Source organism: Myxocyprinus asiaticus, chromosome 4 (genome assembly GCF_019703515.2).
Source record: "Myxocyprinus asiaticus isolate MX2 ecotype Aquarium Trade chromosome 4, UBuf_Myxa_2, whole genome shotgun sequence".
In the NCBI taxonomy this organism is placed as follows: domain Eukaryota; kingdom Metazoa; phylum Chordata; class Actinopteri; order Cypriniformes; family Catostomidae; genus Myxocyprinus; species Myxocyprinus asiaticus.
In genome coordinates this window covers 8,007,959-8,073,820 of record NC_059347.1, presented here as the reverse complement: position 1 = coordinate 8,073,820, position 65,862 = coordinate 8,007,959, and the positions used below count along the sequence as shown (strand labels likewise).

The 65,862-nt window shown below is 38.3% G+C and overlaps 1 protein-coding gene across 1 annotated transcript; it reads left to right on the top strand.

Annotated features, from left to right (window-relative positions):
* Positions 1–5,639: 5,639 nt before the first annotated feature.
* Positions 5,640–61,143, top strand: LOC127437276 (voltage-gated potassium channel subunit beta-3). Its single transcript, XM_051692111.1, has 14 exons — positions 5,640–6,837; positions 37,721–37,764; positions 37,963–38,000; positions 38,150–38,229; positions 45,515–45,559; positions 46,147–46,191; positions 46,282–46,325; positions 46,399–46,485; positions 46,578–46,663; positions 48,136–48,256; positions 49,894–49,988; positions 50,070–50,190; positions 50,696–50,784; positions 53,864–61,143. The coding sequence occupies exons 1-14, from the start codon at positions 6,581–6,583 to the stop codon at positions 53,951–53,953; spliced, it is 1,242 nt and encodes a 413-aa protein (XP_051548071.1). The 5' UTR covers positions 5,640–6,580; the 3' UTR covers positions 53,954–61,143.
* Positions 61,144–65,862: the final 4,719 nt, after the last annotated feature.

Here is a 65,862-nt window from a genome sequence, read left to right as displayed (position 1 = left end):
AAAGATTCAACAACTAAGACATAAACTGAACAAGTTTCACAGACATGTGACTAAAAGAAATGGAATAATGTGTACCTGAACAAAGGGGGGGTCAAAATCAAAAGTAACAGTCAGTATCTGGTGTGGCCACCAGCTGCATCCTCATGGACTGCACCAGATTTGCCAGTTCTTGCTCCACTCTTCCACCAAGACACTTGCAATTTCCCGGACATTTCTGGGGGGAATGCTCTAGCCCTCACCCTCTGATCCAACAGGTCCCAGACGTGCTCAATGGGATTGAGATCAGGGCTCTTCGCTGGTCATGGCAGAACACTGACATTCCTGTCTTGCAGGAAATCACGCACAGAACGAGCAGTATGGCTGGTGGCATTGTCATGCTGGAGGGTCATGTCAAGATGAGCCTGCAGGAAGGGTACCACATGAGGGAGGAGGATGTCTTCCCTGTAATGCACAGCGTTGAGATTGCCTGCAATGATGCTGTGACACACCACCCCAGACCATGACGGACCCTCCACCTCCAAATTGATCCCGCTCCAGAGTACAGGCCTCGGTGTATCGCTCATTCCTTCAACGATAAACGTGAGTCCGACCATCACCCCTGGTGAGACAAAACTGTGACTCGTCAGTGAAGAGCACTTTTTGCCAATCCTGTCTGGTCCAGCGAAGGTGGGTTTGTGCCCATAGGCGACATTGTTGCAGGTGATGTCTGGTAAGGACCTGCCTTACAACAGGCCTACAAGCCCTCAGTCCAGCCTCTCTCAGCCTATTGTGGACAGTCTGAGCACTGATGGAGGGATTTCAGTCAAGTGTTTCAAAACTTTTGACCAGTAGTGTATGTATATATATATATATATATATATATATATATATATATATATATATATATATATATATATACTGGCGGCCAAAAGTTTGGAATAATGTTCAGATTTTGCTCTTATGGAAAGAAATTGGTACTTTTATTCACCAAAGTGGCATTCAACTAATCACAATGTATAGTCAGGACATTAATCATGTGAAAAATGTTCAGAACTTCTTAAACTACTTCAAAGAGTTCTCATCAAAAAATCCTCCACGTGCAGCAATGACAGCTTTGCAGATCCTTGGCATTCTAGCTGTCAGTTTGTCCAGACACTAAGGTGACATTTCACCCCACACTTCCTGTAGCACTTGCTATAGATGTGGCTGTCTTGTCGAGCACTTCTCACGCACCGTACAGTCTAGCTGATCCCATAAAAGCTCAATGGGGTTAAGATCCATAACACTCTTTTCCAATTATCTGTTGTCCAATGTCTGCGTTTCTGTGCCCACTCGAACCATTTCTTTTTGTTTTTCTGTTTCAAAAGTGGCTTTTTCTTTGCAATTCTTCCCATAAGGCCTGCACCCCTGAGTCTTCTCTTTACTGTTGTACATGAAACTGGTGTTGAGCGGGTAGAATTCAATGAAGCTGTCAGCTGAGGATATGTGAGGCATCTCTTTCTCAAACTAGAGACTCTGATGTACTTATCCTTTTGTTTAGTTGTACATCTGGCCTTCCACATCTCTTTCTGTCCTTGTTAGAGCCAGTTGTCCTTTGTCTTTGAAGACTGTAAAAAAAAATTATTTTCCTATTTAAATCATAAATAGGTTTAGTGTTTGGGAAAGGGGTTAAATTTGATGGTTAGTTTTAGGCTTTGTCTAGGGGTGGAACTTTGGAAAAATCGTAATAACATGAGTTAGTTATATTTTTATTTGTACGATTTTTTCATCTTGGGTTGAGTTGAGCAAATCAGTTAAGAATACTGAGAATACAGAATATAGAAAATACTGACTTGTAGTTGTGGAGCATTTCGGCACCATGGACAGTTGTGTACAGATCATGTGTACAGCCATTCACTATAAGCAAACTTTATGATTCTTGATTGATTAATTTGCCAGAAACTAGATGCATGGACTGCCAGTTACACCCCCATCCATCTCTCTCTCTCTCTCTCTCTCTGGTCTGGACTGTGTGCAGATGTTCTCTGATGAGAGCAGATTTGTTCTTTTCTCCCCGTGTTCACTACACAGGATGACTGCGCTGTCACTGGCTGCCTCCTCTGCACTACCTCATCTCTGATTGGTTGGCAGCAGTCTCTATGCACACTGATGCACTGCGTACAGTTTTGAAAAGCACTCTAATGGCATGACAGTATTCAAATGATGTTCTGCTGTTAGTCAATTAAGCAACAAATCTAATCAAATTGCTGTGAAACAGAATGTAGAACCACTTTATCAAATCCAAGAAGACCTGATGTCTCTGAAAACAACTGAAGTTTTACTCATACTGACAATGAAAAAATAAGATGCAGCATTATTCAGGATGTTATAAAGTGAGTGCTGAGTAATTTTGACGATTCTGTCTTCTCTACCGGTGATGTTTTACAGACTTGCGTCAGAGCATATGTTAAAACAGCAGCATCCATCAGCAACAGAAACAACCATCTGGCTTTGAAAACCACCTTTAGCCTTTTGAAACAGTTTGTGAGGAGAGTTGAGATCAACTGAGAGACTTGGCAGAATTGTTTTGCAGTTTAGTTTAACCTTTCTGTTGGGAGCTTCTTAAAGAAAGAAGTGTAGGCTATGTTTAAACGGATTCACTACTGGTGTGCGCTTGCATGTTTGTGTGGTATATTTTCCTGGTTTTCTGCATCATGTCACCATATTAAAAAATCTAATGTGTACACACTGAAAACCCTAATAAGCTGACTCTTCTCAACTGACTGAGTAAACTCGTTACCTCAACTGAATTGAGTAATGGCATCTCCAAAACTTGTGTAATTAAGTTCACTTATGAACTTGGTGTTCATATAGAATGGACTTAACTATTTAATTTAAGGTAACTAGATGCAAGTAGACTTCACTCAGATTACCTATTTAAATGTTGTTGTTTCAACTTAAAGGGTTAGTTCACCCAAAAATGAAAATTCTCTCATCATTTACTCACCCTTATGCCATCCCAGATGTGTATGGCTTTATTTCTTCAGCAGAATGCAAACAAAGATTTTTAGAAGAATATTTCAGCTTTGTTGGTCCATACAATGCAAGTGAATGGCGGCCAGAATTTGGAAGGTCCAAAAAGGGCATAAATGCAGCCAAAAATTATCTATAAGACTCCAGTGGTTAAATCCATGTATTCAGAAGTGATATGATAGGTGTGGGTGAGAAACAGATCAATATTTGGGTCATTTTTTTACTATCAATCTCCACCTTTGACCAGCCCTAACCAGTATGTGGCTGAATGTGAAAGTGTAGATTTTCAGTAAAAAGATTTAATATTGATCTGTTTCTCACCCACACCTATCATATCGCTTCTGAAGACATGGATTTTACCACTGGAGTCTTATGGATAACTTTTATACTGCCTTTTGGGACTTCAAAGTTCTGGTCACCATGCACTTGCATTGTGAGTACCAACAATGCTATAATATTATTTTAAAAAGCTTTGTTTGTGTTCTGCTGAGGAAAGAAAGTCATACACATCTGGGATGGCATGAGAGTGAGTAAATGATGAGAAATGATTTTCATTTTTGGGTGAAATATCCTTTAATAATTTTTATTGAATGCACTCAAAATTTAGATCAGATTTCACAGCTTAAATAATGAAGATTATAACTGATTCTAGGTCAATCATCAAATAAACTTCATATACATTTTTCAACAGAAATGCATTTAACTGTACTTCAGTTGCACATGCACATGGTGAACTAAGATAGTGTTGGAAGGGTCCAATTAGCTACAGATCACCCTAACAGAGACATCACACAAAACAACTATTTGCAACAAAAGAAGATAAGTAATACTATAAAAGAGCTAAAACATATGTGAATTCTTAATAACAACTATTTAAATGACCAAGGAAACAATTAAATAATTCAAGTGCAAGGCATTGTGGGGATTCCCCATATAGCCTCAATTTTGTACTCAATAGTTATAAACATTTAAAATCTAAAGTCTAGGGATTTTTATGAAAAATAAAGCCAAGGGACTTAGATATTTGAGTTATGAGCCGAAAATTTTACATTTCAAGTAATATTTAATTAAGACAACTAGATTGTTCCAGTAATTACAACATAAGGGTTTACAGTGCAGGGCTTGGAACCAATCTAAAATAATCCTAATGGAATCAAATAAGATAATGGATAAACTAATTTAACCTTCTTAATCCTTTCAGACCCTGCGTTCGTTCCAATGGACATCACCGTACTCTGGTGTTTTTAAAAGATTTTTGGTGCCACCCAAATTACATAGAATTATTAGATTACAGTAGATGGAGTGTCAAAAGTGTTATTTTTTTAACTAACTAAATCTTCCTTTGAAATAAAGCATGGTGGCATGTGACACAAGGCAAAAAAATTTGAAGCAATGTCCATTGTAATGGACACTATATATATATAGAGAGAGAGAGAGAGAGAGAGAGAGAGAGAGAGAGAGAGAGAGATACATACATATACAAACAGCTCAAAATTGAGCTCATGTACAAAATTAACAGTTTCTCAGGATTTACTACATTTTTCCCAAATTCCAAATAAAAATATTGTCATTTAAAGCATTTATTTGCAGAAAATGACAATTGGTCAAAATAATAAAAAAAGATACAGTGCTTTCAGACATCGAATAATGCAAAGAAAACAAGTTCATATTCATTTTTAAACAACACAGTACTAATGTTTTAACTTAGTTTCAGCCGACTCCAGCCTTGCTGAAGCACCCCCAGATCATCACCGATCCTCCACCTGGTCGTCTAATGGTTAGACGGAGACCTGGAGAGGCCTTCAAGCCACAGTGTCTCCCACCCACTGTGAAATTTGGTGGAGGATCGGTGATGATCTGAGGCTGGAACCGGGCAGTTTCATCTTTGTAAATGACGCATGAATCAAGCCACATACAATGTTATCCTGGAAGAAAACATGCTTCCTTCTGCTCTGACAATGTTCCCCAACTCTGAGGATTGGTTATTCCAGCAGGACAATGCTCTATGCCACACAGCAAGGTCAATCAAGGTGTGGATGGATGATCACCAGATCAAGACCCTGTCATGGCCAGCCCAATCTCTTAATTTTTTCCAGAGCTGTATGTATGCATGTATGTATGTATGTATGTATGTATGTATAGATAGATAGATAGCTTGTTTTACTGCTGGTGTGGCATTGCATGCTGCCTGTGTGCTGTTTTTCCTGGGATTTCTGCATCACCGCTTGTCTATAAAATATGTATATTGGAATATTTAAATTAGTCCAATAAAAAATAAAAAAATAAAAAAAAAAACAATCCCCATTAGGGTAGGATAGATTCCAACAGGAATCCTTAAAGAATATTGAATCCTCAATCCTAATATTTTCTAGATCTCATTTTCTATATGCCAATAGGCCTGTATATGTTTATGTGCTTTTAAACCCAGTAATACAAATGTTTCCCAATGCACACAAAACACAAGCAATCGCGAGATTATTCCGCAGTGGTCCAGCTCAATTCACACATTAATCACAATAGAAATCCGAGAGAGCGCGAGCAAACGGGAGAGCGAGCGAAAGAGAGAGAGAGAGAGAGAGAGAGAGAGAGAGAGAGAGAGAGAGAGAGAGAGAGAGATGCTTTCATTGGGTTCTGTCATACAGAGCGGATTCATAATTCCCTCTACACATTCATCGATGGCATTTCTTCGTTAACGCTTTTACTATGCGATGCATCGGCAATACTACAGTAGCACAATAGTACGACCTGACGATGGAATATGGGCACTGCAGAGCTGTTAAACTCTTTTTTGATCGCGCGCGGTGATCACCAATGGCAATAATCACGCGTCAGAGCAACAACGCGACGTTTGCTGCCTTGTGGAGAACGCGTGAGAGCGCGCTGTGTGTCAGATAGTGACCATCCCTAGATAGTGTGTGTGTGTATATATATATATATATGTGTTTGCATGTGTGGTTTTGTGTCAATACGCCTTTATACTTACAGAAATGGCGAGGCGCGGGTGAACACAAGTGTGCGCGTCTGCGCGCGTCTCTGCAGTCGCGTTCGCGGTCTGCTCCGGGCATCAGTGTCATTAGGTGAAGCGGTACCGGCTGTTGCGCATCCTGTCTGTGGAAATCCAGTGTGGATGGGAGGTTCCGCGTAGTGAGGAGGTCCACCCGCCTTGCAAAGAGAGAGACCACCCGGATTCTGCAGAGGAATGCCTCAACACGGAGGAAAGCATCTTCAAGTAGCGTCGATACGGGTATTGGAGAAGTGCAGCGGGCGACTGCATAGGCTGACTTTGCACGCAACAGATTTGGGCCTGGATCGCGGCCAGTCGTGACTTTTGCCTGGCGACACAAACACGCGCCCTACCGCGTCAAACTTGCTTTTGGACGCGTGCCTTACGCGCAACAGCTGCAAGTTGTGCCAGCAGATGCAAGACCTGACTTGAGTGTCTGTCAGTCTGGCTGGCTGTCTATCTAGCTAGCTATCTGACTCCTTCAGCATCTTCATTGTTACTTGAGAAACAACGCAAACATCAAAAGAGGCTCAATCTGATAAACTCCAACACACAGTGGCAGGAGGTGTGTAAGCACTGGTCAGGATGCAGGTCTCATTTGCATGTACGGAGCACAACTTGAAGAGCCGCAGCGAGGACCGCCTGTGTGGTCTACGAACTGCCCCTCCACCAGGGGGCAGCAGCAGTGGAGGAGGTGGGGGAGGAGGAGAAAGAGGGAGCGGACAGGGAGGAAATGGCAACCATGCACCTCAGAGCTCTGTCAAGGTGGGGTCCCGCCCCCTACCTCATGGCCACGCCCACATGAAGGAGGCTATTGGACGTCACAGTAACATGAAATACAGGTAAGGAGAAGGAAGGGCATGGCTAGACAGATGGAGCAGTGTGGGCATATGTGTGTGGGTGAATCTCACAAAAACATGTCTAGAGCTGTGGCCCAAATGACGCGCTATGCGCTATGCACTATGCACTATGCACTTACATTATACACTATGCACTCAGCCATGTAGTATATGCATTTTCAAAGTGTTGTATTGTCCCAAATGGAACACTAACATTTAACAACTGACAGAAGTGACGTTTCAAACGTATGCGATGTGTTGCCGCTAGCTTTAGTGTATTAGCCATCCACAGTTCAACACTTGTATCTCAAACAACAAGCATTTTCACACGGCGTGAGGTGACGGTAAAGCATTCAACTGATTTTTGTTGCAGTTTCTCTAGTTGCTACATTCTCTATTATTTACAATTGTTTTGTCAGACCAGCAAAACAGCCAGGTAACTCCCTCCCATCCGCTACATACGGCAAGCCGCGTGCGCTGATGACATGAAGTTTCCACGCTTCGTTTCGACAGCTGAAGAAGTGCATCATCTGGGTACTCATAGTGCACTTATTTTTGTTGCATTTTCATTGTTGAAGGTGCACTCAGTAATCTTTTCCATATTAAAAAAGTTTTACTCCTGAAGAAATGATTGGTAATTTTGAAACATATATATAAAATCATGAGCACTCACATGAGATGAGGACTGATAGTCATATCAGTAACCTTATAAAAGCTGTTTTATTCTACATGGGGCAGGGGCACTCTCATGGGGGCTGCCATTTTAAAATCGCATGACCAGCTGAAAACTGCTCGCTTAATCTCAGTAACCATCTTGTTATTGGACACTTTCACTCTTGGATTTAATTAATCATGGCTGAATGTGAAAGTGAATTTCTACAACTGCATCTGTAACTGAAAACTATTGATTTTGAATGATGCTGCATCCACACCACTAGGTGTCACTGTAAGTCCAAGATGACACAAACAAAATGTTACTGAGTGCCTCTTTAACATACTACTTGCATGTGTAGAATAGTGCAGAAGTGTGCGATTTGGGTTGCACCTAAGGTTACATTTTCAAAGAAATTCTATTTTGCATACAAAAAAGTGAAGACTTCGAAGCCATTAAATGTGCTGTAAGTGATTTTAGTGTTCCGATGCTTTCACGTGACTGAGCCGTTGAATTAGCCACCCTCTCATTCCAAAACCTGCCCTCCAAAGATAATTTAGTGACCAAAACTGAGCGAAAGAGCAGCATTGTTTGTTCCTGTGGCTGTCAAATTCAGTGGCACAATAGCGCCCTCAACTGACAAACATTATGAATCATAGCCTCAATGATCTGCTTCAAACACAACACTATGAGAACGAGAAAAATGATTGACAGGTGAAAATCTTCAATGTCTGCGGTCCGCGAACACATTTTTGTTTGCCGTTTACAAAGTCTACAGTTGTCACAGAGACCGGTGAGTTATCTCAGGACACTTATTTCTTTAATATATTTAAGGGAGTAGGAAAAATTGTTGCATACTTTTCCATGAAAAAAATCACTTACAGCTAGGGTTGCAGCAGTATACCGGTTTCACGGTATACCACGGTATGAAAATTGATGATTATCATACCATGTACATTTGCTTATCTATGGTATTGAGAAAAAAAATGCAACCTGACAGAGAATCTCACCTGCGCGTGCGCATCTCCTTTCCTCCTGTCTGCCTGTCAGACTCGTCAACTTGCTCCCCCCCACACACATGCAGTGGAGAAAATGTCAGAGAGAAGTGAGGCGAGGGGGTCTGACATAAGTGAGTGTGTGTGTGAGTTAAAGCAGGGGTTCTCAACTGGTGGGTTGCAGGTCTATTCGGACTGGGTCGCGGACAGCAGGGAAAGAGAACCATGCCATGGTTCTCCCATTGAAGATATTTCGTCGGCCGCCCAAGTGATAGCCTGTTTAGGACTGCCAAGGCAGATTTAATGATAATCTCGCAATCAGCTAAATGCTTCTCATCTGCACTTTCGCACGAGTTTAACGGAACCAGCTCGCGATTATGACATACTCCGCTCTCTGGCGCACGCGTGCAACAATATTCCCTCGATATTAAAGCTCACACAGCTGATGTTATTTTTCATTTAGTAGTTAATTTATCATGCTATGCTAACATGTAAACTAACATGCTTTAGTTATATAACATGTTATAGTTACATGCTATTTTTTTTATCATGTTTATAATTCGGTTTATTATTATAATTCTGTTAGATTTCTTATTTATTCTATTTATTTTTTTTATTTTCAAAAGGGAGACTTTTTTTTACACATACTTAAATAAAAAAATGGTTTCAAGTTTCAATTATAATAAAGTGTTTGCTCAACCAAAAAAAAATAAATAAATAAATAAAAAAAAATTCTGTTTTCACTCCTTTAAGGTTCATTGTAACTGATAATAATAATTGTGTAATACTGTATACCGTGATACCGTGAAACTGTGATATTTTCTGAGATGGATATTGTACCATGGAAATCTCATACTGTTGCAAACCTGCTTACAGCATCTTTAAAGGAATAGTTCATCCAAAAAAGAAAATTGTAGGTTTTTTTTTTTTTACTAACCCTCAAGTCATTCCAAGCCCATATGAATTTATTTATCATATATAATAATATAAAATATATTTTAATATATATATATTTAAAAAAAACCCCGAAGCAATCGCTGATTTCCATACAGTGTATAGTTCTCACTTTAAAGCTTAAAAAAGCACTCAAACTTGTCAGAAAAGCAGTTCATGTGACTCATGCATCATAATCCAAATCTTCTGAAGGCATATGATCACTTTGTAAGATGAACAGACTAAATTTTAAGTCGTTATTAATTCTCAAACCAAATCAGATCTCATGCATATAGATCCCAATTCAAATACAATGGCGACATGTCAATAACATTAAACCTAATCGGTTCTTGTGCGTTTCATGACCAAACTTAATGACGTCATGACACAAAAACCAACAAGGTTTTTTATTCCTTTTGATTACGAGGTGAAATATGACTCGGGCTGATCATGTTCTTAACAAATTTCATGAGATTCATCTGTATGTGTAATGCCACCTGTTGGGAAACCTTGTCTGGAACTGGGTTATTCCATGCTGAATGATGTTTTATGAATTTAAAGATTCATGAAGGCCCTCTGACAGCCACTTTAATACTGTGTGTGTGTGTGTGTGTGTGTGTGTGTGCACTCACTCGAATGCTTGTGTTATGTGGTGAGTTGAATGAGTATCAAACGGGATGTCAAAGGGGCAGGATAAAACGAGAACTGAAGAGAGGGAAGATAACGTAGTCACCTCCATTGAGAATACTGCTTTTGCTTGTGTTTTTGGCTTTGATTGCTTCATTGGTGGTTAAATTAGTATGTGTAATAAATTATATACAGTATGATAAACTCTCATTCTGTAACAGTGTTGTTAGCTATCACCCAAGACACACAACCTTTAAAAAGTGATCATACTCGCATTATTATTTGACAGTATTCTCTCCTTTTGCCTAAAGGTATGTTATATTTTTTTAAATGTTAAAATACTAAAATATTGGTCAGTGTTATAAACCATTTGTAGGCTGACTTTCTGAAGTTTAAACAATGTGACTCTGTGGCAGTTTTTGCATTTATTTGTCTGTTTGAGCATTCCGAAATGTCAACTTCTGGCTCAGCCGATGGCGTTGGTTTGGTTGAACAATGGAGGACGGGGGCGGGGTGGTAGGAGTGTTTAGGAAGCCTGTCTGGAAACAATAATTATTTTTGTACTTGCATTAATTCGCTAGTGGTGCAGCAATTACACACTGCACTTTTATATGTGTGTGTTACCTGTATGTCAGGTTTATTCTGCAGACTGAGGTTACGCAACACACACAAGTGCTCACATATTTCACAGTTAGATAATCCCTGTTGTCTATTGGTCTTTAAAGGTCATATTCCCTGTCAGAGAGATGCTATTCTTAGAACATGGAGTTTTCAGATTTATCCTTTAAAACACTGGTGCAAATGCGTGTGGACGTGCGTTTATTTACGTTAGACTAGTCTCAGTCTCAGATGGCAGATCCACTGACTGTAAATGGACCGACTGATGCGTATTGCAAAACTATAAAACCATGCACAATATATCAGTGACTGTATTTGTATTTGTCATAATTAGCATTTTTTATTATCAGTCTAATTAGGATGATATTAGAAGCAGATAATTTCAGGGCTTATTACACGGCGCTCTGGAATACTTGATTCTGATTGGCCAATGACGCCACTGAGCAGTCTGGTATCTATAAGTACCAACCGCATATACAGGGATTCAGACTTATCAGACTGCTCATCCGCATGTCGGATCACTGTGCGATCTCTACAAGTAAGGTAATAAAATAATGTCCATTTATTTACTCATTTGGCAAGAAGTCTTGTAATAAGCTGGAAATAAGTAGTCAGACGGCCATTATTTACAAAATAAGCCTAAACACCAACAGAACTCTGAGGCAAACTGGAGGTGGATTTCAGCTGTTCAGCCATTTATTTCTTCTCTCATAATTACATAATTTCAACACAAATTAATATTTTATATGCATGCGTTTATTTGGTTAGTAGCTGTGTAATAAGTGGTATAATTGACTTAATAACCCCTTCAGGGTGATACAAGACCTGATAACCCTGACACTTTTTATTCTGCGATAACAACCGGCTGACTGTACATTACTATATTTTTGTCCAATTCAAACAGTAGACCCTTTTCCAAAGTCAGGTTTAAAAAGTACTAAACAGTTTTCCATCTATTCTTCTGTACATTATATTGTTCTGATGCAGTGGCATAGCCACGGGTGTGTCAGGGTGTCCAACTGCCACCCAAAATGTAAGCTTGCACACCTAAATGAAATAGCAGGTTTTTTTATGCTTTACTGTTTGCATCATGTCAGACATGGTATTATCCTTTTATTTACTGTATATTGGCTTAATAATTAACATAACAACAGTATCAACCAAACATCCCTGTACTCTATAAACACAAAGAATGTTCAAAAAAGGTTTTAAGTTGTGCATTCTTCTGGGTTGGGGGGTCAGAGTAAAAAAAAAAAAGAAAAAAAAATATTTTTTAAAAAATGTTTGCAGTGTCACAATGCAACATTGTCCATTATCTGTCCCAGTTTTCATAAATAATACAAACCAGATTTGTTTTTTTGTTTTTTTGAGAAAGATCAATATTAAAACATTTTTTTTTTTTTTTTACCAGAAATTCTCCTCCCTGCTCAGTCTCCATCTTTCATATTCTTCTTGTGTTTTTGGTGATTCACATTCTTCATGCATATTGCCCCCTACTGGACAGGGAGAAGAATTTCTGTGTATCTCAGCCCCGGTGACTATTTAAATTCTAAAAAAATTATCTATTATTGAGCCTAACATCTTACTCTTGTCTTACAACTTTTTAAAATATCAAAATTATTCTTTGATTCCCATAGTGATTCATAGGGAGTCGTGTGTGTGTCTGATGTAATCATTCAATTCAAACGGAGCAGACGGTGTAAGGGGACCCCCCAACAGCTTGGACTCAATTCGAACACTGCTTAGCATGTGATTTCACTTGCAAGTTACAGACTATGGACACTTCCCCAGCATCACACTCACAGATACATGTTTAGTGGACATCGACTGTGACCTGTGTTGAAAAATGAGATGGATTGTATTTACAGTGTATTATTATTGGAGTCATCTCTATTGAGCAGCTGTGAAACAACTGCAAAAATAATGCAGGACTGCCGTGTTTTATATACGGCATAAAAAACTTGAACTTTTAAAAACGTGTCTCAAGACACCTGTGTTCTGCTCTATAGTGGCGCTGCACCAAGGTTGTTTTAGCGCAAGGATGCGTTTCATGTGAACAGTCCCTAAGCGGTGCGTTTTAGAATGCTGTCAGGGAAGGAGTTAAATTTCAAAAAGTGCATCTCAGAATCCCCGCATACCATTCCATTCTGTTTTAAAATGCATGCTGTATACTTGGAAGCACATTTAACTTAACCTGTCCTCAAGAGCTCACAATGTTAAACTGCCAAACAAAGTGTTTAAAAATGCAACAAATTCATCAATATAAATATCAAATGAAAGGTAGGGATCTGTAAGATATCAAACAATATATAAAGGGGGGCCCTGGGTAGCTCAGTGGTAAAATACACTGGCTACCACCCCTGGAGATTGCTAGCTCGCTAGCTCGAATCCCAGGGCGTGGTGAGTTGAGCGTGGTTGCCGCGGTGGATGGAGTGAAGCCTCCACACGCGCTGTGTCTCCATGGCAACGCGCTCAATAAGCCACGTGATAAGATGCGTGGGTTGGCAGTAGATGCGGAGGCAACTGGGATTCATCCCCTGCCACCCGGACTGAGGCGAATCACTACACGACCACGAGGACTTAAAAGCACACTGGGAATTGGGCATTCCAAATTTGGAGAAAAAGGTAAAAAAAAAACAAAAAAAAAAACAATATATATAGTACATTTGAAATGATATTTTCCATAAAAAACTGTTTATCATAGTTGTGTCCTCACTTTGCGTCAACTTTGCGTTTTTTATAATCCTGAATAAATCAGACAGTGGTCAGCTATAACAGCTAAATGGTCAAGCAAAATGGCATAGGACAATGTGTGTCTTTATTATTTAGGCTAAAGATCACCATATGTTTCCATGCACTCACCCTAATAGAAAGGGCACACACCCACACACCCAACTGTAATTTTCCTAATGTAAGGCATGTATACACACACATAAAAGCATACTTGCTGTGTAATACCATTAATGGTGTTCAGAATAACAACAGCTATAATGCCAATGATAATTATGCTAATGACTCTTAATTGTTATGATTAAATAGCTACCATTTCATTTGCATGCATAAGGAGATGGAGGCCATTAAGAAAGATATGCATCTGATGGTATATCATCTGTGAATATTGCAGTTGTACTTTTCATAGACAGAGGTTACATAGCTACGTCCTTGTTAATCTGCTTTAATATGCGCTCTGTGGATATTTGCCAAAAATTATTCACACACCATATGTTACATCAGTTTTACATAAGTTTCTGCTGGGTTTTACATGTTCAGGTGTCATTCATGTGTTGCTGCTTTTGCTGTAGTCAGGTGTGTAGGTTTAATACTGACCCCTCCTCCACTGGTGTCAGTATTAAATGGGCAGTTAATTAAAAAAAAAAAAAAATACTGTCATCATGTACTCTCCCTTTATATTGTTCCAAATCCATATTATTATTTTTTTCTTCTATAGAAAACAAAAGGAGATGTTTTGCAGAATGTCCAAACTGCTCTTTTCTATACGACGAAAGTGGAGAGTGATTGGATGTCTCTGTCACTTTCCAAAAAAGACATTTGCGTTTTCATCTCACATTTGCTTTTTATGACACTATCAGTTAGTTTTAGGTTTAAGGTTTTACTTTTCTCAGCGCTGGTCAGGATGGACCAATCACAGTTGTTTATTATTACTGAATGGATAAGTAGTTTAAGAAATGATCAACCCGATCTCATGAAAAGTCATGCATAATTTACGAGTTGGCTATTTTGTATTGTTTCACACGAAGTTGTTTGCATAAACTCAAACGTCTTCATCACGTGCAAATTCCCGGATGTCTAATGCGGAAGTAAGCGCGAGTTCCACGCACGAGGCGTTAAGGACATACTTATTAATATTATGCCCTTACCCAAACCCCTTAACCCAAACTTAACCAATCAGTAGAGTGTGTAAACATGATAGGAAGCTGTTGTGTGTGACAGAAGCAAGTAATTGTTGCGTATTAGATGGAAACGATAACCACCGACATCATTGGCTGTAGTGAAATTCGTAGGAACTGAAACGAGTGCAGTTGCACGATATCATACGAATTAGCCAGATTTAGAATAGTTGTACGAATCCTGACAATTTCGCTGTGAGAGTGTGTTTGGAAATGATTGCATAGATACTGCTGTGGTGGGATTCCATCCAGTGGTACGAATCATTACAATTATCATTTTTAGTTTAAAATTACTATCCAGTTTAAAAATGTTTCCAATTATAAAAATCTTGAGATTTAAATGCGGATAAATGGAGGATTTGGTTTGTTTGGTTTGTGGATTTTGGTTGGGTTGAACCGTCAAGCGCCCCTTGGAAGAAGAAGTTTTGTGTCTCAAAGGAAACAGTTTCATAAAGAAGTCATAAATGTTTGGAAACGAAATTTTGGGTGAACTATTTCTATTATACTGTCATTATGTAGAAGTTTGGAGGATGACTCATGTAATGATTTTAATCTTGATTTTGCAATCTAAAGTATGAAAAACTGAAGACCTCTGCAGAGAATTAATTCTGTAAAGGCATGGACTGACCTTCAGCGTTTGTCTTTGAAATGAATGTCTAGGAGCAAAAAAAAAAAAAAAACATAAAAATATGAATTATTTTTGAGATTTTTATAATTGACTTTTTTAAAAGATTAAATTGTAATCAGTCAAAAGTTATTGTACTTAATAACCAAGGAGATGTCGGTAAAGAGCTTGCTTGAGATGAAATATGAGAAATGTGATCTGTGAAATGAAAAACTAGAAAAATCAAGGTAAATAGCACTTGTGAACAATTTTTATTTTTATTTTGCATCATGTCCAGTCAAACTGTTTTTTTGTTTGTTTTTTTGTTGTTGTTTGTTTGTTTGTTTGTTTTAATAGATAGATAGATAAAAAAGACAGCCTTAAATTAGCCTGTGCAAAAAAAAAAAAAAAAAAAAATGCATGTGTCATTTTATTCTAAAAATGCTTAAAATGTCATTTCCACCACCGGATGCCATCAAACACAATATATCATTTGAGATTGGGTGAAAATTATATTTTTTGGTTCTGGAAAAATGCTGACTTAGATGATGTCAGAATTCTTTTGTGTAAATGATAACAGAATGTTCAGTTTTTGGTCAGCTATCACTTTAAGTAAACTAGTAAGAGTTGAAAAGTGTGTTTCTAAGGCAATTTAAGGCAGTTTCTTAAGGTCCAAAGGGCGAAACGTGTAATTCTTTCTCAGCTATCCAACATCATAATGCACAGGCAGTGACCCAGCGCTGGTCTTGCTGCCAGCCAGTAAGAAATCAATTGTGTCAGTGACATTATGTCCCGTTCCCAGTCAAACTGCTTAACTAAGATTAACATGTCACCACTGATTAAGCCTGCCACACTTATCAATGTCACCGTATGCACACAAATATTTAGCAAACATACTGTATCTAAATTCTCAGGGTGTTGACAAAAAATGAAACTACACACGAGGAGAGAATCACTTCATGTGGTCTCATTTGAGAAGCACATTTAAAGGTGAAGTGTATCTTTTTTGGACACTACAATATTTACATTACAGTATCCAGTTTAATGAGCAGAGACACTGGTACAGCCATTTGTACATTGATTTCTCTGAAGAGTAAAAGCACTGTGGCTTTGTGGTGCTTTAAAAAGATTGCTCTGTTCGCTTAAACGCTTTTGGCTCAACCAAGAACATGAGTTAGGAGCAGGGCAGCCTATCAGCATAACCCTGGTCCACTCTGCACCTTATTCTGGCCTAAAACTGCCCACTAAGGTGGTTTTCATACTGGGTAGTGGGCATGTTTGCTTCTATCCGATTCCGAGTGTGATTGTTCCCGACGCCCCCCGCTACGTTGTTCTGGTTTCAGACTCTTTCAGATACTGTGGAACCACGGTGCTTTTCAGTCATCAACTTGCGTCACCACAAATTATGCACAATGCGGGTCGCTACATTTATGTGTTTTTTTTATTAATTTGGTGTCAACGACTCTTGCACTGCATACAGCCAAAATGTGACCAAATTTGAGGAAAAATAATAAAATATAAATAGTACAATTAATATTTTCTAGTTAAAAGGTCCCCTGTCTAATTAACAGCATTAGCTGGGAGATAATTTATTTTATATGTAAGCAAAAGGGACATTATAACTGAAAAAACCCATATGAATTGATATTGAATCGAATCGGAATCGAATCGAGAGCTTGTGAATCGGAATTGAATTGAATCGGGAAATCTGTATAAATACCCAGCCCTATTGAAAAGTTTTACTCCAAAATAAATTAATTGTAATTTTGAAACATATATATAAAATCATGAGCACTCACATGAGATGAAGACTTTAGTCATATCAGTAACCTTATAAAAACTCTTTAAATCTACATTGAGAGGGTCCCCTCATGGGGGCTGCCATGTTGAGATCACATGACCAGATGAATTCTAATGGCTTAATCTCAGTAACCACCCCGTTATTGGACACTTTCACTCATTGATTAAATTAAGCATGGCTGACTGTGAATTGTGAATTTTTACAATGGCATCTGTAACTGCAAACTGCTGTGTTTGAATGATGCTGAATCCACACCACTAGGTGTCACTGTCAAGTCCACAATGACACAAACAAAAAAGTTACTTAGTGCACCTTTAAGGGTTTATAAGAAGTAAATGACTAAGCCATTTACAAATGCATTTTAAATCACTGATATGAAGTTACAACAACATGAATAAAAAAGACAAATAGTGAGCATTTTAACTAACATGTTATAAATGCTTAATAAACATGCTTATTCACATTGAAATTAATAAGACACTTAAAATGCCCTAATTCATGATTTATGTCGCAATGCAGCAAAAATAGATTATTATAGTGAGATTAAAGGGAGGGATTATGTTATTTTGCTAAAGACTGCTTTGTGTTTAGATGAATTACTTAAATGTCTTGACTCACTTGTGTTGTCACTTTTCTTGTCACATTGCATGGTGCTACTCTGAGTGGTGTCCCAATTTAACAAGTCCTAGTTACCTAAAGTCCTCTGCAAAAACACTTGTCAGATTTGTACATGTAATTAAATTAAATTACATTTTAATATACTCATAATCTGATTAAAGATGTTTTGTTTATTTTCACAAATTGCTTAGCCTTTTGTACTCTGCTTTAAAACTGTACATGAATGCGCTTTTGCAAAAACATTTGAGACTTTTTTTTGTGTCATTAATTCACAAATATAACTGGTCTGGGCTGCGTTTCCCAAAAGCATCGTAAGCCTAAGAAGATCATAGAAACCAATGGTCTCTTCGATCAACTGAAGCTTGCGATGCTTTTGGGAAATGCAGCCCTGATCTGTTACCACACATGAATACCATTTCGGAACTGGTTGTTATGGTTCATGGCTTAGAAAACTTTTATGACACCTTTTATGAAATCCCTATGGATGAAAAAATTATGGGAAAAATACCGGAATCAGGACAGCTGAAAAAGAGGGCGGGCACTGTTGCGCTCTTTTGACTAAAGTCAGCCTCCACATAACTGTATGTTAAATGTTAAGTTAAAATTACACAGGTTTTCAAGTTAAGGTTTGTCTGAAAAGGTGAAAGAACTAAGTAAATTTGGAGTTGTTGTTTTGTGTGTGTGTGTGTGTGTGTGTGTGTGTGGGTCGGTATGTGTGTCTGTATAGATTTAGAATTGGTTTTTAGATTCATTTTGATGTATGCTAGGTTTGTTGTGTTGTATTCTCAGTTGTTATAGTGGTTAAAAGCTCTTGGGTGCTAACAGTCATGTTAATGCACACATATCTGCATATTACAAAAAACTAAAAATAATAATAATTTCAACTTATTCTCTCAGGCTTATGGTGACTCAAGTTTAACAGCATCAAATGTTTACTGTATTATATGTCATTAAGCATCTTCCTCTCGAATGCATAAATATTCTTTCTTTATATCTGTTGTGGCTTTCAGGCACTGTAAAAACACAGAAAGCCTCCAGTGAGTGTCAGCACCACAGTTGCTCTGCCATAACTGATGTATCATTGCTCTTTAATGAGGAGTAGCACTGCAACTATTAACTGGGTTAGCCAAGTGAAAAGCTGCATTATACTGTCAACTGAGGTGAAATTTATGTTGCTATTAGATGCCTGGATCAAATTCGCGAATGGAGAGAAATTCTGTTGAATGGACCCCACATGCCCCAAAAAGAAAATTCTATCTAATGTACTCCTGCTCATGCCATTCCAAACACTTACTATTTAATTTCTTCTGTGGAACACACAAGGAGATGTTTAGCAGAATGTCCTGGCTGCTCTTTTCCATTCAGTGAATGGGGACTGGGGCAGTGGAGCTTAAAAGACAAAAATAAAAGTAATCCATACAACTTGTGTGCTTTATTCCATGTCTTCTGAAGCCATAAAATAGCTTTGTGTGATAAACAGATCTGAAATTGTAGTCATTATTCACTGAAAATTTTGTCAATGAGATTTGAGAGCTACGGCAATCATCACACAAAGGTGTTGGATGGCTTTCATACCTCATGCATGACATGAGTACTTTTAAGGTGCTTTAATTATGCTTTTTGTCCTTTATGGAGTTTGCCAGTCCCTGGTCACCATGCAGTTTCATTGCATGGAAAAGAGTGGCCAGGTCATTCTGCAAAATACCTACTTTTGTATTCCACAAAAGAAAGAAAGTCATACAGGTTTAGAACATCCTGAGAGTAAATTATGACAGAATATTCATTATTGAGTGACCTATCCCATTAAAATTTCATTATAGGATGTGGAATTATCGGACTTGTCAAACGAAAAGTTTTTGTTTTTCCGGTCAACAAATTAAAAATAACGTCTTTATTTCTTCCTTGTTCATTGTTGATGCATGCAAGCCATACACTCAGCTCCAGTGTTGGGTATTATCTGATTATATAGTAATTATTTACTATAATCTAATTACTTAAGCCAAAAGTAGTGTTACACATTGCATTTTAAATGCTAGTAATCAAATTACTGAGAATTATTGAAATTACAGTTACTGGGCCTGGGTAGCTCAGCGAGTATTGATGCTGTCTACCACCCCTGGAGTCACGCGTTCGAATCCAGGGCATGCTGAGTGACTCCAGCCAGGTCTCCTAAGCAACCAAATTGGCCCGGTTGCTAGGGAGGGTAGAGTCACATGGGGTAACCTCGTCGTGGTCGCCGTTAATGGTTTTCGCTCTCAATGAGGCGCGTTGAAAGTTGTGTGTGGATCGTGGAGAGTAGCATGAGTCTCCACATGCTGTGAGTCTCCGCGGCGTCATGCACAAAGAGCCACGTGATAAGATGCGTGGATTGACTGTCTCAGAAGCGGAGGCAACTGAGACCTGTCCTCCGCCACCCGTATTGAGGTACAGACGTGTATATATATATATATATATATATATGCATTTATATATATATATATATATGCATTTATATACGTATATATATGTATATATATATATATATGCATTTTTATATATATATATATATATATATATATATATATATATATATATAGATATATGTATATATATATATATATATATATATATATATATATATATATATATATATATAGATAGATAGATAGATAGATAGATAGATAGATAGATAAATATATATATACATACACACACAATGGCGACCAAAAGTTTGTAATAATGTACAGATTTTGGTGTTTCGGAAGGAAAATGGTACTTGAATTCACCAAATTGGCTTTCAACTGATCACAAAGTATAGTTAGGACATTACTGGTGTGAAAAACAGCACCATCATTATTTGAAAAGTCATATTTGATCAAATCTAGACAGGCCCCATTTCCAGCAGCCATCACTCCAACACCTTATCTTTGAGTAATCATGCTAAATTGCTAATGTGGTACTAGAAAATCACTTGCCAATATATAAAAAAGAGTTGAAAGCTATTTGGTTTGTTAAATGAAACTTAACATTGTCTTTGTGTTTGTTTTTGAGTTACCACAGTGTGCAATAGACTGGCATGTCTTAAGGTCAATATTAGGTCAAAAATGGCAAAATTGTTTTGAGGAATGAAGGCTATACAATGCTTGAAATTGCCAAAAAAACTGCAGATTTCTTACAAAGTTGTACACTACAGTCTTCAAAGACAAAGGACAACTGGCTCTAACAAGGACAGAAAGAGATGTGGAAGGCCCAGATGTACAACTAAACAACAGGATAAGTACATCATAGTCTCTAGTTTGAGAAATAGATGCCTCACATGTCCTCAGCTGGCAGCTTCATTGAATTCTACCCACTCAACACCAGTTTCATGTACAACAGTAAAGAGAAGACTCAGGGGTACAGGCCTTATGAGAAGAACTGCAAAGAAAAAGCCACTTTTGAAACAGAAAAACAAAAAGAAAAGGTTAGATTGGGCAAAGAAACACAGACATTGGACAACAGATAATTGTAAAAGAGTGTTATGGATCTTAACCCCATTGAGCTTTTGTGGGATCAGCTAGTGCGTGAGAAGTGCCCGACAAGACAGCCACGTCTATGACAAGTGCTACAGGAAGCATGGGGTGAAATGTTACCTGAGTATCTGGACAAACTGACAGCTAGAATGCCAAGGATCTGCAAAGATGTCATTGCTGCACGTGGCGGATTTTTTGATGAGAACTCTTTGAAGTATTTTTTTTATTTTTTTTATTAACATTTTTATTGATTCCATTCATAAAAAACCAATAGACACAACATAAAATACGGAATCAGATATATAAATTAAACCCTTCCCACCGAACATCCCCCACACCCGACACAAACACGCATTACAGTGGTCTCTTACAATTATAGCAAAAATAAAAAAAATAAAAATACTTTCAAAAAGCAAGAGTGCACATACACATCAAACTAAAACTTAAAAATCAAAAATCCATCTCCACTGCCCCTCCCCAAGAACCCTCCAAAAAATCAAAATATCCACCCCACTTCCTATTAAACAAATCCCACTTTCCTAACCTTCTGAAGATTGCCTCCTCAAATGCCGCAACCTTGCTCATCTCCCCGCACCACTCCCGAAAGAGGGTACCCCAGCCGTCTTCCACCCCCTAGTATTATTCGCCTGGCCACCATAACTCCGGCCAGGACCCATCCTCTCAAGTGGCTATCCTCAAAATGTATGACTTCCCCATCACCCAAAATGCAGAGTCTGGGGCAAAATGAAAACCTTGTGTCCAACACATCACACATAAATTCCAAAATTCCTGTATTTTAACACATCCCCAAAAAACATGGGTTGTGTCCCCGTCTTCTGATTGGCATCGCCAGCAGGTGGGTGTGTCTTTAAGACCAAGTCTATACAGTCTAGAGGGGGTCCAATATAATCGATTCAAAATCTTAAATTGCATCAGACACACCCTCGAATCTCTAGATGTAGACTTGACGTTTTTTAGAATCTTAGCCCACACTCCCTCCTCCAATACCAAATTTAAATCTCTCTCCCATAATCTCTTGAGAGAAGTTGAAGCTCCATCCCCCAGACCCTGAATTAACAGGGAGTAATACACTGATGACCTTTTCCAAAAGCAGTAATCACCACTTCTAGAGTATCTGCCCTTTTAGGGGGGTGTATGCTACTCCCATAAATAGTACAAAGCAAGTGGCGCAGCTGTAAGTACCTGAAGAACTGAGATCTAGGAATCCTGAAATGTTGGACCAAATTTTCAAACGATCTCAATCCACCACTCTCATATAGGTCACCGAGTGTATTAACACCCCTCTCAATCCACTCTCAATCGACCAACAGAAAGGGGACTCACCAATACGCAACTTTGGGTTTAGCCATATGCTTGATGCAACATTTAAATAAATGTTTGAATTAAACACTCTGGACACTTTTGTCCATAGCACGTGCAGATGCGAGATAATGGGGTGCGACTTAACTTCTCCAATCAGTTTAATAGAAAGGCTTTGTAATAGTAAAATAGGGGCAATAACTTTCTGTTCAATTCCAAACCAGGGAGGGGCTCTCTCAGGTGGAAGTGACCAATGAACTAAATGTCTGAGACCGAATGCATAATAATAAAAAAAAATCTTGGGTAGGCCTAGCCCACCTTTGTCAATCGGCCTATGTAACTTGTTGCAATGTAAACTGGGACGCTTTCCATTCCAAATGAAGGACTTCGCTATACTATCAAATTGCTTAAAATAAGAGAGGGGGACATCTACAGGGAGAGACTGTAGTAGGTAGTTGAATTTTGGAATACAATTCATTTTAATAACATTAACCTTCCCAATCATCGATAAATGTATTGAAGCCCACCTGTCCACATCATTCGAAAACCTTTTTATTAAGGGGTCAAAATTAACTCTAACTAAATCAGACAAATTTGCTGGGAATAAAATTCCCAAATACTTAATTCCCTGTTTGGGCCACTGGAAGGCACCTGGCTGAAAAGCTGTTATTGGGCAGTACGCTGTCAAAGCCAAAGCTTCGGATTTTGACCAACTGACTTTGTATCCTGAGAACTTGGAAAAGGAATTAATAATTCTGTGGAGGCAAGGAATAGATCTAGTGGGGTCAGAGACGAATAATAAAATATCATCTGCGTAAAGCAAAAGCTTATGCGCCATACCTCCCGCAATCATCCCTGGAAAATCATCCTCCTTTCTTATCGAGGCTGCTAATGGTTCCAGGGCAAGACAGAACAATAAAGGGGAAAGAGGGCAACCCTGATGGGTGCCTCTATCCAGAGTAAAATAATCTGAAATTAGTCCATTTGTTTGTACCGCCGCTACTGGGTGTCTATAAAGTAACTTAATCCATCCAATAAACGTACTCCCGAACCCATATATTTCCAAAACCTTAAAAAGATAATTCCATTCTACCATATCAAATGCCTTTTCAGCGTCAAGTGAGATGGCAGCAACCGGAGATTGTTCATTCGCTACTGACCATATGATATTGATGAGACGCCTAATGTTATCAGAAGAGCTGCGGCCCCGAATAAACCCCACCTGATCTATATGTATAAGAGATGTCATAACTTTACTTAGCCAGAATTTTTGACAAAATTTTTACATCTAGCTGGATCAGGGAAATTGGACAGTAACTTTTGGATCTTTGTCCTTTTTAAGAATCAGACTGATCCGGGCTTGTGTTATGGTTGGCGGAAGCTTTCCATTCTTTAATGATTCAGTATAAATTTCTTGCAAAAGTGGAGCCAGTTCTGTAGCATAAGATTTGAAAAACTCAGCAGCAAAGCCGTCAGGCCCCGGAGCCTTGCCTGTAGGCAGGGCCCCAATAACCTCGCCAAGCTCCTCCAAAGTTATCTCAGAATCAAGAGAATTTTGTTGCTCAGTCGTCAGTTTAGGGAGATCTAATGGTTCCACAAAGTTTCTAATATCTTCATCAATAGACGAAGATGTGGAACTATAGAGATCAAGATATAATTCTTTAAAAGCATTGTTAATATCAATGGCCGAGGTAAATATTTCACCACCAGCAGATTTCACTGAGGGAATGGTAGTTTATATATCTAGCCAAAAGTTTTCCTGCTTTGTCCCCCAACTCAAAGTATGACTGTCTTGCCCTTAATAACCAAAACTCCACTTTCCGCGACAAAATAGTATTTTATTTGTATTTCAATCGAGTCAATTCTCTGAGGCCATCGGATGACAAACGGCTCTTCAGCTCTGCTTCGGCATTTTTAATATTTCCTTCCAACTCCACGATTTCTCGTGCTTTGAATTTTTTGGTGAATGAGGCATACTGTATGATACGACCCCTAAGAACCGCCTTAAGTGCCTCCCAAGCCACGCCCACAGTGGATACTGAGGACCAATTGGTCTTCATATAAACATTGATTTCAGTCTTTAACATTTGTTGGAATTCAGGATTTTGCAAAAGGGACACATTAAGGCGCCAACTATATAATTTCTTTTTCTCCGTATGTGGCACCACCTCTAAACTCACCAGGGCATGATCTGAGACTAAGATATTTCCAGTTGAGCAATCCACAACAGATGAAATAAGGGACTTGGATATATTTAAAAAAAAAAACTATTCTAGAATAAATCTTATGGACTGATGAAAAAAATGTATAGTCTCTTCCAGATGGTTTCAAAAGTCTCCAAATATCTGTAAGACCAAGATTTTTACACATCCTGTGAAGTGTCAGTGTTGCTCTAGGGGGCTTACACACTTTTGCTTCACTATGATCAATGACTGAATCCATCAAAAGATTAAAGTCTCCTCCCAATATTGTATCATGAGGGGTGCCAGCGGCTTGCAGCATCCCTTCAAGATCTATACAAAATCCCTGATCATCAGGGTTAGGCGCATAAATATTAGCCAAAATCAACCTTTGCCCCTGAATTTCAGCTAAAACAATAATGACTCTTCCTAATTTATCTTTAATCTGTTTGAGACATTTGAATTGTAGATGTTTATTTACCAATATAATGACTCCCTTGCTCTTACTTGAGCCAACACCAAAGAAAAATTGCCCACCCCATATCTTCCCAAATTTTTCCACTTCCTGCGGAGAAAGGTGTGTTTCTTGAAGAAACACTATATCATATTTCTTATGTTTAAGAAAAGAAATAACCTTCCTTCTTTTTATGGGGTGCCCCAACCCATTTACATTCCATGTGGAGAGAGACAGTACACTCATATTAACAACTGACATATTGATATAATAAAAAAAAATAAACTGTGTGTCAAAAACAAAATTATACAGACCACATTCCCCATTAGTGAAACAATCAAACCCTGAACTTCGCCCCGAACAAAACAAACAGAAAAAAGAAAAACGTGCGCATTAACCCCGTGCACGAGAGCGCCAACCAGCGTCAATCCCTCTAAACTTAAAAGGTCCATGAATGCCCACGAGCCCCCACGACAACTTTGCCATTGGATTGCACAATTTTGCCTCACAAATTTGTGAAGCAAAATTACATAACAGAAAATACTTTGTAAAATAACCCCCAGCCAAAAGGAAGAATGAACACAAAGAACATGTAGATTAATTCACAGAACTGATTTAAAGGTGTGATCCTCCACAAAACAAATTCCAGCTGATATAAAACTGTTCAGTTTCACGGATAGACAATGAATGTTCATTGAGCCAGCTCTTATGAGTTCAGCGGATGACGTAATCATTCCAGTGTCCCGTAAATGGAACAAGCTCCAGCCGCTAAGTGGAGCCAACACAAAAAGAAACAAAACCGACATCCCGGTTCCCCGAATGGTCAAGTCAATTCACTCGGAGGCCGCATAAAAGTATATACCATGACTTATTCAATCCGTCAACTTTATAAAAGACATCATTTGTGTGAGCATGTAGATCTTTTACGGTCATCCGTAGTGTCCACTCTCAAACTGGCTGGGAACTTCCATGCAAAAGTAATCTTCCGTCAATGCAAAAGCTTCTTTAAGAAAAGTGTTATTCACAAAACAAACTACAGCAGCTAGATGGAGCCAACGCAAAAAGAAACCAAAATGATGCCCAGCTTCCTCAAAAGCCAGAGTAAGTACAGCGAGTCGACCCACTCACATGAGAAACATCCAATGGTTTACTCACCCATTGATTCAATAAAAGACATTGCCTGATTGGGACATGTAAATACTTTGTGACCGTCCTTCGTTTCTATTCTCAGTTTGGCCAGGAACATCAGAGCAAAAGTGATCTTTCGCTGATGCAAGAGTTTCTTGCATTCCCTGAACCGATCGCGTTTCTCTCTTGTCGAACTCGCAAAGTCCGGGAACAAAAAATATTATGATTCCTCCAAGAAAGCTTACCTTTGCTCCTCGCATGGCGCAACACAAGATCTTTACCTCAGAAATTTGGCCAATATCGATCGGGGCCTATCTCCCTCAGCAGATCTCCGAGCAGGGACTCTGTGAGCTCGCTCGATTTCCAATTTGTGGCCTGTTATGTCGAGCAGACTCGGGAAGAGCTCGTCTAGGAATTTCACCATATCTCTGCCCTCCTCATGCTCAGGAATTCCAACAATTCTGACATTATTCCTGCGGCTTCTATTCTCAAGATCTTCAAGCTTTTCAAGAATACGTTCCAGATCAACTTTGGTCGCGGGCGGATTAGTGGATAATTCCCTCTCTGAAGACTCCAAATAATCGATTCATTTCTCAGCATCTGACACTCTTGTAACTAACTCAGATAATTTTATTTCCATCGCCATAATCGACGTATTACAGCGAGATCCTCCAAGTCAGCAAGAGCCTTCGTCATCATCACCGATATGTTGGACAACTGACGCTGGATCTCCTCTCCCGCGGCACCATCCAAATCGAGTCCCTGGTCTGTAGGCCTGTCGGTGCTTTCACCCTGAACACGTAAGTGTCTTTTAATGTCTCCAGAGCCCGATGATTTTGACTTCTTTGCCATGTTTTACCTCAAAGAGCAAATGTGTAACTGGGTGTATCGAATTTCACCAGATTATAACATGAGAATAATAAAAAAGTGCGCAGAGCTCGTCGCTCACACGTCTGCTTCTTGCATGGCGTCACGTGACCTCCCTCTTTGAAGTAGTTTAAGAAGTTTTTTTCAGAAAGAAAAAGAAGTTTAAGAAATTTTTCACATTATTAATGTCCTGACTATACATTGTGATCAGTTGAATGCCACTTTGGTGAATAAAAGTACCAATTACTTTCCATAAGAGCAAAATCTGTACATTATTCCAAACTTTTGGTCACCAGTGTGTGTGTGTATATATATATATATATATATATATATATATATGTATATAAATGTATTTTACATAATATCATTTTAGAAATATGTGTAACCCAGGTAATGTAAGTTTAAAGTATTTAACTTGATGAAAAATCAGTAACTGATTACAAGAATATAAAATCAACTACTTTTGACTAAACAGGAACCGGTAATTAGATTACAGTAATTTATGACTTTATAATCAGATTATATTCAACACTGTGGATGGTACAGTGGATTCACTCTCTCTCTCTCTTTCACCCTTACTCTTTTTCACTCTCTCAGCATGTGCAATAATTGCTATGCTAACTCATTATAAAGTACATTAATCAGAATGGGCTTTTTACGGCTTGCAGTCAGACACACTGTGAAGAAATGAGTGCGGCTCTCTCCCACTGCTGCTGCTCATTCTGTTCTTTCTTTCACTATTCACCTCTTGCCTTCAGTAGCACTCGTTCTATCGCATTGCTTTACACCCTCTGTTCTTTCAGTAATTCTGTTTTCTCAGTTTTGTCTGTGGTTGCCATTATTTCATTTTAATTTCCTTAGCAATCTGGCTCACTCACATTTTCACATTTGTTGCTCTCTCTCCGTCTCTTTCTCCACCCTGTTGTGGTGCACTGCAGTATTTTGAGCGGAGTGTGCAGGATGGTGTTGTGTGCTCTGCTTTTCTGATTTTTATGAATCTGTCTTTGTCTGTGTTGATGTATGGCCATATGTATATATACTTACAGAAAATACAAAACTGCAATGCAAAACTGATCATTACAAAAATCTGTATGTACAATTGTCATTTAAAATAGTTTGTGTGTACGTTGTGGTGTGGGTCATTATTATGAAGACATGATGCCTCCCATAAACTGAGTGTGGTTAGGTTAATTCACATTTCCTGTGGCGTGACATGCTAAACTCAATCTAAACTATTTTACATGCAATATTGCTAACTATTTTGTAATTACTGTCACTGTTCTTACTGTTCTTTTATGACATTTGTATATACATTTGTATTGAATAATTGTACTTTTAAAAATGCATTTGTCACACAGGAGGATCAAATGAACTGTGATGGCAAAAAGGTGAATCAAAATGGTGAAAATAAAAAAAAAAAATATATATATATATATACTGTATATATATATATATAATAATGATAATAATTGACCAGTCACCGGACTATTCTCACAGTGAAACTGGAAACAGTAGGTTGACTTTTCTTTAACTAAAATTGGTCTGTGCTTAGAAAAATACAAAACACTGCCCCCAGTGGCCAAAGCGGTAAGTGTTGTTGGGCATATGAGCACGTGTGGGCTCCATTTCCAGGGTGTAATGTCCACAGAGGGGTGCCAAAAGGGAGTGTGAAGCGAGTTGTTTTCATCTGTACAGGCTTTAATACAGTGAAGAGGAATGCATGTTTTATAAACTGTACCCCCAAACACCAAACCTAAACCTAACCATCAGTGGAGTAAAAATGTAACGTTAGAGGGAAAAATGCAGCCTCTGAATCGTGCTCATCACTGAGTTTGTGAACTCGATTACATACTGGTTTCAACATGGGTCTAAACCACTAATATACTGAATATATATAACTGGATCGCTGATGCAACGGTAAACTGCTATGAGGTGAAGCTACCGGAAGTGTTTGAGCAGCCATCTTGGTATGCCCAAACTGTTATAGAGCATCAATGGCTGACAGGCGCACAAAAAAAAAAAAACTGTTTCACCGTCTCTGATCTCCGGATACAACAGTCGCATTTCTCCCTTTAGTGACAATCATGTTTAATGTTTAATTTGCTCGTTCTGGATAATATTCGTTAAGAGGGAGAAGATAGATGATTAGTTCAGGTCACATGAATTAAGCGAACTGCCAATTGCGTGCGAAACAGTGCGAGCCACATCTCACGAGAGAGTCAGCAAGATTTACTTCTCCGCTGAAGATGTTTATGAAAATTATGATAAATTACAAGAATGTAAACACAGTTATAACGCAGCACAAGAGGAAGTTAAAAAAATATGATCAATCAAATCAAATTTATACAACACGAATGATGACTATGAAATCATAAATAATTATAATACATTCACACAGCACAGAGGATCACTAGTAAATGATAAAGATTTTAAAGGCATTTACACAGCAAGAAGAAACACTGCTGCTGCCAGAGCATGAAAACTTTTTAATGTGACGAAAATATTCACATTGATAATATATCGATGTGAAAGTAACCTTATATAGGTCCACAACAAGAACATTCAGGCTTGTAATTTTAAAAGTTTAATATCTTGATTTGAAATGTAAAAAAATTGAAATTAAAAGCTTTAGTATTAATTTAAATTACTAACATAATATCATTTAATACTATTAGACATTAATACACTATTGAATAATACAAATGTGAGCAATTGGAAAATGAGTACATGGTATGCACTAATAAAGTCTTTTTTGTTCTTTCTAGCAGCATAAGACAAAATAAAGACATATTTGGTGTGCTAGTGTGCTTTGATTCACACTTTTCTGATATATCAGAATACCTCTGTGGTGCTGAAGCAACACGCTTCCGGTCGCACCACAGAGGAAGGTTACACGCTGGAGCTGATGCAGAAATGTCTGATAGGAGATGGCGCTTGTTGGCGAGTACGGGAACTCTCGGAAACAACATACCGACTTCCCATGTGATCATGTTGCAGTCACAGCACCTAAAATATATAGGCCTACTTTCCCTTATACATATATGTTGTAGCCTTACCATTTACATTTTTAACACAATCTAACATTCATAGAACAATCTGGGATAATGTCAAAGAGCAAATCTCAACGATATTGACTCAAATACCCTAATGAACTGCAATAACATTGGTCAGAAGCGCAGGAACATATAATGTACAATTAATTTGAGTACACGTTGAGTACATGTGCATGTTTGTGCTTGCTGAAGAGGCAATGTTTTTGTAACTGTGATCAGTGTGTGTGTGTGTGTGTGGAATTAGACAGAATGATTTACTGAAGGAAAAACACAATCAGCGAAGGTCTCAGCCTTATTAAACCTCTTTGTCTCCCAGGAAAAGGATTCTGAGGCACAAAGAAAGAGATACAGAGAGCTTAACTTCTAAAAGCTCTTTTTCTGAACAAATACAGTAAATACATAACGATATTTTTACATTTTCTGAAGAGAATGTGAGTGCTTCTTCGTGCAAAAACTCACCACGATGCTAGGGTGTTGTGATTGGTTGTCAGGGCATTGCTATGCGGTTGCTAATTAGGGCTGCAACTAACGATTGTTGTGATAATCGATTAATCTAACGATTATTAGAACGATTATTTGGCGATTATTTCAACGATTAATCATTAGCTCTTAACCGATTATTCATCTTGTGCCCCGACAAGGTTGTATTAAACGTGCTTACAAACAATAAAGAAGACAAAATCATCTTTTAAAAATACCTCTAAATGACATTCACCGAATTAAAGGAAAAAAATACTTTTTATTAAGTTTAATTCAGTAAAAAAAATTAACTGCAAAAAAATCTATTGTTATCAAGTGTTTTTGTCTTGTTTCCATTTAAAATGGTCTAAAAATCCTTAAAACAAGATACATTTACTTGAGAAGCATACTAAATATAAAGATATTTAGATTTGCTTTAAGAGAATGTATCTTAAATATAAGTGTATTTTGTATATAAGTGTATTTGTTCACTTGGTTATACTTCTGCGAGTGTAGTAAAAACAAAATATACTTATATTCAAGATCTATTCTCTAAAAGCAAGTCTAAATATCTTATATGCTGCTTCTCAGGTGAATTCATCTTTTTTTAAAGGAGTTTTAGATATTTTAAAATATTTGTATTTTTAATATTATATTCAACATTCTCAGATAACGTTTTTTTCTTCTGCAGTATAGTTCCTAAAGTAAATGTACATTGTTTTAAAGTTTTAGATATTTATATTATAAAACAAGCCAAAACAAAAACAAATCAAAAACGTATTTTGTTGCAGTGTATAATGGGGCGAAGACTACCCTCTCTCACATTTCTGTTCACTTCAATCCATCTTTAACTCACAAAAAAACTCTCTCTTATTAATAAAGCTGCATATTGCCAATTTTCTTTATGATAAGAAATGCACAGTGACGTATATTATGACTCAGTAAGTCGCGAGCCATCACGTTATAATCTAGTTGCATTAAGCGCATGCGCTCGAGGGATGAGTGTCCCCGCGACAGAGTGTGCCTCAGCTGGGTGCAGTTTCAATCTCTCCCTCTTAGATCAGGACACTTTGTGCAACTCATAGAAGAGGCATTGACCACATAGAAAAATGCCAGTTTCGGAGTTTCGGAGTCTGCTTCCGTATTATCTGAACTTTAATAAAGCTATAACGCATTAAATGTAACTGCATTAAAGATGTAACACCGGAGTGTTTCCTTTAAAGATGCTCGACAGCTCCAGCTCCACTTATTCCACAACGACAGTGCTTCTGGATTTACTTATTTTGTATTTTTGCATTATAATTCCCTCATACTTTGCGATCTACATCACCTGAAGCTGTGAAAGTTTAGAAAGCATCTGGACTGTGAGCTGTGTAATTCTTCCTCTCCTCAGTCAGGCCCGAGCTGCAGTGCTGCTCTCATGCGCATCATCATTAGAGTTTAATGTGATCTCATGTTGTATTAAATGAGATCAAATTACTATTTGTCAACGAAAATGTTTGTCGACAATTTTTTATTGTCGACGTTGTCAATAATGTCGACTAATCGTTTCAGCCCTATTGCTAATGTGTTTGGAATTGTTTTTAGCATTGTACTATTTGGTTGCTTGGGTGTTCTTGATCTTGCTAGGGTGTTGCTATGTGATTACATAGGTGTGCAGAATTTTTTGTAGCGTGTTGCTATTTGGTTTCTATGTTTTTTTTTGTTGTTGTTGTTTTTTGGTGTTCTTGGTGCTGCTAGGGCGTTGGTAAGGTGTTCGGAATTCTTATTAGCGTGTTGTGGGTTGCTAGGGTCTTCTTCGTGTTGATAGTGCATTGTTATGTGGTTGGTAAGGTGTTCTGATATGGCGTTGCTACACTGTGTGGTTGCATAGGTGTTCAAAGCTTTTTATTAGCATGTTGCTATGTTGTTAGTTGGGTGTTCTTAATGGCTGCTAAGGCATTGCTATGCTGTTGGCTGAATGTTCTTGGTGGTTGCTAGGGTATTGCTAAGTGGTTGCTTGGGTGTTTTGGGTGATTTCTTCCATGTCCGAGTCAAAAGAGCCCATCCCAAAGTCTCAGGTCCCTTCTATGCTTCGATCAAATACTTAAGTAAAATAGTTCACCCAAAAATGAAAATTGTTTGTTTCCGGCCAGCTTGAGGTTTGTACATTGACGAGGGTGGAGTTCAAACTGCCGCTCGTGTGACGTAAACGCAAAAGCCTCCTCTGCATAGATATTCATCCGTAAATACCTTATTAGCAGCTGTTTCTATTGACCGCAATACTATTTCCACACAAAAGCATCTAATGCAGCAGTCTGAGCAAGGAGATTGGTCTGAGGCATCTCCTCCCCTCACTCACTTGCATTTAAACCAATTCAAACAGCTTTCCTTTTTCACCGTTCCAAGATGGCGCTGCAGTTGACTATCCAAACAAGCCAAATGAGGCATCTATATATGATTATCTATGCTCCTCTGTTGTAAACAACACTGCACTTCTGTTTTTTCATATTTCACATGATAGTTCTCACGTGATCTTGCCAACATACTTGACCTTGACCCTTGTGAATCTTTTGTAAAAAAAGTTTTAATTATTGATCTATTTCTTACACACACCTAGCATTTCGCTTCAGAAGACATTGATTAGGCCACTGGAATCATATGAATTATTTTTATGATGGCTATATGTACTTTTCTGAGCTTCAAAAAGTTGGCACCCATTCTCTTGCATTGTATGGACCTACAGAGCTGAAATATTCTTCTAAAAATCTTCATTTGTGTTCTGCTGTAGAAAGATAGTCATACACATCTGGGATGGCATGAAGGTAAGTAAATTATGAGAGAATTTTCATTTTTGGGTGAACTAATCCTTTAACCCTTATATACAATAGTACAATAGTTTATGCAGTAGTTGGTGAACACTACTAATAAGTGACAGCAATGATGAACAACTCAGAAAACTGCGTCTGAGTCAGTGTCTGAGACTGCTCAGTTGAACTGCATGTAAACATGGAGCTTTCATTTGATATTCATATTTATGAATTTGTTGCATTTTTAAACACTTTGTTTAGCAGTTTAACATTGTGACCTCTTGCTGAGGACAGGTTAAGTTACATGCATTTAAAAAAAATTCTAATGAAGTTATTTTAAAATATAAGTAAAAAATGCCCTGAGTATACAAATTTCCTTTAGATTGAACTTTTCCAGTATTTTTATTGTTATGAATTTCTTGATTTTTAAAATAAAGATGACTTTTGTATGTAAGACTTGTTTTGTCCCTTATCTCAAGAATCAGTGCCATGCTTCCCCACAGTGTCTCAACATACACATGAATATAAATGCTTGGATGTGTGCAATTCAGAGCTTTAATACAGCACTGTGGAAAAAAGGAAATGATGGACAAAAATAGAATGATAAAAATGAAGGATGACTGTTAAAGCGAAGAAGAAAATATTTCTGTGTCAATGAAGATCAGCTTTCCTGCTTACTCTATCTCTCTCTCTCTCTCTCTCTCTCTCTCTCTCACCTATTCTCTGGTGTGATGACTAGATGTGGTTTTTGCTCTGCTTTTTTAAGATAATATTAATGATTCATGCTGCTAATTTAGCAATTCCTCATGGTCTTGGCTGGTAATATGTCTATATCAATATAATGAATAGTGCATTCCACACACACACACACACACACACACACATGCACTGGACACAAACAAACGCACAGTTGCAACATGGCTATGAATAGACTGGCCAGGCAAACAAAAATAGATGCGGAGAAGAAAAAGCGTGGCACAGCCGCCTGGATCTAAATGTGCTGACAATCTGTCTCTTTTTATCTCTCAGTTTCTATTGGACGCATAAGTGAGCAGCGGCTCGAATGAAAAGCTGCGGCTCCTGTATGCAGGCAGTGGTTGCACAAAGCAGATCTTCACTTGCCGTTATCGCACGCAGCATGTCACTAATTAGAGACAGTGAGGGTGATACTCTAGCCTTCAACACTTTCAGTTATTTAGTTTGATTTTAAGGTGAGCAGTGAAGATGATGTTAGTTCTATAAATGAAGGTAAAAAACATTTTATTAAAAGCTGAGTAAATGAGCCATATATTAAAAGTGTTGTAAAATAACCAATATACAACACTTTCTATTATGAGGGTACAAAATAAGCCCTAAATCTCCTGAACTGTTTTTATTTAAGGCCTAAAAATAAGTAATCTTAAAAAGTAAGTAAAGGCAACAAATCAGTGAAAAGGAGGTGAGTGACAGAAGGTGCTTTACCTTCAGTAAATGTTTATGATCAACCTCAGGATTATTTTTTTATATAGTTTTTTTAAGCATTTCTCGATTTATTTTATATGAGATTTTTGGGGACATATTGGCAAAAATTGGGGAAATAGACATTTAATGTACCAGTACCGAAACCACAGCAAAAAATATGCTAAAATAGCAATGTGCTATTGAACACACTCCTTTAGCCTATTTTAACGTTCAATTTTTAATGTAAATAATAAATTTAAAGAAATGCATGTTTCTCTCAAGTGTTTCACAATTACGTATGCATTGCTTAAGTGCTTTATAAGTAGAGCCCTACTGAAATCTGTTTTATTTTTCCCAAATCCTTTTTTTTTTCTATTTTTTATTAGTTTTCCAGAATTCCATGTTTTAAAGTTTAATTTAATTTCATCATCATATTAATTCTTAAATCTTTTAACTAGTAAAAGAACAATTACTTTTCAACATACCATTGCATTTTTAACAAACTTTTTATTCAGTACAACAGCACTCTTGCTTGTGATATATTGCTTAATTTTTATTATTATTATTTATTAATAATTTATTATTATTATTATTAATATTACTACAGTGAATATTACATTTTACTATACAGTTGTAAAATATTTCTGTTTCAATTTCTTCAATTCCAGGCATCTAGCTTTTATTTTGAATTGTTCTTTTATTTTGACGTGAGCGTTTATCTTGAAGTGTGGTTTTGATGGAAGCTTCACTTCTCTGGATAAACAATTCTCTACATGGTCAAGTGTAATCATTAAAGTGCAAATCCTGTGATTTAATTGTGATTAAGTTCCCGCGGATCCTTAAAAAGTCTTAAAATGTCTTAAATAAAATTTCCCAAAATGTAAGGTCATAAAAAGTATCTTAAATTATACAACAAAAGTCTTAATAATCATTTAAAGAGGTGTTAAATTTGGGGGCAGAAAGACAGGAATCTTGATATTGACCTAATGTGATTATCAAACTTCAAAAGTTATGATCTGATTAAATAAAATGCATGCGCTACTTCCTTCAGAATGAAAATGCGACATTGTTGTATTTTTCTCTTATGCATGTTTTCAGCTGTTGTAGAGCAGTTCGCAGTCATTTAGCCATATCAGAAATTTATGACAAGAGGTGATTACTAATGATCAGCTGTTGATGATGATGATGTAGTGTTTATGAAATATGACAATGTTTACTTTTAATTGTTTATATTGTAATACATTGTAGATTATTGTAGGAGTGCACATTTTAATTCCTTATCTGGTTGAATGAGCAGCTAGAAGCAGTGAAGCGCATTCATTTCAAAATAAGAGTTCCCGTGTATTTCAGCCTTTAAAGTAAAAATGTAAACGCTATGAATCAAATCTTTTAGAAACGGTAATTGGTATTTTGGTTCTGGAATTTAATTCAATTTGGACTCTTGTAGCCTCTGTGTAGCCCTCCCCATCACAGGAAGGAAAGACAAAGAACATTTAATATAGTCGACCTCTAATTTGTATTTATTTATATAATGGTACATAAACCAATTTTAATGTGATATATATGTGGAAAACATGTCTTGAGTATTTATGTTTATGCATTTGGCAGATGCTTTTATCCAAAGTGACTTACAGTGCCCTTATTACAGGGACAAACCCCCTGGAGCAACCTGGAGTTAAGTGCCTTGCTCAAGGACACAATGGTGGTGGCTGTGGGAATTGAACCAACAACCTTTTGCTTACCAGTTCAGTGCTTTAGTCACTACACCGCCACCACCACTCCCATGAGTATTTTAAACTTGCATACTGTATATTCTACCCTGTTTTACTGATAAGCAATGTTAAGGCCATGTTGAATGTGTGCCCCTGCCTGTTTAAGTAAGAGTCTGTGATACATTATTTATTTAGAGATTGTGTGGATTTGTTTTGGTATGGGGGTACGGTATTCATTTTATTTGTTCACGTCTTGAAAAAGGTCTTAAAGTCTTAAATTTGATTATAAAAACTCTGCAGCAACCCTTATAGTCTACACGTGCTGCACGCTTCACAGATCATGAACACTCTGCTTTGTCATCTCATACAACATGAATGATTCTCAATGTCTGTGGAGTTTCCAGTGTATGAGCGGTCGGCTTCACACACATGGGTCTCAGGAGGTTAAACCGACAAATAGTCCTTGAAATTGTCTATATAAAGAACCCTTCTGGTCCATTGATATACATTAAGGGCCAGTTATTGCATTTATGACCTTTACTACATTTAGGACCATGTCACACCCTCATTGGTCTGTCCTCTGCCTGACACTATACGTTCCAATTCCACAGAATATTGAACCCATTCATTAATCAGCACTCCACACCTGTTCCCCATTCACTAATCAGCACACACACTACATATACACACAAACATTCCTTGCACTCTATCTGGTGTCATCAGAGATATCCCAGACTCTACCCTAATTGCATTCAACCTACTAGTGTCCTCTATTGGCGTTATTTCTTTGTTTTGGCTTGTGCCTTTGTTATCAGTTATTCTTTTGGGTTCTTTGGTTTTGTTTCACTTTGTCCCAGCAATTGGGTTCACCTTACTCTCTGTGTCATCATCATAGTGATAGACCAATAGTTATTACATTTCAGGTCTTTATTACAATTAGGATCAATTATTACATTTGTGACCGCTACATTTGTCAGTTGAAAGATTTAAGTCTAATTATTTGGAAAGGTAATAGCACACCCCTCCTCAACAAGCCACACATTTTTTGGTATCATTCATATTTGTACTGTAGCTCAAACTGTTTTCAAATCATTAACTCCAAGTATGAGCAATGCAGCCTGAAAGTGATGCTTGCCTTAGCAAAAACCAAATACTGAGGATGCAGTGTTGTAGTGTTATATGCATAAAAAATAAAATATAAATTCAGAGAACTAAATATACACACTCTCTTTCTTAGAAACCTTGGGAAGTCGGGTCTACGCGTTTCTTGCTTGGGTCTTGGTGAGTAATCAATGACTTCAACTTTTCATCTCTGTCTTGTACTCCCAGAGGATAATGTTGCTGCTTAAAGTCTAAAATTTCTTATGAGATATAAAAATGGAGACAACTAAGATAATTAACGACATACAGTAAATAAATGTGGCTAGATACTGTACATGTGAAATTACTAGGGACTTACTTCCCCCTTTTTGTTTACAGGTACCTGGGTGACATTTGGCTCTCAAATCTCTGATGAGGTGATTCACATTGTTTATGATAAAATTTACATCATTACATCACACGTTTCACTCAAACCTCTTTCTACAGTGTTATTTATTTACTTAAAACTTTCAATGGACTAATCACTGTTATGCATTTGTTTGTGTGTGTGTATGTTTGTATTTAGATGGCCGAGAGCTTGATGACGATAGCCTATGAGAATGGAGTGAATCTGTTCGACACAGCAGAAGTGTATGCTTCAGGCAGGTAGGATTGGCTTCAAATAACTTAACTTTCTTTCTCATGCCCTTTTATTTTTTTACTGCATCACAGGCATAGATTTGGGTCTGGTTGGATGGGACATATCTCTACAAATGTCTACCATTTGATGGCTAATATAAAATCTGGGACTTTTAAAAACAGTTAAGAACATAACGATATACTGTATTGTATAGTTAACATGGACCATTGGAACATTGATCAAATCAATAAATAATTTTTTTCACTAGCTCTGAAATTATTCTGTAAAATTAATTGTTTCTTATTAGTTAGTGCATTTTAAAATGCAGGGTCTCTACACTTCAGGAAGCATCTCTTTCCATTTCACGCTAGCGATGTCCTGCACACAGCGGGCTTCTGGCTGCCATACAGCTGTGGTGACCTACATTATAGCATCAAGGATTTAGGCATTTACATTTTCACATCAGCAAATTTTATGAATGGGCTGACATGGTAACGTTAGCTTCGAGGCTATTTATATAATAGTGTACACCTAAAAGTTGACAAAATATACCGTAACGGATTCGAGGATTGAGGAAGTGGGTGATGGCGAATCCAACTCAAAGGTAAATTTATTTATACACATTTGCTTTACTGCATAATGATGAACTTTCAGACATGAAGCTCCGCAACATTATGTGCTGAGATGTTGCGCAGCGGCACTGCTTCCGGATATCGCGTTATGTAATCCACCAAGAGTAATGCAAAGCGATGCCCGCGTGCTGTCCGTTCTAATGGCCCGACGAGGTCCATGCCCTTTTGTTCTGAAGGAACCTCGATCAACGGAAGTGGGTGCAATGGTGCTTTGAGCGGCCGGTGGATTCACCAGCTGACATTCACGGCATGCCGCACACCACCGGCAAACATCCACGTGAATGCCAGACCAATAGAAACGGGCCATGAGACAGCTTAGTGTTTTCCCCTGTCCCAAGTGACCTGCCATCGGATTATAATGAGCCACCTGGAATAACATTTCCCAACGGCTCTTTGGTATCAACAACTAGGTTGTATTTTCATTTGTCCAAGTGTCCTGTGTCACTCTATACAACCAGTCTTTTATAAGTGAAAAATATGGATGCCAAGTGATGCCCAGCTGGAGACGTTGACCATCAATCACTTTCATTTGGACAAACGCGTGCTTCAGGGTTTCGTCTTGCGACTGCTCTAGTGGTAAATCCCCTACCAGGAATTTCCTAAGGGCAGGGGAGGAGGACACCTCCCCTTCCCCAGTGTCAGCCTGTTGTGGAGCAGCCGCAGATGGCCCAGGCCACGCCTCTCCAGCCAGCGCTTCACACATCCAACACCAATTTACTTTCTCACAGGATCCATCCACACATAACCCCTTCAATAATGATCAAAAAGCTGACCAATTAGTTCCCAAAATTAGTGGATGGGTGAGGCGATGACTAACCACCGCCTCAATATTATGCTTTTGTCCCCGGAATATTACAGTAATGGTCACTATAGGATAATCATGAATATTCCCATGCATACACCTCACCTTCACCCGATTATTTGCTTCCAATGCCCCGTTTTGAACCAAGCATTGATGAATGGAGGTTTGATTACAACCTGAATCCATCAAGGCTTAGTATGTACACCCCTCAATACTCACGGGTATTTAGTACGTCCCTGCTCGCTCGGGGGCAGTCTGTGGGGTGTCGGGGATCCGGATCAAGGCCCCCACCTCCATTACCGGACACTACTCTTGAACATAACCTGGCTCCCTGCAACTACAGCAGATATGGTGAAATTCCTAGATGAGTTTTTCCAGAGTCTGCTCGACAACAGGCCACAAGCTGGAAATCGAGCAAGCTCACAGAGTCCCAGCTCACAGATTTGCTGAGGGAGACAGGCCCCAACCGATTCTGGCCAGATTTCTGAGATCATCCGATAAAGATCTTGTGTTCGCGAGGAGAAAATGTAAGCTTTCTTGGAAGAACAATAATATTTTCTTGTTCCCGGACTTTGCGAACTCGACGAGAGAAATGCGATCGGTTCAAGGAATGTAAGAAACTCTTACATCAGTGAAAGATTACTTTTGCTCTAATGTTTCTGGCCAAACTGAGAATAGAAACGAAGGTCGGTCGCAAAGTATTTATATGTCCCAATCAAGCAACGTCTTTTATAGAATCAGTGGCTGAGTAAACCATTGGATGTTTCTCATGTGAGTGGGTCAACTCGCTGTACTTACTCTTGAGGAAGCTGAGCGACATATTGGGTTTTTTGTGTTGGCTCCGCCGTGCAGCTGGAGCTTGTTTTGTGAATAACACTTTTCCTTAAAGAAACTTTTGCATTGAAGTTCCCTGCCAGTTTAAGAGTGGACACTACGGATGACCGCAAAATATCTACATGCTCACACAACTGGTCCTCAGTATCCTCTGTGGGCGTGGCTTGGGAGGCACTTAAGGTGGTTCTTAGGGGTCAGATCATACAGTATGCCTCATTCATCAAAAAATCCAAAGCACGAGAACTCGTGGAGTTGGAAGGAAATATTAAAAGTGCCGAGGCAGAGCTGAAGCGCCGTATGTCAGCTGATGGCCTCAGAGAATTGACCCGATTGAAATATAGATATAATACTATTTTGTCACGGAAAGTGGAGTTTTGGTTATTCAGGGCAAGACAGTCATACTTTGAGTTGGGGGACAAAGCAGGGAAGCTTTTGGCTAGATATATAAAGCAGAGAGCTTTTTCTACCATTCCCTCAGTGAAATCTGCTGGTGGTGAAATATTTACCTCAGCCATTGATATTAATATTGTCTTTTAAAGAATTCTATATTGATCTTTATAGTTCCACGTCTTCGTCTACTGATGAAGATATTAGAAACTTTGTGGAACCATTAGATCTTCCTAAACTGACGATTGAGCAAAAAAACTCTCTTGATTCTGAGATAACCTTGGAGGAGCTTGACGGGGTAATTAAGTCCCTACCTACTGGCAAGGCTCCGGGGCCAGATGGTTTTGCCGCAGAATTTTTTAGATCCTATGCTACAGAACTGGCTCCACTTTTGTTAGAAGTTTATACTGAATCATTAAAGAATGGAAAGCTTCCACCAACCATGACACAAGCCCGGATCAGTCTGATTCTTAAAAAGGACAAAGATCCAAGCAAGTGTAAAAGTTACCGTCTAATCTCCCTGATCTAACTAGATTTGCCAAAAATTTTGGCTAACCGATTAAGTTATGACATCTCTTATACATATAGATCAGGTGGGGTTTATCGGGGCCTTAACTCTTCTGATAACATCAGGCGTCTCATCAATATCATGTGGTCAGTAGCGAATGATCAATCTCCGATCGCTGCCATCTCACTTGACGCCGAAAAGGCGTTTGATATGGTAGAATGGGATTATCTTTTTAAGATTTTGGAAATGTATGGGTTCGGGAGTACATTTATTGGTTGGATTAAGTTACTTTATAGACACCCTGTAGCAGCGGTACAAACAAATGGATTAATTTCAGATTATTTTACTCTGAATAGAGGCACTCGGCAGGGCTGCCCTCTGTCCCCATTATTGTTCTGTCTTGCCCTGGAACCATTAGCAGCCGCGATAAGAAAGGAGGATGATTTTCCAGGGGTGACAGCGGGAGGTGTGGTGCATAAGCTTCTGCTTTACGCAGATGATATTTTATTATTTGTCTCTGAACCTACTAGATCTGTGCCTTGCCTCCACAGAATTATTAATTCCTTTTCCAAGTTCTCAGGATACAAAGTCAGTTGGTCTAAATCCGAAGCTTTGGCACTGACAGCGTACTGCCCAGAAACGGCTTTCCAGCCGAGCGCCTTCCAGTGGCCCAAACAGGGCATTAAGTATTTGGGGATTTTATTCCCAGCAAATTTGTCTGATTAAGTTAATTTTGTCCCTTTAATAAAAAGGTTTTCAAGCGATGTGGGCAGGTGGGCTTCATTACATTTATCGATGATTGGGAAGGTTAATGTTATTAAAATGAATTGTATTCCAAAATCAACTACCTGCTTCAGTCTCTCCTTGTAGATGTCCCACTCTCTTATTTCAAGCAATTTGATAGTATAGCGAAGTCCTTTATTTGGAATGGTAAGCGCCCCAGGTTAAACTTCAATAAGTTAATTGAAATTTCATTGGCCAATTGACAATGGTGAGTTAGGCCTACCCAAGATTTTGTTTTATTATTATGCGTTCAGTCTTAGACATTTGGCTCATTGGTCGCTTCCACCTGAGAGAGCCCCTCCCTGGTTTTGTATTGAAAAGGAAGTTCTTGCCCCTATCTCGCCACTGCAAAGCCTTTCAATCAAACTAGCCGGAGAGGTTAAGTCGCACCCCGTTATTTTGCATTTGCGCTCGATATGGACAAAAGTGTCCAGAGTGTTTAATTCGGATATTTATTTAAACGCAGCCTCGAGCATATGGCTGAACCCTAAACTATGTATTAATAAGTCCCCTTTTTGTTGGTCAGATTGGATTGTGAGAGGGGTTAATGCACTTGGTGACCTATATGAGGGTGGATTATTGAGACCTTTTGAAAATTTGGTTCAACATTTTGGCATTCCCAGATCTCAGTTTTATAAGTATTTACAGCTTCGCCACCTACTCTGCACTATTTTTGGGAGTGGCACGCACCCCCCTAAAGCGGCAGGTGCTTTGGGAGAGGTGATTGCTGATTTTGGAAAAGGCCATGAAGCATCAGTGTTTTACTCCCTACTAATTCAGAGTCTGGGGGATGGAGCCTTGACTTCTCTCAAGAGAGTATGGGAAAAAGATTTGAATTTGGTATTGGAGGATGGAGTGTGGACTAAGATTCTTAAAAATGTCAAGTCTGTATCTAGAGATGCAAGGGTTCGCCATATGCAATTTAAGATTTTACATAGATTTTATTGGACCACCTCTAGATTATATAGGCTTGGTCTTAAAGACACACCCACTTGCTGGCGATGCCAATCAGAAGTTGGAGACACTACCCATGTCTTTTGGGGGTGTGTTAAGATCCAGGAGTTTTGGTTGAGGGTTCAGAGTTATTTGTGTGATGTTTTGAACACTCAGGTTTTGCTTTGTCCCAGACTCTGTATTTTGGGTGATGGGGCGGTCATGCATTTAGGGGATAATCACATAAAAAATTGGGTTCTGACCAGTCTCATGATTGGCAGGCAAGTAATTTTAAGGGGTTGGAAGTCAAGTGGAGCAGCCTCTTTTTCGGAGTGGTGTGTGGAAATGGGGAGGGTAGCTGAATTTGAAGAAGCGGTAAGTAGAAGGCTGGGGTTTAGGGACTTATTTGTTAAAAAATGGGGCAAATATTTCGTTTTTTGGGGGGACTCTCGGGGAAGGGATGTGGAGAGTGTAGTTTAGTTTAATCATGTATGTTTATTATTATTTTATTTATTTGTGTATATACGTGTGTGTGTGTGTGTGTGTGTGTGTGTGTGTGTGTATGTGTGTGTGTATATATATATATATATATATATATTTCTTTTTTTGGATTGTGTGTGTGTTATGTGGGACCACAGGGATGTTCGTTAGGGGTCAGGGTGGGGTTGTATTAGTAGGGTTTAAATGTAAAATGTTGATTCTTTATATATGTGTTGAGTTTTTTCCACTGTCATGTGCATATGAATCAATAAAAATGTTAATTACAAAAAAAAATAAAGACAGTGCCTGTTGTGTGTATAAGAAGAAAGTCCTATAAAAGCGTGTATTATTTTAATACCAATGAAGGAGTCAGTATTTTTAATCATTTAGATTTTTTTTATTAATAAACATGATATGACTATGACAAACAAAATATAGCATGATATAAACATGATGTACTGTTATAAAAACACGGAGTTGTAAGAGATTTCGCCGAACTGGAGGTGTCAGAATAAACACCATGGTAATGGCATACTACCATACTATTATTACTGACATAGCAGAAGTAGTAAAAGTAGTGTGTGAAGTACGCATTTGCGAACGCAGCCCATGAAACGTGTAACCGTTGTCACATTGTGAGTCTGGCCAATCGTAAATGAGCTGTGTCGTCATTCAGAGCTTGTGCAGCTCCTCTGGAGCAACTGCAGAGGATGCACCAGCTGGCTGCTCTCAAATCGCTCTCACGTTACTTTGATGGAATACATAGCAGTGACGCGGCGGTGGCGCCGGTTCAAGTCGGACAAAAGTTCTAATCAGCATGCACTGCTTCAAGTCCAGCACCGATCGGTCTGCGCAGGGCTGCATGAAGACGAACACACCTAATGACAAGACAGAAGAGCACATGGCGAATGAATACAATCATAAGCCATGTTCTCAAACAAATAACACAGCACACAAGACTGATAGAAGTGCACATGGCAAAAGAACCGAAGCCATGTGCTCACAAAGATGAGACATGGAGCATGAGTGTCTGGATCCCGACACCAGAACCGAGACTGAACTAGACCGATGACTCAGGATCCAGACACCAAGCTTTGAACATGAAAACACAAACTAGACAGAAGAGCACACAGCAAGGGAATCAAACCCAACCGTGCACTCACAGAGACATGAACAAAGGGGCAAATTAACTAAAAACAAGGTAACAAGGGGACGGGCCTAGAAGTGAGACAGGAGAGCACATGACTGACAAAGTCTGACAGAAGCCATGTGCTCACACCAAACACAATAGGTGTGTTCGAGTTCGACTGCGCCTTGCCTCACTGATCAGTGAGATTTGCCAGTTGCAATTGGAGGAGGAGTTGAAAAGCAAGCCATCAAGCCGGACACTTTGCTCCTCCAGTCGCATGCTGAACCCATGCCAGTCACGAAATGGAGCATGAGTGTCTGGATCCCGACACCAGAACCAAGACTGAACTAGACCGATGAGTCAGGAAACAGACACCAAGCTTCGAACATGAAAACACAAACTAGACAGAAGAGCGCACGGCAAGGGAATCAAACCCGACCGTGCACTCACAGAGACATGAACAAAGACAGACAGAGCACATGGCCAGGAAATAAACACTGAGCCATGTGCTCAACACAAATACAGAATATGGGTGTCAGGATTCTGTCACTACACAATAAACATGAATGACCAAAGTGACAGGATCCTGACAATGACAAATTTAGGAAGTGGTTTATACTTAAAACAAGTGAAAAAAAGAAGAAAAAAAAATACACTTATATTTCTAATTTCTTATTTACACTTACAGTAGTATAAGTCTTAACATTGAATGCTATTTTGTGTATCTTGTTTTAAGGATGATTAGATAATTGACAAAGATATTATTTTTATTTTATTTTTGTAGAGCAATTATAAGAAACTGATTTTGTGTCCTTTCCTTCAGGGCTGAAATCACTCTAGGGAACATCATTAAGAAGAAAGGCTGGAGGTGACCTGCTTTAATTCTAATGTCTCTCACTTTGTATCAATATCGTGGGAAATAAATTTGAATATATTGTATGTGAAGGAATACCAGTGCTTGAATTGACTCATCTTAAAAATTCATATTGTGAGATGTGGTGGGATCAGAACACCCACAATTAATGTCATATTTACAAAAAAAGAAAAAAAAAAGTCAAAGACATCCAGTAAATGAATAGCACAATCAAAGTATACAATGAAAAACAAAAATCAGTCAGGAAAAGGAACGTCTAGTTTGTCTAATTGTATGATTCTTGGTCATAGGGGGCATTAAAAAAACTTTTGGACTGAAAGCACATCAGTTTATTGATAATGATCAGTTAATTGGGGGGGGGGGGTCATGGCCCCCAGCACCTCCGCAATTTAAGCACTGCCCTTCTTCAAAGGTCAGATCATGGGAAATGTTCTTAAATGGTCTTGGCAAACATATTTCCTGAGTTTAGAGGAAATAGTGGGGTTATGTTCAATCTTTCAATCAATCTAGGAGCAAAATTATAAAAGAAGAATAGGCTTGTCTACTGTATAAAAACAGTCTTCCTCAAAAATTTGTTTCAGGCGGTCCAGTTATGTAGTAACAACTAAGATCTACTGGGGAGGACAGTGAGTATCTATTCAGTTCTACCATGTCATATTTTCAGACTGACACAAATGACAAAGATCCTCTCTGACATTTCTATTCATAATCTACAGAGCAGAAACAGAGAGAGGTCTGTCCAGAAAACACATTATAGAAGGTAAAGTGCTCTTCACGGTGGTAATGGTGGTAATAATTACAGTATGATGGTAATAATGGTGATGTATCTGCAGGTCTCAGAGGCTCCCTGTCTAGACTACAGCTGGAATATGTGGATATCGTCTTTGCCAATCGCAGTGATGTGAACAGCCCTATGGAAGGTCTTGACTTTTTTTTAAAACATTTTCATGCCAGTTACAAATGCATAAGTTATGGCACAGCAACAGCACTGTGGTGTGTTTGTGGTTTGCAGAGGTGGTACGTGCAATGACATTCGTTATAAATCAGGGAATGGCCATGTACTGGGGCACATCCCGATGGAGTGCCATGGAGATCATGGTAGGTTCTAGTTGTTTCTTTCTCTATTTACCCTTTCTCTCAGATACATAACAAAGTTTATTTATTCATTTCCATCATACATTTACCATTTTGAATAGGTAAATGACTACAAAATATTGGTTATCATCTGCAGTTCTATTAGTACATTGACCATCAAAGGTTTTTGGACAGTTAAGTTATACAACCCTCCTATTGCGTTCAGAATCATGCATTCGCAGAATTTGGAATTTGAGCTTTTAAATCATTCGTAACCTGATGGTTTTCATCTAAAACTATATTGTAAGTCATTAATAACTTCTTAACTGTTCATGCATATAAAAAGATTTACTTTGTTTGGCATATTAACTGACAAATATAAAAGTTATTAATTTGCTTCTTTTTTTTTTAATAATACAATTTAGAAATTATTTGACATTACCATATACATTAAACTGAACATCATCAAAACAACTGTACAACTCTAGTCTACAACATTAATATTTCTTTAATATGCTTTTAAGCAAATCTATTCTATTTGTTCTCATGAACTGCTGATTGTTATTGCGTGAGTGCGCTGCAAGCTGGTTCAGCTTTAGATGGCTGCAGAGTAAAATGGACAATTTCCTTTTTCAAGCCCTATTTAGACTAATGTGTGCATGAACTTTTGCTCTCGCCACACCCCGTTTAGACAGTAGATGCTTTGATTTTGTTCATTTGTTATGTTTGTTACATCTGTCATGTCTGTTTTGTACAGGAAAAGTGTGTGAGACTGTATGTGTGTGTGTCTGTGCATGTTTGTAAAGAAGATGCATTCCCAGTGAGAGACAAAAAAGTGTAAGAGAGAGTATGGGAAAGATGCTAAATGTAAGTGAAGTGTTTATAAGAAAAAATCTAATTCATAGATGTATTGTGTATTTTGATAGTCTTGACAAAGTCACAAAATTTGGTTCCCATACTAAAAACTATGTGGTATTTAAAAAAATTATTATCTACCTCTCCTGGGTCAAAAATGACCCGAACGCAATGGGAGATTTAAAAAATGTGAATGTCATTATATGACATTCAAAATATCAAATCAAATGGCATTTATTTTATGGCATTTAAAATTGCACAAGCACATGTCACAACCAAAAAATGTTACAAAAATAAGTTTGTTAGGTTTGATATGATAAAATGATAAAACAATATCCATATGTCCAAAATGTCCATAGTTAATGTGCTGAACTACAACTGTAGTTACTCTGCTAGGACACCTGTGTGAACTTGAGGGGTACTCACTTCATACATCCTCTAAAATCACCTTTAGACCAGTTGGTTAAAAGTAATTGCAAAAGTGGTGAAGTTAGAAAAGAAGAGCTCTAGCACTGTTTGTATGCTGATGTCACTTGGTTTGATATTTTGTTATCTAATACTATTACATTCATATACTTTAGAGACGCTGTAATCGAAAGGACAGTTTAATCATTTACTGCTATGTGTTTGTGTGTGTGTAGGAGGCGTACTCTGTAGCAAGGCAGTTTAACTTGATCCCACCGGTTTGTGAGCAGGCCGAGTATCACTATTTCCAGAGGGATAAAGTGGAGGTGCAGCTGCCCGAGCTCTACCACAAGATTGGTCAGTAAACAAAATGTACTTATAATTTAAAATAATGTTCAGGCAATATTAAAAGAGATTTTACATACTCATTGGCTCTGTTCCAAAATCTAGTGAGCTGCATCGCTGTTTACTGTCTATGTAGGCAGCAACCTTTTAAAGGCTCTTTCACACCAAACGCGTAAAGAAAAAGCGAGATGAATCATCAATGAATGACCCTTTCACACCAAATGTGAAAACAAATATTCGTTGTCAGCAAATTCACGGCAGCACAAAAGGTGGCTCACCACAAAGACTCTGTCTAATCTCAGCATTAAAAATCAGAATCTGTACTGAGAGTCTTAATTGAAAATATCGAAAAACAATTCTACATTTGCAAAGTCACTGTAATAACATTTACATACGTTAAAGTGCTGTAAGTGTTGTTAGCCGTTCTGGAACTTCCGTTGGACTTAGCCACAGATTTAGCCACGCCCCCTCTTTCCAAAACTACGCCCTCTAAAGATACAAAGTAAAAACCACTGTTGTCTGTTCAATAAACAATCATTTTTAATCTTCTGACAGTCTCAGATTATTTTAATTAAAAATTAAAAAAAGTTATATGATGCTAAGGGGAAAAGAACACTGAAGGAGCAAATTGAGGTAGGTAATTTTAAATAATTGCAGAATAGACATGAAAGAATAAAATAATATTGATCAGGATAAATTATACATCTTACAAGGCAAAAATGTCAATGCTTACTGAATGTATACATATTTTTGTGAACAACTATGTTGAAAAAAGAGTTTTCAATGCGTTAACGTCTTTAAGAGGGCTAATATGTATATAGCAACTGCTCAGCGCACATGACCCAAAGCTTATATCTTATTGATCCGTGCGGTTTCATTGCCCACTGAAGAAAAAAATTGGACACACTCTGAGATTAAAAAAACAACGTTTTGTCGATGGTGAATTTTCACTTTCTGTGTGAATAGCTCCATAGGAATCCTTTCTATCTTGTTCGCACCGAACACACACATGAAATATTCAGGATTGATGTGAAACTTAAACCGAAATGTAACCTCAAAGGAGGAAACTCCACGCCCCACACAAATATCACTCCTCATGTGAAGGGCACAAGATGCAACTCAAAACTGATTCCAATGGAGTGTAACATTAGCATGTTGCTAAGCTAATGACGCAAATATTCTACTACGCCAGTACAAAAATACAGAGCACACACAAATATTGGGTGAAATAGTCCATTTTTAATTACAATTAACTATTTTTAGATCAATCTACTGATACTTTTCACTATTGAATCAGTGTTATTATCATTAACAGACAAAGAAGCATTACTGTATTTAGTATTTTGTTAAGATCTGTGATGCCGTGATGAATATGTGGTACTACATGTGATACTAAGCTGTCATACACTGAACTTCAGTTTACTGTATATGGGAAACAGCACACATAAATAAATCACATTTTAAAGTCCACTTTGTAACTTTTCTGTTTCCCTAAAAGCGAATCGACAGCATTTTCAAATTAATTTCTTGTTGTAGCAAAGGTGCTTAACTGTGTAATTTTATTAGTTTGGTTTGAGAGCTGTTGCAAATTAGAACAGACATTAAATCAAACTGCAAGTCTTGTGACTGTCACATGTTCTCTGTTTCAGGTGTTGGAGCGATGACGTGGTCTCCTCTCGCATGTGGGCTGATCACAGGCAAATATAGTGATGGGGTTCCGGACTGTTCACGAGCAGCTATAAAAGTGAGTCGGGAAGAGAGTGTAAATAGCCATAGATGTTCTCTCCATCTGTAGTTTATTGGATAACGTGAATGTGCTTATCAGGGTTATCAGTGGCTGAAGGAGCGAGTGTACAGTGAAGAGGGCCGCAGACAGCTCGCTAAAATCAAAGAGCTCCACCTAGTGGCAGACAGGCTGGGCTGCACTGCTGCTCAACTTGCCATTGGTGAGTGTCTTTAAGTTAGACAATCAGGCACACTTTATTGTTATATTATGTCATTTTTGTAAGTTTGTTTTATTAAATAGTGTTTTTGACTAGGAAGGAAGTTCTGAAAGCTAGAGTTAAAGAAATAGTTGACCCAAAATGGAAATTCTGTCATTTACTTAGCCATGTTGTTTCAAACCAGTATAGCTTTTTGTTTTCTTCTGTGGAACACGCAAGGAGACGTTAGGCAGTATGTTAGTCTCAGTCGCCATTCACTTTCATTCCATATTTTTTCAGTCATTGAAAGTGAATGGTGACTGAGGTTGTCATTCTGCCTAACATCTCCTTTTGTTTTCCACAGAAGAAAGAAAGTCAAACTGGTTTGAAACAAAAGGGTGAGTAAACGATGATTTTATCCAAGGAAACTAAATTTTTCAGGAAATAACCTCTTTAAATAATAAGTATTATTTCTTTATGAATATAAACAGTTGTCTAATATGAATGGAATGTAAATTTTCTCACTCAGCATGGTGTTTACGTAGTGAAGGAGTCAGTTCTGTACTTCTTGGTGTCTCCAATACAGACCAGCTTCTAGAGAACCTTGGAGCCCTTCGGGTAACACACACACACACACACACATACACTCTTTCTTGCACAACTACTCTTTTCTTTTTTTTTTACGAATTGACTAGTTGTCAAGATAAGTATTCAACTAGTCTGTGGATCAGTGTTTCCCTCATGAACAGTATGTGAAACACACAATGGTGTGCAGCATCAGCAGTCTTTGCTGTTTCTGGCAAGTCCAATGCTGTTTTAAAGACCCCATGAAAACAAACATCCCAAACATGTTAATTAAAAGGGGGTGTCCACAAACCTTTGGCCGTACAGTGTAGTTTCTGTCAGACTTTAGTTTCATAGTGGTTTACAAAGAATTTTGTCTCTGTCTTGCATCCATCTCCGATTTCAGCCGTGCCAAAACTGCCAATTTGATTGACTTACATTGTGCTTTGTTAACATGAAATGCTTCTACAGTTCACATTATTTTCACTTTCTTGTAATCCCAAATATATTTGACCGCTACAAAACTAATGACTCTATGTCGCAATACAGTTTGTGGGCAGAGGAATGTTCCTACTATGCCATGTATACCCTGCTGAAAAGACCCGCTTAGACCATCATGCATTTCCATGCTGGTCCAGACTGCTTTATGCTGGTTAATGCTGGTTTGGTCAAGTCATTTTTATTTGTATAGTGTTTTCACAACACAAATCGTTTCAAAGCAGCTTTACAGAAAATTTTGCTTTAACAGAAAATGAAACTGAACTATTAACAGGCCAGAATTTTGCGATCGTATTGAATGTGATGGAATATAGCGTGGTAGAAGGTCACTTAAGTACTGCGGAGCTAACAGTACTTAAACAGGTAGCCAATGTAACAATGATAAAATGGGGCTAATATGATCATATTTCTTGGTTCTCGTCAGCACTCTGGCTGCTGCATTTTGAACCAATTGAAGTTTATTTATTGAACTTGCAGGACATCCTCCCAGTAATGCATTACAATAGTCTAGTCTTAAGGTCATGAACACATGTATTTGTTTTTCAGCATCAGCAACAGAGAGCATGTGTCGTAAATTAGCAATATTTCTGAGTTGGAGGAATGCTGTTCTACAAGAATTGGAAATTTGATTTTCATAGGACAGATAGGTATCAAATATAACACCTAAATTCTTCGCTGTAGGAGACGATGTAACAGTACATCCATCGAGAGTCTGGTGTTGGTTTAGTTGGTGGACCAACAATGCCGTGGTGCACCAGCACAGTTTTACTGGTGAAACTGGTTGACCAAGAAAGATTTGCTGGTTAAGCTAGTTAAGAAGCATCCCATACTATGGGCCAGCATCCAAAACACAACATATACTGTTGACCAGCAATTCTAGTTTTTTCAACAGGGTAGAACAAGTGCAACTGGAGTCGCTAGCCTAGATCAGTGGTTACCAACCTGAGGTCCGCATCCCGCTTAGGGTGGTGTCAGAGTTCACAGGGTAGGGGGACCTCAGATACTTTGAGGCAGTCAAAGTTCCATTTAATAACCATTTGATAAATAATATTTAATTAATAAATAAATACATTTTAAAATTGTATTAAATCTCACGTTTACAATGCTTGCCAATCCGATGCTTCAAAAATGAATCAGTGTCTCAGAATCTCACAATCTTGTTCTCTAGCTCTTGTCTAACTTAACATGATATGGGTAAAATGTAACAACATAAAAATAACATAAAATAAAAAAATGTCCGAAGACCTTAGTGACAACCTGTAGTTAAAGCTGCAAACTTTAATTAAAAACTAAATGTCACTCTACCAAACAGAAACTCTTTGCAGAACTGCATGAGGATGAAGCGCACCAAACCCTACTGCTGCTCACGGAGGTGCACTGGCTGTCATGTGACCAAGTGCTTGTGCTGAAAAACTGCCAGGATTTTACAAGATTTAACAGTAATTTCTTGCAATAAAATACTGCTTTCAGAATTTTAATGTAAAATCAATGCAGGCTATGCCATTTTCTGCTATAACAACAACTTACTGTAACAAGTAAATAACAATATCACGCTGCACTGTGGGATAATTGTGTTTCGTTTGAAGTGCCATTAAGGGGGTTAGTGTTCCCTTTGGATGGAACTTTGACTTATTTGCTTTTGCATTATTTTTGCATTAAAGGCGCCTTTTTCTCACAGTCTTGGATGAGAGTGCTCTCTCTTGCACACACACACACACACACGTAGTGAAGACACGTAATGATGGTTAAAATGAAAGTTATTATATTTCATTCAACCAAAATAGTTTTCATTCTTGTTTTTGTTTTTTTATCTGTCAAAATGACAACGTTATGGAATTATCCATCAATGTTTTAAAAATTCAGTAAATAGCGTATTGTTAAAGGAACAGTTCATCCAAAAATGAAAATTTGCATCATTTACTCTGATGACTTTCTTTCATCTGCTGAACACAAATGAAGATTTTTAGAAGAATTTCTCAACTCTTTTAGTTCATACAAAAATCTGTCTTCAGAAGTTAAATAATAGGTGTGGGTGAGAAACAGATCACTTTCACATTCTTCTTCTTGTGTTTTTGGTGATTCACATTCTTCAGGCTTACCGCCCCCTACTGGGCTGGGAGAAGAATTTCCAGAAAAAAAAGAATGACTTAAATATTGATCTGTTTCTCACCCACATCTATAATATCACTTCTGAAGATATGGATTTAACTACTGGAGTCATATGGATTACTTTTATGATGCCATTATGTGCTTTTTGGAGCGCAAAAATTTAACTTTCATTATATGGACCAAAAGAGCTGAGATATTCTTCTAAAAATCATAATTTGTGTTCTGCAGAAGAAAGAAAGTCATACACATCTGGGATGGCATGAGGGTGAGTAAATGATGAGAGAATTTTCATTTTTGGGTGAACTATCCCTTTAACGCAACCTCTGATTTCAATCACTGCATTCTAAGTGAAAATGAGGAAAAGTTTGTTAATAAAAAACTGCATCTTCCATGGAGTGGAGACATGTGTTGACTAGTGGAAGAACTATTCAGCTACTTGACTAGTCAGTGCTACCCTTAGTACCCACATAAAATCACACATTGTCAAATAACATTATTTTCCTTTCCATCCCTTGATTTTCAACAGATTCTGTCTCAAATGACACCTCAGACTGTGAGTGAGATAGATGCTCTGCTGGGAAACAAGCCTCACTGCAAGAAAGAGTCACGTGCGTGAGATATGACCAGAACTTGTGCTGTCAGAAAAACTAAAGAAAGCGAGGGGGGAAAAGACAGAATATTGACGTTGGCCATCACTTCTCGGCGCTCCCGTATATTACATCACCTGCATGCCTTCTGCAACATGCTTCCATACTGCACTGCTCTCTGTAACCCTACTGAAATATCTCAACATATCTACAAACAAAACTCTCAAACAGCTGTCAGCAACATCAAAGAAATGTGGCAAACAAGAACTAAGAACATGCTGTCTTTACATTTCCTTATTCAGAGAGACTGAAGCTTTTGTCTTCCATGAGGAAGTTTTGCAGGAAGTAAAACTATAGAAGGAAGTGAATGAAACTGGCTATGTTCGGAGTAGAATACTAGAAAACTGCAAAGTATACACTGTATAGTGTAAAACAGTAAAACAGTTGGCATAAACATTTCATGCAGTAGTATGCTACATTGTTGTCATATGACCTCATGATGTTGTATCTCAGTGGCGTCCAGTTAACATCTGTCCATTTTTTTATTTTTTTATTTGGCAGTCAGATCACATGAGTCATAAAAGAGATGTTAAAAATCACGACTGTAATTCTGGTTTATTCATCACACTGGAAATGGAAGGTCTAATCGAGCGCATTGCATATATTTATATAGCCTTATATTAAGAGAAAAAGTATGAGTAGTATGTTATAATACTACTCCGAACATAGCCAAAGTCAAACATCTTCATAATTCCTTTTGGCTCTTTATTTTTCACCAGGTTTTCAGTGTATGAGTGGTTAAGTGTGTGTGTTCAATGAGGTATGGATCAGTGTTTGTGCGTGTGCACGCAGTGACACTTTGAATCAAACTCTCCATTGCTGGTGTTGCACCTGAGCGACTTGAAAAATGGATGCCGCATATCATTGGACGGACTGAATGACAACCACTTGGCATAGCCAAATGTTTAGGAGAGCTGCTCGTCCTGTTTACCTGGACATCCCGTCTACAATCTGTTGCATTTTATTCTCACGGTAGCTTGAGCGTGTGACAGGAACAACATGCAGCGAATGCAAACGGCTGGTTGGACACATCACAAGTCTTCCTCGGTTTCTCTCCTTTCCATCTCTTCTTGTGTTTACAATGGTGCACCTGTCCCTTTAAGAATCCTTGCAGTTAGGGGAGGTGTTTGCGAGTATGTGTATGGTGCCTTGCGAACATATTCAGATCCAAAGACAATTCACTTAATTAAAAAAAAAAGCCCTACAAAATCCTACTTTGAAAATTAAATTTTGTTCTCTGAAATAGTTTTATGTAAAATTATTTGAATGTGACATTGTTATAAAGTTTCCCCAAAAAGTATTTAGACACTTGAGCGACAAAATAGCATAGCAAGTGGCATTTATTTGAAAAGAAGAATAGCACAAGCACACTTTCCATGCAAAACATTTCACAGAAAGACATTTGTTTGGTTTTAAATGATACTTGACATACTTGAGCCTTGTGTCTCTCCTCTTTGAGACTAATCTCACAGTGAAATTGGAAATGCATTTTTAAAAAAATATATATATTTTTTTAATTCCAAACACTGCCCCCAGTGGCCAAATCGGTAAGTTTTGTTGGGCGTATGGGCACGTGTGAGCAAAATTTTCCAGGTGTAATGTCCACAGAGGGGTGCCAAAACATGTTGTGAAGCGAGCTTTACAGGCTATAATACAGCCAGAAGTAATGCATGTTTTATAAACTGTACCCCCAACCCAAAACTAAACCTAACCATCAGTGGAGTAAAAATGTAACGTTAGAGGGAAAAATACAACCTCCAAATCACACTCGTCACCGATTACGTGAATGCGATCACATCCTGGTTTCAACTTGGGATCCCAATCCAAAAGCGAGATGTGAAGCAAGCTTTACAGGTTGTAATACAGCCAAAAGGAGTGCATGTTTTATAAACTGTACCCCCAACCCCAACCCAAACCTAAACCTAACCATCAGTGGAGTAAAAATGTAATGTTAGAGGAAAAAATACAGCCTCCAAATCGCGCTCGTCACTGATTACTTGAACACGATAACTTCCTGGTTTCAATGCGGGATTCCAACCGGACTTCCCACACTGCTGACACAACTCATCTAAGGTTGCGTCACAAGGGAAGGTAAACATGCTTGAGCATATGCAAATATGTGTGATAGGAGATGGCGCTTGTCAGTGAGTCGGAACAGTGTGGCCGATAGTGTACTTGACCTTCTGGAAACAACATGCCGATTTCCTGTGTGATCATGTTGACAGTTCTCCACCTCTTCGCCTGTTCAATGTGCCCATGGTGATTTGCAGCCAGCTACTGCAAGCATTGCGATTAATCACATCTGGCGGTGGTGATGATGCCAGGAATATTTTGTCATTGGACTTTCATTAGTGAGACATGTACTGTAAGTGCTCAGGTGAGGCACTTACCGTAATTTCCTCCCGGGGGCTGGAAAATGGGAAAAAGCAGCCTCTAAGTTGCTTGAATTTTCTCACTTGAGCCTCCAAAAAAAAAAAGTATGATGAACGGTGCTTACCATGTTGCCGTGCTTTTGAGTTTCACCGCCATTGCCATTCTTTCCAGAGCTGCACGAGCAGCTTATGACTTGACGTTCTCCATATTAAGCGAGAGTTCAGGTCTCTGGCACTGCCACTTTTGCAGTGCCTGTTAAACAAGCAGTGCAATGAATTGGAGCTCCAAGATCTCTGCCCAGGAAATTGGCAGATCTATGGGTGTCCCAGTGTCTGTGGAGCGATCCTGGCTAAATTTTGTCAAGAATTGGCCTCTTGCTTTTCCGGCTGTTGTGACCAGGGAACGAGAGCTTGACATCTCCCCTGTAACATACAACAGCTCTGTAACATATTACAGTAGTCCCTAGCTTCCCGCACATTTACCAAAATTTGTCAATGCGGCACTCGAGCGGCATCCTTGTGCTGAATTACCTCGCCGATCGGTTGCTTATAGCACAATCAGAGGAACAAGTGTGCAAGCACAGGGACATGTTGCGGACGCATTTGGAGCATTTGGGTCTCAAGCCAACTGGGCACCAGATGTGCCTCAACATATGTGGCGACGCAGTCGCTAATGTCTCCTTGTGACGCAGCGCTGTGTTGCGCTGGAGTGGCCCAACCTCCTTTGGTTCCTGGAGCTGGTAGAGCTGGTAGATTCTCCCCTATGGGAATTCCCTTGAGGGGGCATCTACTCTCGCAGGCATGAGGCATCCTTGCATCCTCTTCATGGAAACTTCATGGAAACTTCATGTTTGGCCCCTAAATGGGGCTCATTTGACACACATGGGTTGTCGCAGCCAGTAGTCGACACCATACTACAGCCCAGAGACCCCTCAACGAGGTGACTATATGCCTAAAAATAGCAACATTTTTCTCGCTACCAGAGTGAGAACCCAGCGCGTTTTCCTGTGCAGACAATGCTCTGCTTTTTTACAAGAGCATTTGGATATTTGGACCCAGGCTTACCTTAACTCTTGCTTAGATTTTGGATGGGGCTTATCAAAACCCTTTCTCCAGTCTTGAGAGGGTTATATGCCCAAAGCGCTGGCCACCTACTTCAGTGCTCAGGTTGTTACCTTGCAAGCACTCTCACCTCCCCCCTTTGTGTCGGACAACGCTGCACATGTTCTGTCATGTGAGGGCATTAGGCATGTTCATTGACTGAATGAGTCAGTTCAGGCTGTCATAACAGAACTTTGCCTGCTCTGAAGGCTGCTCAAAATGTTTAGCCATCTCTGGGTTGTGGACACCATTGCGCTTGCTTATGATTCACAAGGCAGACAGTGTCCCATGGCTGTTAAGGCTCATTCCACCAGGAGCATGGCCACCTCCTAGACATGGGCTAAGAGTGTGTTCTTAAAGGACAAATGCCAAGCTGCAGGCTGGGCTTCCTCTAATGCTTTTGTCTGGTTCCACAACTTTGATGTTTCCTCCCTCTTTTCCCAGATTTTGACTGCGAAGGTTGGTTAATAAATCAGTGTTTCACTACTCTGCTTGGCTAGTGTCATTGCCTGTATTATTAGCCTGTATTATTAGCCTCATGACCATGCCTTCTCTCTTGTTTGCGAAGAGGAGTTTATTTTCAGTGTTTCACTACCCCGTCAGCTAGTGCCATTGTATTACATTCCCGGTCTATGACCATTCTGTCTCTTCCCTTCTCACTGTGGTGTGAAGCAGAGTATTCTGAGCACCTAGAATGGCTAGTGTCATTCTCATATTATTTTATCATAAATGGTTTATTTGTTCTCCCTCTTTCCTTCCTATTTATCAATACGAAGGAGGGGTTAAATTGATGCTTTTTCACTACCCTATTGACTAGTGGGCATTGCTTTGGTGTTAATCAGTAGCACAGCATTATGGTACACAGTTCCCATAGTGTCAGCTACTGAGGCAGCGTTGAAGTGACCGACTTGAAACGGAACGTCTCATTTACGAATGTAACTGTTAAGGGACCAAGAGATGGCTCCTGATGAAATGGACCTGTGCTCCGGTTTATATGCCCACGATGATGCACCAAGTGCCATCTGCCAGTCCAGATTGACGTGATTATAAAGGGTTTCAGAGATTGTTACTCCTGGGAGGAGTTTACCGTAGCATCAGCTACTCTCAGCATCTCATTCCCTCCTTTCAGGGAACCAAGATTACATTCGTAACCTAGACATTTCACTGCAGTAAACCTACAGTAAAAAAGTAACCACTTTTGTGGAAAGAACCATGGTTTCACAAACCATGATACATGTTCCACAAATTAACCATGGTGTTACTATAATAAAACAAACCATGTTGTTTTTTTTTTGTTGTTGTTGTTTTTTTTTTTTTTTGGCAGAATGATTATGATATTTATAACCAGTTTTGGTTTTCCTGTTTTGACCACAAATATTACTACTTTTTTACCACGAATATCATGGTTAAAATACGATCCCTGTAGTAAACATGGTAAATTTTGCAGTTATGGTTTTACTACCAATACCATAGTTAAACTATAGCTAATATTGTAAAACCACTGTAAATTTTGTTGTTACTATGGTATAAATACAATAGTTTAACTGTGGTTACTGTAGTAAAACCTTGGCTAATTTTCGTAAGGGATCGACAAATGTATTGCGAGGGAACCCAAAAAATTTGCAAGGGAATGCAAAACGTATTGTGAGAGTACAAAATAATATAATAATAATAACGAAAATTAATTCCCTCCTTGTCCTCTAAGGGGCTCCGAAGAAAATATGTTTAAAGCTGAAATGTGTATTTTTTTATGTTAATACACTCTCTTATTCCAGCTTAATATGTAGAGACATTAAATATACATTTTTTTTTTTTTTTTTTTTTTACATAAAACATTGTCACATTAATATAATAATTTTACATTTGAGTGCTTAAAAATAAAATATAAAACTATAATTAAAGTTAAGATTTGTACATCAGCATAATTAGAGAACTGTTGGTCTGAATGATTTTGCAAGGCGTTATATAGTATATGGGGGCATGGCTTTGATGGTCAGCATCCTTTTGCACTAAGTGGACAAAGTCATATTTAAAAAATCATAGTTCACATACAGTCATGAAGGGTCATAGTTTAACATGACCAGAGGACTGTGTTAGTATTGCTTTGTGTGTATGACAAACACATGCTGCGTCCGTGACAATGAAAAGTGGACCACTTCACTTCTTAGTGTGTGTGTTTATGTCGTCTCATGATTTCAGATAGAAAGACATACTGTAGAAGAGACTCCTGCACATTGAATTGGCTAGATTAAATAAATATTTCCCAACAATTTCCCTTAAAGATTGCTTTATATCAATGTGCAGTGTCATACAGACAAGCAAATGAACCTTGTTCAGCACAGTAAGCAGGTACCGTCAGTATTTGACTTTTTATATTGAACAGAGATCGGTTCTGAGGTTTGAGTTGGAGCAAAGAAAGTCAGCAAGAATCAATTTATTTATGAAAACTGATATTTAGATATTTATTGCTAAACTATATTTGGTTTTCCAAATATTCCTCCAGGTGTGCTTTCCAGTGGTTCTCAACTCTTTTTGTTTCACGACCCAGATTTCACTTTGAACATCAAGTCAAGACCCAACACAATACCAAAATTAGCATAGAAATGTAAATAAATATCTCCTTTAAATCAGACACTGAAATCTGCAGAGTTTGATTGGACACACATCCTTTGACATCAACAGCAAAACATATGGGAAGCGTTTTTCCATCCCTTTAAAAAGGTAAACAATGTCAATTATATGGTACGTTTCAATTGCTTTTTTCCTGCTGTCCATGACCAAATCAGACCAGACCTGCAGCCCATTTTGGGGTTGCAACCCACCTGTCTATCAGTCCAAACAGGAAATGTTATTTGATTTTCTTTCTATTATCTCTGTTCATATGCCATTTGTTCGAGAGAATGCACATGCACATGCACATGAACATGAAATCAGTTATATGGAGACAAACTACAGTTATTGTGGTCTAAATGTTTGACAGATTTGAAATAGAAGTTGTCCTGGTGCACTGATCTGAGACCAGCTGTTTTTCTTTGAACTTTTAAAGGTAAAGTTTGAATGGTCAAGCTGATCCTGGGTCAGAAAAAAAGGGCCACTTCTAAATGGGGTGACATAAATCCCTTTACTTGTAATGCAAGTTCACCATTTTGTACTCTCTCTACAGCACTGAGTGGTTCTAATATATCTTTGTATTTATAATGCTCAATTGTGTAGGGATTGTACCAGAGTTGGTTATGGAGACATTTTTGGCAAAGTTTCACCTACAGTATGTTTGAATGGAGAGGCGTCAAAATTACTGATCTTTTTTTATTAATATGAATAATCATTAGCAAGACAGGACTATCATTAGTTAATCTAAACTAATGTATATATACATTTAGTGCACTCCCTCATGTGGTAATTCTGCCTGAATATGTTAAAATTTACTGTCATGCAACTAGAAAAGAAATGAAAAAAAAAAAAAAACATGAAACAAGCCCTGTACTGAATGTATCTTGCTTGCCTTTAAAATGTGTGGAGAAAATTGTTGTCACATGTGTCATTTATGTCAGCTACTGGAGCATGACAATCAATCACAGCAACGCTTGCATGTTACACATATGTACTCAATCACACTAGTCTATGTTTAAGAATATTGTGAATGTCACCCAACAAAACAAACTCGCATTAACACATAATAAAGCACATCCCCATCAAGGGCGTAGCAGGAAATTACTTTTGGGTGGGCCTCAATAAAAATGGATGGGCCATGGGAAAGTTTTCATCTTAACATTAGAGAAGCGGCGCATTCAAAAAATCCTTTCACACTTTCAGAAATCCGAATTTATGCATTTTTTAAACTGTTTTATAAATATACAGTACATTTGAAGCCAAGTAATAATCTCTAATATTCTGGGTCTAATTTGGGTGGGTACAGGCCCACCCTGGCCCACCCTTGGCTATGCCACTGATCCCCATTAAAACTAGCAATGCTACATTTATGTTCCCTTTGTTAATGGTTTATAAAGGGGTTTATTAATGACTAATAATTCATTTACAAATGTTTTATAAATAATGACATGAATAATGGCATTGTTATAATTACATAAATTTAAAAAAAGGAAACATTTATAATAACACTGTGGTGTGGTGGTGGCATAGTGGACTAAAGCACTGAACTGGTAAGCAGAAGGTTGTTGGTTCAATCCCCACAGCCACCACCATTGTGTCCTTGAGCAAGGCACTTAACTCCAGGTTGCTCTAGGGGGATTGTCCCTGTAATAAGGGCACTGTAAGTCACTTTGGATAAAAGCATCTGCCAAATATGTAAATGTAACACTTATATAAAATTAGTAACCCATGAAAATGTACCTTAATGTAAAGTGTGCACCTAACATTTATTATGGAGTTGCCAACAATAGAAACTTAAGTACATTATTATTATATGTTGTGAATAAGCACGAAGACCTTAACAGTGTTTTTGCAGAGGACTTTAGGTAAAGTCCCTCCTTTTAATCTCAGTTTAATTTCTATTATAATGTATATTTTTTCTGCATTGTGATAAATTAAGTGATGAATTTTATGTGATTTTATGTTTTGTTTAATATTTGTATGATTAAGTGTATTTATTATTTATAGCGTGAGGTAAAATGGCTCACTATTTGGCAAGGATTATATGAAAGTCACCCTTTTTATTCATGTTAAAACTGAATATCATTCATTTATAATGCATTTGTAAATGACTTATTAGTAATAAATGATCCCCTTTATAAAACCTTAACAAAGGGAACAATAATGTAAAGTGTATTTTGACCAAATTTAGTTAGGGACTTGATATTCTGCCTAAGAAGTGAATGTCATGTTTGTAAAACATATGAAAAGCACATAGTTTAATCCCATGAAAACATGTTCAGGTTACATTTCACCCCAAAATCAAAAGAAAAAAAGTAAGAAATAAAAATGTTCATAAAGAAAATGAAGCCTATTTTAAGACCATTTGGATGTTTTTATTACTATAATGCATCTGGATATTTTACTTTTGAGTTTTTGTGTAATTCAAATTTTTCTCAATACTGATTCTTATTAGATTCTTATTACTGTAATAGTAAAAATAAAAACTACCATTATGTATGACTACTTTACAATAAATGTTTTACTTCTTTCTTTTTGATTTTGGGGGAAACATGACCCGGACATTTTCTTGACAGGTTTTGTGAGACTCTGCCACATGCAGTGTCCATTACACTTGTGTGTGCTGATTGTGTAGTTAGACTGCATGAAGCAGCTGGAAGTTTAACTTACAAATGATTTTGTCTGATGCAACAAACATAACACAACTGCATACTTGAGTTTCTTGCACATCAGACAGTAACACAGAGCTGAATAATATTTAGTTGTCTGTGTAATGATATTTGTTGTATGCGATCACCAGCGAGTCATAACTGAAGTTGGTGCAATATACACTCACACAAGCACAGTGTGACGAGGAGGAGGGCAGGGCCGGGCTGTTAGGATAGATGCCTGGCACTGAATCCCTAAGGGATAAAGGGATAAAGAGGAGCCGGAGACGCCAGTTCGAGAGAGATAGAGACGCACGAAGCTGTGTGTGTGTCAGTGTTGGTGTTGTGTTAAAAGTCTTTGTGATTGCTCATCCGGTTCCTGCCTCCTCCTTTCCTATAAGCAAGAGACCCTTTTGCCACAGTGGTGCCAAAACCCGGTAAGGAGGAGGACCACACTGTCCTGGAGACCTCGATGCTGGCTCAAGAATGCGACGCCGAGAATACACGATCTGGTGTTACGGGAGCGGTACGTCAGCGGGCTACCGATATGTGGTCTGCCAGGGGGCAGAGGAGCCCACTACCATTCACTAGGGGGTGGAGGAGCCCACTGCCGCCCGGCAGAAGGTGGAGGAGCCTGTTGATGACTGCCAGGAGGCAGCGGCCAAGGGACAGCTGAGCAAGTACAGTGCCAACGCCTGGCGTCGCTGACGGAGGTGTTCCAGCTGGCTTAGCACCGGGTGACATCATAGTCGGGAGCCAGATTTTTTTTTCTTTTTTTCACTCTCTTTTTCTTTTCTCTCTCTCTCTCTCTCTCTCTCTCGGGATCCCCCACTCTCTTTCCCTCTCCCATCCCCTCATCCTACTCATGTTCCCAAGAGGTGGGGAAGACCAGACAGGAAGGTTGGGGGGGGGGTGTAAGTCAGGCCGGTTGGTTTTTTTTTAGGTTACAAACTGGTAATTACAAGGGTATTATGCTATAAATGTGGTTTATGAGGACATTTCTAGTGTCCCCATAATTCAAATCACTTAAAAAAAACATACTAAACAATGTTTTATTGAAAATGTAAAAATGTAGAAAGTTTTTTGTGAGGGTTAGGTTTAGGGGTAGGGTTAGGGTTAGGGGATAGAATCTATAGTTCATACAGTATAAAAATCATTATGTCTATGGAGAGTCCTCATAAGGATAGCCACACCAACGTGTGTGTGTGTGTGTCAAATGAGCTTCACATTTCTTCACAGGTTTCGTGAGATTCACCAAGGCAAGTGTAAGTTTTTTTTCGCTTTAGCAGAGGTGAATCACTTAAAATAATATTTTTTTAAATATCATAAAAATAAATTTAAAAAAACATTGATCAGCAAATTTTGTCTGTTATTAAAGTTGTGTTCTGCCAGGGGGCTTGATGTCTCAGAAAAGAGAATCCTCCACTGAGTCGCATTCAAATCTCAGGACATTTTTCTCTAACTGAAAACATTTGTACGCTAGATAGTAAGATTGTTTTAAACTATTAAATCCAAGTTCCTGACCTGCAAATGGAAATCTATACAACAAATTGGAGTGGTGGTGGCATAGTGGACTAAAGCACTGAACTGGTAAGCAGATTGCTGGTTCGATCCCCACAGCCACCACCACTGTGTCCTTGAGCAAGGCACTTAACTCCAGGTTGCTCCAGGGGGATTGTCCCTGTAATAAGGGCACTATAAGTTGCTTTGGATAAAAGTGTCTGCCAAATGCATAAATGTAAATTACTCAGAGTACTTTATTAGCATGATTATTAGCATTGCTAGCTTTCTATGGGTGCGCAGCTCAAAAATGAATTTTGTTTTAACACATGAATAACTGCCCTCCCCTAAAGAGTGCAACAGTGCACGCCTACTTTTTCAGACGTCTAGGTTCCGGAAATATTCTTCCCATATATTCCTTCCATAGACTTTTCATAAAATCCTTTATAAAAGAGATCTAAGCCATGATCCAAACCAACCAGATCTGAGGAGAATCACAACATTACAAACTTTGATTTGAAACAAAATTCTTCTTGAAAATCAGACAAAAATACAAGATACGTCTTTTACAAGGTACTACAATCCCATGAAGTGTTGCGACTGACGTTATCAAGTATAAAATGATGGAATTATAAAAAACTATTGATTTTAATGGTTGATTAAAAGTATATAAACAATTTATTTTATGTTTATTGGAAACTATTCTGATATATACAAATATATAAGTTTGGGTGAATGGAGACGACTAGGTTGCGTCATTTACAGTAGGAGTGGACAGTCGCACTTGGGCTTGTTTCGCTGGCTCTGCTGGCCCCGGTTCTCTGATTGGTGAAGGTTTCTCTGCTGGATCATGGGTAATGTAGTTGTTCACAAGGAATTCTGCTATCAAACACATATTTTAAACAATGAAGTTGAAATAATGCAGACTAATGGCTACAATGGAAGCAATACCATCAATAAACAACCTCAGAGCTTACGGTAGATCTGCCTTTAAAGGTTAATAAATTATCATTGAAAATCAATTAGTCTATGGAAAACATTAAAGGAATATACCGGGTTCAGTAATGTTGATTACCACAAAACATTATTTTGACTCATCCCTCCTTTTCTTTAAAAAACAGCGAGGCACTTACAAAGCAAGTGACTGGGGGCCAATTTTTTTAAATCAAAATACTCTCTTTTTTTTAATAGTATAGCTACAAGACATAAACAATATACATGTAAACATGAATGTTATAAAATTGCTTTCTAATCATTTCTGTGTAAAGTTAAAGCCAATTTTACAACTTTGTTGCCATCATGATGTAAACCTAAAACCTTAAAATGACTTTAAAAATGCCAATTTAAGCAACTTTACAGCTCAAATAGTACACGAGTTTTAACAGAAGAATTAATGTAAGTGCTTTTATAAAATTATAAGCTTCACATTTCTGGTTTTAAAACCTCCATAAATTGGTCCCCATTCACTTCCATTGTAAGTGCCTCACTGTAACCCAGATTTGTGCTTTTTTTAAAGAAAAGGAGGGATGAGTCGAAATTAATTTTGTGGTAATCAGCATTATGCCACAAATGCTGTCAGTTGAGCTTAACTTGTATTGAACCTGGAATATTCCTTTAACATGGTTTTACTTTTACTTTGCGCTCTAA

Bases quoted from the DNA above. Each gene is read 5' to 3' on its own strand.
- LOC127437276 (XM_051692111.1), top strand. From the start codon at position 6,581: ATGCAGGTCTCATTTGCATGTACGGAGCACAACTTGAAGAGCCGCAGC. The intron at 38,230-45,514 runs GTAGGATTGGCT...CCTTTCCTTCAG, and splicing joins GAAGTGTATGCTTCAGGCAG to GGCTGAAATCACTCTAGGGA. The intron at 46,664-48,135 runs GTAGGTTCTAGT...GTGTGTGTGTAG, and splicing joins GGAGTGCCATGGAGATCATG to GAGGCGTACTCTGTAGCAAG.